The 69,732-nt window shown below is 44.7% G+C and overlaps 3 protein-coding genes across 17 annotated transcripts; 1 reads left to right on the top strand and 2 right to left on the bottom strand.

Moving 5' to 3' along the window:
* The first annotated feature begins 24,165 nt into the window (after positions 1–24,165).
* Positions 24,166–51,065, top strand: etv4 (ETS variant transcription factor 4). 3 transcript variants are annotated; one of them, XM_029528543.1, is made up of 13 exons: positions 24,166–24,314; positions 24,925–25,015; positions 25,207–25,254; positions 29,631–29,684; positions 41,835–41,964; positions 42,551–42,733; positions 43,115–43,248; positions 43,309–43,557; positions 46,252–46,320; positions 47,017–47,064; positions 47,903–48,075; positions 49,557–49,658; positions 50,553–51,065. In XM_029528543.1, the coding sequence occupies exons 1-13, from the start codon at positions 24,258–24,260 to the stop codon at positions 50,778–50,780; spliced, it is 1,566 nt and encodes a 521-aa protein (XP_029384403.1). In that variant the 5' UTR covers positions 24,166–24,257; the 3' UTR covers positions 50,781–51,065. The 3 variants fall into 3 exon arrangements, with proteins under 3 accessions (XP_029384403.1, XP_029384401.1, XP_029384402.1); XM_029528541.1 differs by having other exon boundaries at positions 43,133–43,557; positions 46,231–46,320; XM_029528542.1 differs by having other exon boundaries at positions 43,133–43,557; positions 50,553–50,780.
* A 443-nt stretch (positions 51,066–51,508) lies between these two features.
* Positions 51,509–59,493, bottom strand: LOC115060568 (ATP-dependent RNA helicase DHX8-like). 6 transcript variants are annotated; one of them, XM_029528537.1, is made up of 23 exons: positions 59,341–59,493; positions 59,136–59,221; positions 58,575–58,655; positions 58,413–58,481; positions 58,109–58,271; positions 57,735–58,032; positions 57,511–57,655; positions 57,137–57,328; positions 56,945–57,032; positions 56,755–56,852; positions 55,984–56,131; positions 55,119–55,300; positions 54,809–55,003; positions 54,470–54,655; positions 54,172–54,382; positions 53,907–54,088; positions 53,589–53,729; positions 53,306–53,461; positions 53,060–53,197; positions 52,729–52,857; positions 52,414–52,610; positions 52,002–52,181; positions 51,509–51,728 (listed from the first exon to the last, which is right to left on the bottom strand). In XM_029528537.1, the coding sequence occupies exons 1-23, from the start codon at positions 59,441–59,443 to the stop codon at positions 51,509–51,511; spliced, it is 3,588 nt and encodes a 1,195-aa protein (XP_029384397.1). In that variant the 5' UTR covers positions 59,444–59,493. The 6 variants fall into 6 exon arrangements, with proteins under 6 accessions (XP_029384397.1, XP_029384398.1, XP_029384396.1 ...); XM_029528538.1 differs by having other exon boundaries at positions 57,735–58,034; positions 58,183–58,271; positions 58,404–58,495; positions 58,589–58,655; XM_029528536.1 differs by having other exon boundaries at positions 58,413–58,495; positions 58,589–58,655.
* Positions 59,494–60,597: 1,104 nt separating this feature from the next.
* On the bottom strand, positions 60,598–68,353 carry LOC115060566 (ATP-dependent RNA helicase DHX8). 8 transcript variants are annotated; one of them, XM_029528533.1, is made up of 23 exons: positions 68,148–68,353; positions 67,859–67,944; positions 67,695–67,767; positions 67,291–67,389; positions 67,039–67,125; positions 66,460–66,793; positions 66,043–66,187; positions 65,753–65,959; positions 65,555–65,642; positions 65,328–65,425; positions 65,066–65,213; positions 64,348–64,529; positions 63,850–64,044; positions 63,537–63,722; positions 63,241–63,451; positions 62,976–63,157; positions 62,594–62,734; positions 62,257–62,412; positions 61,936–62,073; positions 61,636–61,764; positions 61,197–61,393; positions 60,936–61,115; positions 60,598–60,817 (listed from the first exon to the last, which is right to left on the bottom strand). In XM_029528533.1, the coding sequence occupies exons 1-23, from the start codon at positions 68,254–68,256 to the stop codon at positions 60,598–60,600; spliced, it is 3,591 nt and encodes a 1,196-aa protein (XP_029384393.1). In that variant the 5' UTR covers positions 68,257–68,353. The 8 variants fall into 8 exon arrangements, with proteins under 8 accessions (XP_029384393.1, XP_029384388.1, XP_029384391.1 ...); XM_029528528.1 differs by having other exon boundaries at positions 65,328–65,419; positions 66,460–66,840; positions 67,029–67,135; positions 67,298–67,389; XM_029528531.1 differs by having other exon boundaries at positions 66,460–66,828; positions 67,029–67,135; positions 67,298–67,389; positions 67,701–67,767.
* Positions 68,354–69,732: the final 1,379 nt, after the last annotated feature.

The raw sequence follows: 69,732 nt of genomic DNA, 5'->3' as shown, positions 1-69,732 counted from the left end.
TGTGTGTGTGGCCATTGTTAGATAGCCAGGGTCATTGTGTGTTGCTGGTAGCTTCCACACCCTCCGAATTCAGTGTGAGTCAATACCTTCAGACGCTCTCAAGACGGGGGGGGGGGGGGGGGGGGGCAGCAGAGCATGACCTGTGGGAATGTGCAGTGGCAAGATCTTTCCAGTCACACACATGAAAAGATGCCAAGCAATGGAATGCCCCATTTAAAGCAAAAGGAAAAATAAGGTTGTGGCAGTTCCTCGGTTTAAACTGAGAGAAGCCTGTGAACAATATTACGCTTAAAACTGAGCTGTAGCTGCTGCGTCGGTCTCCATCGACAACACAGCCCTACAAAATGCTGTTTTTACAATTGTGCAAGCGTCTGTGTATTACTTTTGACAAATCTGTCAAAATCTGTATTAACAGAAATCAACATGATGACAAATAACACATACAGTCCGATCTGGAGTTCCTCAGGGCTGATCTATTGCTGTATATTTAATTTCAAAGTTTTTTGTTTTGTTTTTCTCTTGAATCTCTTTAAATGTAGTTTTTTGCATTTTTATATTCTGGTGTTGGTAAAAATTGATCTGATGTCATGTGACCAACCAGAGGACAATCAAAATACGATGATATATCAGTTCAAGAACTGGATCGAACAAGTCCAGCCCCAGGCAGATATCTCCTGTCTCGTCATGTGGTACTTGTCTTGGTAAGCTGACAGGTTGTTATGGCCGTCAGCAGGCTATCTGGGCCTAACCTAAACAACCCTGGGATTACCTCTGTGTTTGTTTGACTGTTTACTCTGGGCTGGGCTCGCTCCCGTCCCACCGACAGCAAAAACGAGCCGTCACTGCAGACCATCTGTGGACACGGGACGATGTTGACCTACTGCTCTCCAAACACCGGTCAGCTAAATCCAGAGGGAATGAGTCAGGAAATACGCTGCCTTTCTCTCCTGTTTAGGCTCGAGCACCACTGAGGCCTCTTCTAATAAGTTGTGTTAGAAGTTTGGTTTGATTATCATAAAAGAAAAGAAAGGGATACTGAGAAATGAGGCTTTAGTTTATTTTTATTTCTATGTTGTTTTTTTTATGTGACTGTCTTCCAGAGAGCAGCCTGATTTAAAGCTGTATCTCTGGCTGAGTCTCTGCATTTTACATGCATTCTGCGAACACATTAAAACATTTCAACTCGACTTGGTGTCAATGCACATCGCAGTGAGTGATCTCAGAGGGGCAATAAGTGAGTGTTTGGACACAAAACAGCATTGCGTAAAAAAAAAAAAAAAATTCAAACAGTTGGTTTGGGAGGGGGAATGTTGTCTAATGTGCTGGTGAGACGGTGGAACACGATCCAGGAAGTCTAGCAGTTTATAATACTCTGAAGCAGTGTGGAAAATTATCACGGCACCAATCAATTATCTTTCATCGCAGTGATGGCCAGGTAAAAGGTATCATGGCGTTCATGTTACATTACGTTGGAAAATGCAGCACCTCGTCAGAGCTGAAGTTCTGCCTTATTTTCTGCTGGTCTATATTTTTATTTTGGTAGCTCGTCCTGCACCAACGTTCCTGCTGCAGAAACACGGAGGTCTGATTCACACAAACCAATCTTTGTCTGACGGCAGCGTTCTGTGTTCTGGCTCTTGTACTTTAAGGTCAGACGTGCTCTTTGGCTGCTGATCCAGGAAGTGAACAATCACGGCTTAGAAGAAACTCTGATGGAGGCTGTGAAGTGAGAAATGTATATGAGGAAACTCTCCGGGAAAGTATGTTGATTTTTGTAGTTTGGGCTTGGAATTAATCTCTTCAGGTCTCAACACTTCCTACTGTCAGAAAGCCCGATTATTATGGCCATTTAACACCACATCAAAAAGGGGGGCAAGCACAACAAATGAACACAAGAACCTCGAGCACCAGCTGGCGCGAAACCACCAGCCTGTATCCTTTTCCCTAATCCCGTCCCACAGAGGACAGGAACTCTCACCGAGACTGTCCGCCACCCTCGCCTTTCATCGAAACACCTGGCGAACGGCACCACCCAGCTATACATCATCGTCATCAGCGCTTTTCATAACGCCAGAATCAGGCTTCATCACTCCAGCCTCCGGTTTCCATCTTCCCGTGTCGCATACAAACATTTGTAGGCAGGAAAGCTAGCCTTACGCCGACTGCGCGCACGTCCTCCTTCGTCTGAAGGGGAAATCTCAGCATCGACGAGTGTCGGCCACCTCGGCTGTAAACCAATTCCTGTTGGGCTATCACCTTTCAGCCCCCCGGTCCCTGAGTTATTACAGCGCGGCTGTTCACAGCAGCCCTAAACCCCAGCGTGGTCTGGACTGGTCCGGCCTGGCACCCTGAGTCTCCAACCAATCAGTGCTCTGAGGGCTTCCGCTGCAGGTGTCTGCAACTTTGTCCTTCTGTCGGTCTGTCTCTCCTTTGACTAGATGAGAGCGTTGCCTCTCTCCTACACTCCTTCGCTCACTCAGGCCGATCCAGATTGTTCTCATTTAGTCTGAAGAGTTCAGGGCTCGCTGTCTCGCCTCAGAACCCAAAGCGCACACACGCTCGTTCCTTCATCAATCCTTCTGTTCGTTTGAGGAGTTTGAGCAGCTGCTTCAGCCACTAACGGTCTGGGGAGACAAACCTTCATGTTTCAGCACACCAGTAGCCTTTTTGGGGCGACAGTGTGTCGTGTTGTCGACACCTCCGCTGTCCGAACTGACTGTCTCTACCAAACTACGACCTCCCTGTTTCGAAACGTATGGCCTCTCAGTCCGCGTCACCCCTAAAAGGCCGAGAATCACCGCTCTTAGTCGAGTCGTTAATCGGAGACCTTCAGACACAATGACGGTTCCTCAGCTTCAACTGCCGTGGCGACAGAAACGTGTATTTGCAGGTGATTATTTGTGGAGAGAAAAAGGCTCCGTTCTTAGTGCAGACACACCGCCTCGTGTTCTGAGAATGATGAGGATCAAAATCTACTTGCAGCATCCAGAGTGAAGCTGCAGGCTGCAGGCCTCTGGGAAGATATGACAAAAAAAGGGACCACTTCAAAAAGTATTCCAAAATCGAGCGTTTACGCTAACAAAGACCAGAAAAGGTCGGTGAGAGATGTTGTGAGCTCTGCAGGGCGTTACGTTCAGTTAGAACAACAGACAAGTCAATAAAAAACCGAAAACTGCCAAATCATTTTTAATGCGTGTGCAGGTTTTATGCCAGTTTCTCTTTTTATTTCCTAAACACCAGCTGTGCCATCGCAAACAGCCATAAATTCACTTAAGCTCTGTGTAATTTCCCTCCGACACAATCGACAGAAAGTGAGAAAGTGAGAAGCCGTCCAACACGGTAGCACCACCTCGCCCTCAGCTGTCCCGCTGGGTGGGAGGCCATGTTGTTTGCATTGTGTAACTACCACTGGTGAACCAAAGCACCAGTGGTGATAAAGCCCCCCCCTCCCCCCGGCCCCCCAATGCCCCTCCATGCACACACACACACACAAAGAAAATCAGTCTCTCAAGTTGGATATCTACCTTTGACTAATCTGACTGTGGTTTATATCAGATCTGTGAGTGGATGGAAAAAGACGTGTCTGCAGTGAAGGACGGGGTGGGGGGTGGGGGGCTGTGGCAGAGGGAGGGGGCGGGGGCATCCAGGCACCTCATCTTGACCCTTTGAGAAAACTGGTGGACACTTTTGGGGAAACATGATCAGCAACGAAAACAACTATGAAGTCAGATCTTTATTTAAGGTAGTCAGCAGGAGCGCTGATCTGTGATATCCAGAGGAGAGCAGACAAGGCGGGCGGGGGGAGGGGGGAGGGGTGCCCCCCTCTCCCCATTTCCACCCCCACCCTCCTCCTCCTCCTCCATCCTTCTCTCTTCTGAGTTGTTTTCTGAATTCCTGCCAGGAAAGTTTAATGGCTGTGGAATTTGGACAGGAAAAAAGCGGCGCTGGAAGTTTCAGAGGAAGTGGGGATTTGTGCCTCACGAAGGCAGCACCTCTGTTTGTGTTGTCCCGGCCCGAGAGAGCGAGACAGACAGAGGGAATGAAAGACAGAGGAAGAGCGTCAGAGAGCTTTTCCTACCGACAGCGCAGACCTCAGGCAGACGGGCCGCGATCGTTTAACCTCACACATACATGAACAGTGCACGCAACAGAACAATACAGCTACACACTGCCAGGCACACACACACACACACACAGCACAACACATTCACAAAGCAAAATGCTAAATATACGCCGAGAGAAAGAGGAATATTCTGCCGTGCAAACGTTTTCCTAAATGCAACTGCTAAACCGCACACGTACACAAAACCACATGGTCTCACACACACACACACACAATCACACACCATTTACATCTTCTTCTGAGCTGCAACAAGATCTGCAGTTCAACACACACTCAAGTCGACCCTCGGCCCAGCTGGTTCTCACTGCCACCTCAGACAGTAGTAGACAGATGTGCCCTGGCAGATACTTTCAGTTTCATGATATTCACATTTCCAGCGAGGAAGAGTTAAACATGATACTGTTTGAAAATGTGTTTTTGTTTTTTTTTTTTTTTGCTTTGCAGGGAGGTGGAGAGGCTCAACTTTAAAGATTAAGTCCCACAAATAGTCCTTACTCATCCCAAACCCCTGAAACTGAGCCGGAGCAGGATTCAGGTTTGGAGATATTCAGCTTGTCCCTTTATATTATTTGTGATTTTTATTCATACACTTTTATATTTTATTCATATAGTAATGTACTGATTTATTTACTTCACTGCACTCCAGCAGAAAAATTCTTTTTTCCAAAGCTTTTGCTTCTTGGTGGCTTTAAAAGTGAAAATGCTAAATAAAGATGTGAGAGGTTTTTCTTTTTTCAGTGGGTTTACTCACACTGTGTTCTGCCTTCCCACAGACTCCCAGACTGGAGACTCTCACCCATGTCACCACTTAATGGCCGTTCATCTGCCTGGCTCCCCATCTTTCACCCCACACCTCGCTGAGCTGAGCCCAGAGACAGATGGGTAGAGATGGGGACAGACAGCTCAGGCGCCCCCCCCACACCCCAAACAGCCAGCCAGTCACTCATTCAGCCCTGGAAAGAAGGTACCGATGCAGGAGACCGCTGTATCCATTACACACACATATTCATGCATAAAAATAACAACAACAACAACAAAAAAAAACCCTCTGGTGGGTCTCTTGATCCTCCAGCGTGGCATTAGCTACCAGGGGATTCCTTAGCACTCACATGGACACACAGACCAACAAACACACACTCCCACATGTGAATCCATCACCCTCACGTCTCACCTGACGGAGGCTCATCCACCTCTCACCACTCTGAGACTTTGGTCGAGACTGAGCGGATGAAAACTTTTTATCGCTGGATAAACTGAAGTATCTGCGAGCCAGAAAGGTTGTTTAATGAGTGCGCTGAAAGGCCCCCATGTTTCAATCCAATGAAAATAAGTACGTAAAGGATCTTTTTTTTTTTTTCTGTTAACTCAGCAGAGGAGGCGTTTGCACGATGTTCTCGGCCTGAGTGACAGGAGCTGAGAAATAAAACCCTGATGGTGTCGTCGGGCCTGACACGGACGTGGACGTTTACCAAGCAGGGAAAGTTACTTTTTTTGACCCACTCAGATTTTAAAAAATAATAATAAAATAAATCAAGACATCTTGGCTTTGGATTGATTTAAAAAAATTCCTGGTAATGTTTCCCTGGCAAGTGCAGCACCAAAGGGCTCCAGCATTCCTTTAAAGATGGTTTCCAGTCTCGTTGTCACAGTGCTGGCCCATCGGCCCCATCCGTCACAATAACAGCGAACGTATCGTGTTAATGACTGCGATCTGGGAACAAGGCGCCGCCGCTACATAGACGCCTGACAGCACGAGGAGCAGAGGATCAAACTGAATATTAGCCAACGCTCTGCCGTAAACATGCGTGGCGCTTTCTAGACTTCCTGCTCTGTCACTGTCTGGTGGTTTACGAACGCAGCCTCAAAAAGACGTCATTCTTCGTTATATTTCAGTGCTCGTAAATTCACTCTGCTTTTTTTGCCATCACTATCAGAAAGACAAGAAAAGTGGAAGGAGGCATCTTAAATAAGAGGAGACCGTGTAGCATATCCAACAGTAGCTCCTCCGGCCTGTTAAGAACCGCTCTGCAACAATATCACAACCTGGTGAGGCAGCTTCCATATTATCCAACCTATTATTCCAACCTTGCAGCCATGTTCCCTGATCACGGCACTCACTCTGGAGATTTCAGATTATTGTGCGAGATGGAAACGGTGATCAAAGCTTCGAAAATAACAGTCGAACTAAACTGGAAAAGACAGTTGCACATCTGCTGTTTGATCACACCCAGCTCCGCTGGGAAAAAAAAAATCCACATAATGAAGTCAATACAGAAACAGAGTGGAGCAATGATGGAATTACACTAATTACAGAGTTAACTGCTGTCAAAAGGTGTAATAAAGTCGTTTCTGGGCGCTACTGTCAAACTGCTGCACTTCTGTGAAGCTGCACAGTGTCACGTTCAACACATTCAAAGACAAACACACCCAGAAGGGGAAATGCCGATCGACAAATGGCCCCAAAAGTGAAGTGGGCGCTATATAACGCGCCCTCGTCACGTCACCTGTGAAGAAGTGGCCGATGGTGGGCGTCAAAGCTGTTAGTGGAGAAAGCCTCCCCACCCCACCCTGCTGGCTTTGGAACATGAGAAACTAACTTTTGGCACCAGGCTCCGTCCTAAACAAACCCCAAACTCCTGCTGGACACACAGCGGACGCAAACCAAGAGATAGAAAAAGTCAGGAGACATTTGTCAGGATTACAGATTTTATTTGACGCTCGGTATTCCCCGACTTGGAAAATATTTTGTTTTTCTTGTGTTCAGGGAGCTAAATAGGGGCGGATGAAGCTGTTTTAAATTCCATATGCTGCCGGCAATCATGTTGTTTTCTACCCACAAGCGATGCCTTTGTCGTCTAGGTATCTGTTTTGATTAGACATCCTGTCAGAGCGCGGGGATCGACAGATCAATCCTGCAGCAAGCTGCCAAAAGAAAATCTGCGCGAGAATCTGGTATTACTCATGTTGGATATATCAGCAAATAAGCAGACAATATTCATCCCCCAAAAATTCATATGGTTTATAAGAACCGCCAAAAGAATTCTGTGACATTTATAGAAGATTTTTAAGAGAAAAGTGCTGGTTATTTATGATTATTAGTTGCATTTATAAAATCCCTCAGTCCGAGTAGGAAATTTGGGTTGAAAAAACAAAACAGAGCATCGATCTGAGTGATTAAACTGTTGAAGTAATGATTTTCTCTTCCTTGCTAATACGAAGCAGTACCAGTTTATTTTATGGTACATATTCAATCACCTCACGCAGCACAATCATCACATTCATCACATTCATCATTTTTTTCAAATGATGTAACATGTTCTCAGCAGGCTTCAGGAGCCACAATACTTTCTCATTGCATGCATGTAGAAAAAAAAAAATAAAAGCAGTCATAAATCTGCAGCCACAGCATGTGCTTTTTAAAACTGCAGTCTCTCGTGAACTGCTTGACCATGAGGAGCCAACGTGTGCGTGTGCGCCCCACATGTTCAGGCAGAGAGATTTTTTGGGGTTGTTTTTTTCTTTCACCCACTGACATCCAGATCATTTTTTCTTGGACCTCTCGCGTCGCGGTATATCTGGACTTCCAGCAGGACGGGTTTTCACTGAAAACTCCTGACAGATCTCGTGAGTCGCTACCTGCGGTAAAAGGGGGTTCCCTGCGTCGGCCCACCTCGGGCCAAGGGAGCGCAGCGGCAGGGTGGAACCGCGGCCGGGCCTGTTTACTCAGCTGTGGGGCTCCCTGGGTCCAGGGGAAAGAGAGGATGTGTTCAGGGCCTCATTAATCATGGCTGCTTCGGGAAGAGATAAACAGGCAAGGCCCAGCAGGGATGCTGCAGCTCCTGGCTCTGAGGGGGGGAAGGAGGAGGAGGAGGAGGAGGAGGAGCGGTGAGGTGGAAGGGCTGGAAGGAAAGGAGGGGGTGTGGTGGGGTAGGTGGAGGGCCAGAAGGGGTGTGGAGAGGAGACAGTGGACTTGCACACCAGGGGATACACCATAACACTTGCTCTTTGGTTCCACATCTGCATGGCTGCGCAGGCTTGTAAATCTACATTCCTCGTCTGGCTGGATGCAAACAGAGCGCCCGACACAAGTGCATGAACCCGAGGCCGTTTTTTCCCCCCTCCTTTAGAAAGTGTTACATTGTTTGTGTATTTTATCACAACACCAAGTTATGTGTGTATTCCCATGTCACGTTCTCCAGTTTATAGACGCACACCAACAAGCAACCGTGTATTTACAGTAGCACATCTGATTTCAAGGAGACACACAATGTGTTTCACAGAAATACACTCGGGCTGACGAACAGATGTGGGTGAAACATCACAACACAACAAAACAACAGGAGGAAAGTAATATTTTCAGTGTGCTTTGAGACAATAGGGCTGCTGGAGGACCAACACAGCCTGGATCAGCTCTCCAGCAGCTACACAGTAGGATCATAAAACTGCAAAAGCTCATTCAGCAACTTCACATTTGGCTCCAGGAAAAACCGGAGGACCTGGGCCAGATGACCCAGGAGGACTGATAGCTTCATATTTTATACGCAGGTCGGACAGGCGCCGAGCAGCGAGGCCATCCAGGCCTTTAAACCCAAGAAGCAAAGTTCTCTAACGAAGCAGGAGCCGTTTCAGTGTGATGGCATGTACTCCTTCTTGTTGACGCTCCGTCAGCCGACATGCTGGATTATTATATTTCTGCCTCTACCTGTGGAACGACGCCTCTAACTGACAGCTTGGGTTTCCCAAAGTCAGGGCCTGATACGATACCTGATGCGTAGCAGCAGCAGCAGCACCAGAATGACTCAAGATTTCTGACATTTATGGGTGCTGGTCCTTTCGCCTCATCGCTGACAGGTGTGTCGTAGGACGACTGCACATCCTGCGAACGCCTTGGGGGATTTCACAGTGGCACATCTGAATCAGGACACGAATGGGCAGATAAAGCACATGCTGACTTTCAGAGAGAATAAAATAAAATATTTGGGCAGCTGGAGCCTTTCAGGGACCCTAAAACCTCCCAGATAACCAAATCTTTGGTGTCACTTTCTTTAAAATTACACGTTCTAATCATAGACTTTATAATAGTGTTCCCAGCCGAATTTATAATAATCCCTATATTCAACATTGTAGCCACATTTTGTCATGTTTCCCAAATCCTGGGAGTCCCGAGTCGTGGATTGGTCTCCCCGCTGATATTTTGGGCTGTCTTGGATAAATAAAATAATGGAGGGAGAGTTTACCGCACAATATAGTAAATATGGAGTGATTTCAGAGCAGCCAGTCGGTGTTATCTTTTTGGTCGGTATAGAAATATCCTATCGTACACGCTATTATTAATCAGAATCTGTTTAGCAGCGACTCCCGTGGTGACCCAGCGTTAGGTCTGATTTATTTATTAATAGGAAATTCCGGGCTCCGACACTCTAACCACAAACATTGGCCTTACTTGATAAAAAATAGTTTTCCCTCCAGTCTTCTTTCTGTTAACTTGACTCTGCTGGCTCGAGTCCCGACAGATCTTTTTCTTTGTCCGTATCCTTTTCATACTCCTCAGTTTCTCATTAAAAGAAAAGGAATACTTGAGAGATTTGCATCCAACTGTAAGAGAAAGACAGAGTGAAATAGTGTTTCTGTCAATCTGTCATGCGGATGAGAGACGGGGGTCAGAGCTCTGGGTTATTCTACACCCCCGGACTCTGGAGATGGGGGGGGGAAGAGGACCCCGGTGAAACCTGCTCCAACTCAGGTCTGTTCCAAGAAGCCTGCCATTATTACCTGCCTCTCCTCCTCCTCCTCCTCCTCCTCCTCCTCTTCTCCTCGGCCTGCGTTTACTTCCTCTGCAGACGTCTGTGTGTCAGAGCAGGCAAGATTTCACTCATCTCCTGCACAATATTTCATCAGAAGAAGAAAAAAGAACCGTCTGAGAGAGAGGAGGAAAGAGACGGACCAATCAGTTTTAGAGACCTGACAAAGGCAATATGCCGAAGGTTTGTTTCAGGGCTCCCTCTAAATGGGTTTTAAGATATTGTATTACTCTGTTTATGTAAGGCTATTTCTTAATTATAGTGCGTGCACGTGAGTGCATGTGTGTGTGTGTTTATGTGTGCACGTGTCCCCGTGCTGAACACTAATTGGTCTTGATAGGCTCGGAAAAGTGACATCATTACCAGATTGTCTGGACCCCCCCACCCCCTCCTCCCCTCCCAAGGTCAAACAAGTTTGACATGCAGTCTCACAATGCAGCGAGTGAAACAGATGCACGCAGAAAGACGCCTGATATGTAACTGATGCAGACACGGCGCAGAGGGCCGAGGGCAGCATTTAGGCATTCCTCTTGTTTTGATTTTTTTTTTTTTCCCAGAGTAACCTCATCCTGCAGGCTGATTCAAAACTAAAAATGTTATCTAAAACATCTGAACGAGAGAGAAAGCGAACCCTTTCGAGACGCCACGCAACCCAAACTCCTGTTTTGATCTTTTCCTTCTGCACTAAATCTAAAGACATCAGCTCAATCAGAAATCACAACGGGACTTAAAATATAAAATTAATGAGTGGAAGCGTGCGTTCCTGCAGCAGGATGATGACCATAATGAGCAAAATAAGCAGAAGGAAAAAAAAAATTCCAATAATGTCGCCGTAGAAATTTACTAGTCTGCAGGGAACCACACACACGAGTCCTCAGTGAGACCGGCAGACTGGATCAGGTTACTCCAGGTCTCAGATCTTTGCTCCGGCTTCCTGTGTGTCAGAGCGTTGTTCTAAAACACTACTGAAGGTTTCATAAAGCCCTGGAATACGTTTTCTAATCTGAGATTTGCAGCAGGTCCGACTGCTCGTTTATTAAACCAGTTTTGGGGGCGTCTTCGATTTATATGAAATGCTGTTAAACAATCTTTTTATGTCTCTGGATTCTTGTACATCTTTCCTTCTTGTAGATTTGTTTTTATAAATCAGATCTCACCCTTAAATGGCTAAATAACAGATTTACACGGCCACGTGAAATCAACACTGTTGAAAATTAGATTGAGATTTTTAGAACAAAAAACACTTTGATGAGTTAACTTCACGACAAACTACGACAAAGATTATGGCCTATTATTTAGAATTATTTAAAACTTACAGTGTGTGTTTGCACTTTTGAGTCTCATGCAGATAATTTATATATCAGACACATTATAACCTTCTTAGTTTATATTATCAAAACAAAGCATTTTGGCCCTACATCACTTCATTTCTCTGTCTTATAAACACTTGAATTTCCGATGATGTTCGTTTACTGACTTTTTAACTGTCTCAACTGACACCAGGACTCTGTAGACCTCTCATGGTTCTGCTCTGGACTCTGATAATAATGAGCATCTTGAGGGGACTTTAAAGAAATATAGTAGTTTGTTGACGCCATCTGGTGCTCAGTGATGAGACTCTTTTTGACTGCCGACACTCAGAATCAGATGTTGGCTGCAGCAGAACAATCCCGAGCTGTTGGTAGTATTTAAAAATATTCCGAGACCTCAGAAGAAAACGTTGTTGCTGACTTTTACACCCAAATTTCTTTCTGCGCAGTTGCAGTTTAAACTTCAACTACAATGAGCACATAGTCCGGCAACGAATCAAACAAAATGTCTTTTGTCCAGACTTTTTGGATTTAATTAGAAAGTTGCTTCAAGTGAATCGAAGGTTTTGATTTCTTTTATACTAATTTAACTACTCCAGATTCAGTTTAATCCTTAATCTGACCTTTTTTTGTAAATATTCATCTCATGGCTCATAAATGAATCATGCACTCCCAGAAATGTCCTCATGATGGCAGCTGTGACTGCAGCGTGACCAGCCAGTGTTTGCCTGAATCAGATTTCAGGTCATATCCTTCCAAGAGATCATTTCTGGAAACCGTCAGCAAACAATAACCACGTTAAAACATCACAGAGGCACCAAACAGATTGCATCCGTCTTTGTGGCCTTCGGTCATCAACAGTGGCACTGAAAATGGCAGACTGGGCGTGTGGTTGCCACCATCAGCCCTCAAAAATATTTACTCAAACCAAACACAGTGACAGAATTTTATCTCGCCCACGCCGTGTTGCCCTGGGACGTCATCATAAACCTTATCGACCTCTCTCAGCTCATCACCTCCGCCATCTGCTTCCACTCACCTGTTACACACGGTCACAGAGCGGATTCAAGTCATGACAGTCTTCTGTTTTTTCAAGGAACTACAAGTTAACACAGGCCAACAAAATGAAAACAAGATTGTCTTATGGAAGAACCGGTTTATTATTGGAATGGGAATGTGAAGTTTAGATTAGCTTAGCGTGAGGACTCGAGGAAAACGACACAGTCCAAAGCAAACATACAACATTTAATTATCGGGTTTTAGGTGCAGGCAGGTGGATTATTATCTGTTTTAATCTGCGGACAGAACCAGACTTGCTGTTTTCATCTGTTTCCTGTGTTAATGCTCGGCTAAGCTAACCAGCTGCTGACTGCAGCCCCCCCACATTTAACTCACAGGCTTGAAAGGGGGATCAGAAAGCAAAGCAAGAAAGCAGAAAATGTGACTCAATATATGAATACGTATTTAGTTCACGTGATGATTTTCTTCTTCCAGCAGCATCAGTGTTACTTCTGCTGAACAGAAGCAAAATGCACCATCAAATTTCCTGAAAATTTCAATTACAGTGAAATTACATCAGACAGACTGTGAAATCAAGTAAAAAGCTTGTGTTGTAAAGAATTTATGAAGTGCAGTCATATCTCTGCTGCTTACAATGCTTTCTGAATCAATCGTTCTATATTTGTCACACACGATCAATTCCAATGTGAAACTGGACACCAGGCCAGATCAATCGGCACGACTGTCAAAACAGGCCCTCCGAAGATCTTAAATAACGAGTGCCTGAATGACCTATTTAGAGTTGTTTGTGATTATGCAATGGTTTGTGTAACAGAATAGCAGAGGGAAAATGTTTTCACTGAACTGGACCCGCCCGTATCAGTTGTACTCCGTGTCGTGATACTGCAATTTTAGCTTCGGGGATACAGCAAAGGTTTTTTTCTTGGCATGCAGCAGGCTGGTGTGTCATTAAGGAAGGTCATCTAACAGTTAAAGAGAAAAGTGTTCTGACGTTAATGAGCCTTTTATATTAGAAAACAAGCCTCTCTGTGTTTGAGCTTCGGCTTGCATCAGCTTTTTCTGACTGACGATCATCGAAGTTTTTACAATCCAACAAATTTCATAGCTTTCATAGCTTTCCAAAAGCTTTTTGAGATATTTCGAGTGTTCAGGTCAAAGGTCCGCTCGTGTGGTTAGGATTCATCTTATCTGCAGGTAATTTCACAGAAACACCAGCCGTTCTTGAGATCTGTCCAAATCCGGACCAAAGCGTTATCTAGACCACATCCACAACACCAACGAGGCCATCCCAGCCGCACTTCCCATGAGAAAGAAACCTATAGGACACATGATACACCCGCTCTCCGCTCCGGGATACGAAGCATGTGATAGGAACGTGTCGCAACAGAAGCTGTAAACATGCAGCCGAGAAGCAAAGACAAAGAAGTTGAGAAGGAAAACGATTATTTCTGAGTTAAAGGTTTACTCTGGTTTACTCCTTCTGCAGCTATGTGAGAGATCTCTGTGCATTCCTTCCCCAGCTAAGGTGATTACTGACTATCATTTCCTCTGGCTGAGGAAACCCATTTTCTGGGTCAGTGGACCCCACCGAAGGACTGATTGAGTCTTTAAAGGGGTTCCTGAAGCATATGTTTGCTCCCCTTGTAGCCGAGACAAAGGGCCTGACACACCAACAACGCCCTCGCAGCATCAGTGGGGAGTCAGGAGGACGGGGGGGGGGGCTAAAGTGAACAATTCGGTCCGGTTTACAGCCGAAACGTTTGAAAACTGGTGGAGGTTTTAATTCAGAGCTGTAATACCGATAAAGAGCCGAAGGTGGAGCTGCGTTTGGTTAGTTCATCAAGGCATGAACAGAAATACGACCAAAAGCCAGTTTAAACTCGATTTCGAAGCAATTTTCTGCCCTATTATGTTTTTGTGTTTTTTTTTTTTTTTTTTTGTGGTTCAGTTTTCTGAAAAAGTTCAGGCTCCCTCAGGTCGTGTTCTTTTTATGCATTTTCTATCTTCTTAACGCTCATTTACACTTAATTTTCTCATTTGTCCTCAGAATCGCTCGTGCATGGCATCAGGGATGGTGAGGAGGAGGAGGAGAGGAAGAAGGGAGGGATCCGTTGCTCCCTGTGTAACGAGATTCCCAGCTAATCAGTGACTTTCCTGCGTTATCTCTTCCATCAGGACACTCGGGAGGCCGAGTAACCCAGGACGGGCTGATGTCATGCCAAGATGGGTAAAGAGGGGGAGGTGTGTGTGAGGGGAGCATTCACCGCTGAGTGTATGTTTGTGAGCGAGGGGCTGATTTGAGGATGTCAATGACTGCTTGTGAATGCTTGTGTGTGCGTGTTGTTGTGTCTGCGTGTGCGTTTGATGCCCTCATAGATCCACAGACGAGGTTAAGTCACATGAGGATGACTAACGGTGCCTGTGGACTGCATAATGTAAGACAGACAGGACCGGTGAAAACTGTGTGTGTGTGTGTGTGGTCGCCACAAACATACAGTTTTGTTCTTTTTTGTTACAGTTTCCGCTCACAAAATTTTGCGTGTCTTCGTGTGTCTCAGTTTCTACATGTTACTTGTAGATTTCGCAGTAGACACTGTGTGTGTGTGTGTGTGTGTGTGTGAGAGAAAAATCACTAAATCAGACAAAGAATACTTAATCAGAGTGTTTTTATTTGTGTGCCGTGGATGTCAGTATGAGCTCAGTGAACCGTGCTCGGCCTTTAGATGTGTTCATTTCGTTCAGATAGTTGTGGACCTGATTTATGGAGCAGATCCTTCTTTTTTGTTTTGGTTTTCTTATGAATGATCCGAACAGGTTCCTGTCGCTGCTTTCACGCCGAAGCAAAGGAGACGACGAGCGGCTGATTGATTTTAGCCGAAGCGTTGGCCCTGCAAAGTGTTTCATGGAGGAGGAAATGTTAAACATCAGGGATACACACGATATACTTCTATGGAAAAAAGAGAAACAGTCCACAGGAAGCTTGACGCAGAGCCTGGATGTGATTAGCTTAGCATTAAGATTAGAAGTAGCTGGAAGCCACAACCTTATCAACTGCATCTTAAATTATCCTTTTTTTTTTAAAACCCTGCATATCACAGTTTGTGGGATTTCTGTTTTGGGCTTGAGTTTAGACACCGAGAATGGCAAACATGAGAAAAGGAGAAAAAACATAAACCATTACCTGCTTTCGGTAAAAATCCATCATTTCTCTGGAACAACACCGAGACGGCGGTATCAGAGCAGACAGACAGGGAAGCAGGGAGACAGGCAACAATTTCCCTGATTGCCACATGAGGTGTCCCTTACACTGCCCCACTCTGCGCTCAATGGAAAAATGATCTCACCCTTTCAAACAGCGCTGACTTCATCCCCCCGATGTTCGGCCGAAGAGAGGGCTGACATCAGCGCGGCCTTACCTGAGCGGGGCAAATGCAGCATGACACACGAAGGGAGTGGTCCCGAGTTTTCCCAGTGGAATATTGTTTTTACTACGTCAGCTGGGTGGCAGGTTCCAGCTCACCGCCTTGTCAAAGGACGATTGTAGTTTGCTTCCACTTTTTGGGTCACGTCCATCATTTCTGGTGGTTATGATAACATTGCACTCACCGAAGTAATTGCTTATTAACAGCTTTGGAGAAAAAAACCAGCTAAAACCGTTTAATGTGGAAGTGAGCTCACCTGATATTCCCGTAATAATCCATCAATGTACAGAAAAACCATGCACACGCAGCTACACACACAGGAAGTCGGCGCAGATGGTGTCACAGATACTGAATTCTGACTTCTTGCTTTCATTTTCTCGTGCAGATGAGTTGTTTCCCAGATGCATCCGTCTTATACAAGGAACTTTAGTCACATCAGTTTGTGTGTAACAGCCCACCAAGGTTTCTCCATTCATTTCTGAACACGTCACGAAGGCCAGCGTGTGTTCAGGAATCGGTTTATAAATAGGACGCTGCTTTCCAAAGACAAACTGTTTTACTGCTTCCCAAGTGTGTTGTATTAAAAGACCCAGTGAATACACAGCTAATGTTTTCTTTGTTTTTTTGTTTAGCTCTCGTTAGGTCGCCGTCCCAAAGTCCTCCCCCACTTACAGCCCAGTTGGCCCCGAGGACTCGGCGCTCCAGGGCTCCTTTCGAGCACAATTTGTTGCTTTATAGTCACAAACATGCGTCACGAGGAAAATTAGGAGTGTTTTTTTAGGCCAGCATGTGCTGATGTGCGACCTGATGGTGAAGCGGAAGCTGGTTTAGTCCTTCTAATGCGTCACATTAGATTAACGGCGTATCAAGGTGAGCAAGTATCATGCCATCCAGCATCTGTCAAAGCACGCCGTTCATTAGGGGCATGTTGCAGAAATCCGCTGGCATTTCCACCCCGAGGGACACAGCTCCTGGTAAGAGGCCTTCACCGTGTCCTCTCTCTGTCCCATCTCCACCAAGTGTCAGGCTCCCATGATTCTCCTTCTCTGCACTCACTTCAAGGGCAGAGAGGAGTGCGGGGCATTAGCTGGATCTTACAGGGGCAAAAGGGCACCTTTTATCTTCTGATTGGCTGTTGTGGCTGTCACTGTGTGTGGTTGAACAGAGGCCTGACGATGGATTCAGGAGCTGATATGTAAACTATGAGGCGCCATTTTAAAATAACTTTAAATCCTGTTAATAGAAACTGTTTCCATTGAGATGTCAGATGGTGGACTCGACACGAAAAAGCAATAATAAAGAGTTGTAAGCAGCAGATTTGAAGTACAAAATGTCTCAGTTCTTCTCCTGCCAATATTTAACGTCCTCGGATCCAAATTTGGTTCCAAACCTGAACCAGAGCTTTCAGTGCTTCTTCTGTTAGTGACCCAATGCTATAATAAAGATTACACTCAATCATTGTGCAGGCATTTTTATACCCACAGCTTAAAAAAAAATTATGAATCCCAACACATCCCCAAAACAGTTCATCAAAAAAATTCTTCAACGAGACAGCCACACTTGTACGAGATCCTACAGATCATCCAGGACGTTCTGATGAAGTAGGAATTTCCATCGTCGTCAAATTTAGCATCGCTGGCTGTGGGACATCTGCGGTCAAGCTGGGTGACCTTGTGCTATTAGGTCTCCTAGTACCGGATAAACCCAAACTAAACACAACCGCCCACTTGTTGGGGCCTCCAAACAGACTCTGTGTGTCGTTTTGGTGGAAAGATCTGGAGGCATTGTTTACACCACAGAGTTTACAAGGATTGCGAGTCATTACGAGGAGGAATCCAACAAATTTAGATAGGCCCCCCTCGTGAAAACAGTACGATGGAGGATTGCAAAACCGCAAAACCAGAGCAGAAAATGTGGAGCAGAGCTCAGAAAAGCTACAATAACTCACTATTAAGCACTGAGTGCCCCATTATCTCCAACTTATAATGGATATCTTTATCGTCTGTGTGCCAACTGTCCCACCAACTACGACGGGAAGTTTTGATGAGGGGGTGGCCATGGGGATAGCCCCACTGGTTTTCCCCTCGTAGAGCTCGATAAACCAGCTGCATCACTATAAATGTCATAACATGGGATTTTTTTTTTCTTCTTTGACCTCCCAAATTAGCATGGCAATGGAGTAGAAAATGGGATATAAATGGAAATGTGGGTGAAGAGGGGGCCGGTGGCAACAATAGGAGGGTTTACACAAAACCAGCGCTATGTGGGCAGCAGCAGCGAGCGAGGGAGCGAGACATCAACAAGGCTCTTCTGTGTCTCCTTTTAGAACAAAACACCGTCTCCCACAGCACCCTTTGGTCTGCTGCGATGCGCCTTTGGCCAGAAACAGAGGGCCAGTTTTATGGTGTGAACGTGTGAACACACGTGAATGTCAATACATGCACATTTGCATGCGTCACAACAACCCCCCCCCCACCCCCCACCCTTTTTTTTCTGTTCATGACTTAGGAAGCGTTTTAAACTCTGATAAATATATAAAAATGATCCGATATTCACTTTTAACATTTTGTGGAAATGACATTTGTCCAGCTCTCATCAAAAGTCTTTCTCTTTATAAATGAAATGAATAACTGAAAAATTCATCACCTGCTTTTGAATCTTTATTGGAAACAAGCAGCCACAGGGATGAAGGCCGTCTTTATTGGACTTTGTGGACGATAACAAAAAAAAAGAAAGAATAAAGTCCGGCACTTTCTTAAACGAATGCAAAGAAAGATGTGCATCAATTCAGAGAAACAAAACAGATAAAATGTCATCAAATGAGAAATTCAGAATGAAAGCGTTCAAACATTTCAGTTTGTTTTACTTTTTTTTGGCTATTTTTACCTGTTTCAAATAGCTTAAATAGGTTTATTTGCCGCGTCTGTCTGTGTGTGCGTCTGTGCAGGAGACTTTAGAGTCAGCTTTGTGTTGTCACTGGCAGCTCAGCTGGGCCGGTGCAGCTGCATGGCAGCCACTTCTCCACAGGGCTGCCGGTCAAAAACACCCCTATAAATGCTATTGTGCTCACCTGATTGATCTTTCATGGGCCCAGGGCGGGCCAGACAGGCCGACTTTGGAGGGGGACGGCGAGGAATGGTCGGTGAAAAAACAAGCGAGCCAGTGTCTGCGGCGGAGGAGGTTGGGCCGCAGGTGGCGAGGAGGCACGGTCGGGTTGGCGCACTAGCTCTTATCAGATGCCAGCAGTGACATTTCCTGACTATGGCTATACACAAGCAGGCATCCCAGCAACGGTGCAGCGCCCTGGGGGAATGAAGAACAGGCCTCGGGCGGATGTTGCGGCACACACACGGGCGAAGAAAGGAGGGAGTGCACATGCATGGACGCATGCATCGCTCATAAACACACTAATAAAGATCTCTTTTTGATTCTCTTTCTTTTTCAGACACACCTCCACTGAGGCTCATCTGTTGCTGTCGGGGGTGGGGGGGGGGGATTCAGCCTGTCTGGGGGGCGCTGACTGCACATCGCTGCCAGGAATTCCACAGGGGTGGGGTGTTTGGTGCACAGGCTGGGATTCACTCGACGTGTCTTTCTGGTCTAAAGCCCCGACAGGCAGCGACAATCCCCTGCACCGGCCTCGGGAGCTCAGGCCCAGGAGGTGTAACTCAAAGCCCTGGATCCGTTCATGTCAACTGAGGTGACTCACAAATCAACTTTTAGCTTTCTTGTGAATCAGAGTTAGAAAAAAGAGAAGAAAAAAAAAAGCCACTGACTTGTGACTGTTGAGAGAACTGAGCTTGACCTGAGGATGTATTTGTTGCATTTTTAACAGATCCTGCAGTAAACATAGCCGGCTCGATGTTTCCTGGAGTTATTTTCAGGTGTGTATTGTTTTCTGTGGAAAAATTATCTCCTGGAAGTAAATCAGGCACATTTGATGAAGCAGAGGCAGGACACGGGGAAGCCGTGAAGCAGAGGGTGGTCCAGAATTGGCAGCGTGGCATACTGAGGATGTGAGATAATCAAGGAACTTGTATGGAGTTCTTTTTATTTTTGGTCACTCTGGAAGAGAAAATGGAAAAAGAACAAACAAAAAAAAAAAGGAAAGGTTCGTCTCCTGGTGCGTTACAAGGGCATGTGAAACAATAACACAACTACGCACAGACAGTCCTGCGTTTCACACAATGAGTGTTTGCACAAGGAATCATTTTCCAGTTGGCGTGGCACGTGAGAGAAGCTGCTCTTCCTCTGACGCTGGTTCCGCAGTCCAAACAAACCCGGCTCCGCAGTAAGTGCCGTTTGTTTTCACGGCCTTGTGGCGCCCGATGTCCGCAGTGAGAACTTAAAATCCACGTCATGTGAGGCTTTATTTGTCTCTGTTTGAACGACTCAGAATTACATTACATTTTACATTAATAGCAGATCAGATGAATATTCGCTTCACTGAGGATCAAACCCACAGCTACAGAGTCAGAAAGCTTTTAGGCAACAGCTTTTTCATTCCTGTTTTATTTCTTACTCTTACATTTCCTCTACGGAGGATCAATAAACGGGCATCTTATTTTATAGGAAGCAGTTTCTCCGCTCATTGTTTCGGCCTCTTACTCATCGCTGCCATCAGTTGTGTTGTTTTAGCAGCAACAGGCCGCTGTTTTGAGCTGGAAGTGCAGCAGCAAACAGCAGACAAAGGGGCTAGTCGCTGCAGTGGCCACTACACGGAGTGAATATACCAGAAAGAATGAATTAAGACAAATAAACATAGTATTTCTTTTGTGGTGATGAATTTTATGTGTTGGCAGACGTGGACTGAACCCATATGGTTCGGTTTTGGTTTCGGCATTGCTTGGCAAAGTGGAGTGATGCTGTTATGGGAATCCATTACATTCTCAGCGGGGCTGCGGCTGCCGCACGCACAGCACGGACCACGGTTTGGTGACGATGGGCATGTTTATGAAAGGAGGACGATGACATCATAAATCTCCCCCATTCGCATTATAGAAAACAGGGAGGTGCTGAATCCGAATAAAAAGCGATATAAAATAAAAATAAAGACTCAACTGATATCGTTATATTTCAAAAATGTAATCGGAGTTATCTGAAACACAGACAGCCAACCTTTAAAGTTGACAGATTACAACAGAAATTTGAAGAGTTGCAACCTGAGACATGTTCTGCTGATAACGATCATAAGATGTGATCAAAAGCTGCAGAGCAAAAACTCAGCTTGTTTGTCAGCGTTTGTGCTTCAAGGTCACATAAAAATCAATCAATCCTTAAACAAACAAACCAAAATTAGTGTGTTAGGTTTTTTTTTTCCTTCAGTAAATTCCCTGTGAATCTGAAGTCGAAGGAAAAAAAAAACCCCAAAACAACCAGGTACAACTGGCTTTTTGGATCATTCTTCCAGTAAGTCTTGGTGTTATGTCCTTGTTGTTACCAAAGATCTTGATTTGTTTATCAGTCACCATCAGAAGCGAGGGAGGAGGAGGAGGAAGGAGAGAGGAAAAGACGCAGAAGTGTTGTCAACGAGCCTTTCACAGACGGCCTTCTGTCTTTTCTCTCGCTCTCTTTCTCTGTATCGCTTTTTTTTTTTTTTTATCATTACTTTGGTTTCTCCTCACTTACATTTTCCTCCTCTTGTCACCTTCTCTGTGTTCCTCTGATTTCCTCTCCTCCTGAGTATTCCTCCTCTTGGTCTGGCTCCATTTCAGCACGTCTCACTCCGTCTGTCCATAACTAGAACAGCTGAAGCTATAATAACATTTCAGCCATCCATCAAGCACAGTCAGCTTTGATCAATAAGCACTTTGACTCCACTCCGCTGAACTTAAAATGTCTCCCCTCTGTCTCTGTCAGTACTTATCTCTGTGCTGACAAAGCTATATACAGTAAGACACAGGGGTGGATGGCTATTACAATAGATTCCACAATGCTTCTCAGAGTGTGTGTGTACTGTAAATGAAATACATGGGGGCTGATCTACGGCGCAGTCTATGTTCTTTATTATTCCAATTCATCGTAAAGGATCTGAAGAAGCCGTAAATCTCCACGTAGGCTTCATCAGCACTGTAGTAGCTGTAGGTGTAGCACTGTGGGGGTATTTAACACAGGCTCTTCCTGACCACCGCCACCTCGTCTCATTTAAAGATGTCAACCACACGCAAATCAAAAGCACGTGTGCTTTCTGAAACACGTGCTGCGCTTCAGAAGTCAAACTTTGATTCACGTTGAATTCTGTTTGGCGTCGCATGTGACGGTTCAGATGAAAAAGCTGTGACTCATGGCTGAAAAGTGACACTAGACAGAGGAGGAAGAGGAGGAGGAGTTTTCCACACAAGAAACCTCCATTAATTGACTTGAAATCTTTCTTCTTTTTTTTTTAATGTGAGAGAGAAAAATGATTCACAAGAAAAGAAAAAATAAACCTGCATCTTCAAATGGAAAATGACGTACCTTTGTGTCACACGTTGGTTACCACATACAATGTGTGTTTTTTTTTTTTTTTTTTATTCTGTGGTAACGACACAATAATGTTGACTCAAGATCTCATGTAAAATTATGAAATACAGCAGGTTCTAACCATCGCCATAACCTCTTTCATTTTTTTCCTCTGTCCTTCTTGGCTCCTGACTGTCCGTTCCAAGTTCTGCTTTTAAAGTGGAAACAATTATTGAGCAATTCACATGATGCAGATTTTTTATTTTTTTTTTAAAGCTTTGGGTTAAAGGAATGACTCCCACCTCTGCTCACACTGAAGGAGTACTAGAGGTCTAAAAAAGGTTAAACTACTCGAGGTAACTGAGTTTGGGAACCAAAGTTTTAGCTCATACAGTCCATCCATCCATTTCCATCATTCCCCAGCTCCTCCAAACCTCCGAAGGACCCTGTGAGGTGTCCCGATCAGGAACCAGCTCAGCTGCCTCCTGTTGCCTCTTAGAACATCGCCAGCCGCCCTCCATGCACACAAAGCATATAAAGTGCTTTAAATTCAATGAAACAACTCCGAAACAACTGTAATGATCTACTCTTGTAATATCCTCCAGCTCTGCGCCGGCTTCAGAGCAGGGCTGATGTAATATTTATAGCCCGTTGTGGATATCTAAATGTGCATCTAAATATCATTAAGCAGGAAATAACATGAGCAGCATCACCTGTGATGGAGATTGAATTAGATATGAGCAGGAGGAAGAGGACAGCACACTGAAGCTGACTCTGAATCAGCTCAGATCTCATCCCGTCTCTGGCCCTCGTGGCTCCAGTTAGAGACAGTTTCATTTCACCATTCTGCTGCTTTTTAAACCCTTTGGCTTTCTTTGTGTGTGTGGTTCATGCTTAAAGCCACAAGAATGTAGGAATGAATGTTCCTGAGCAGATTTGAGTCGGTTTGGATGCTCAGGTCTCCTGCAGAGGTAAAGGCCACTTTTGGCTGCTGCTCGTGAGTCTGTGGGGGCCGAGACATGAAATGAGGTGAACAAAGTGAAGTTCTTTGAGTTTATCTGGGCAGGAGAAGAAAAACATGTCAGGATTTTCGTGCCAGGGCAGGTTTTTATGAATGGAAGTTTTTTTTCTCTCTCTCTCTCTTTTTTTTTTTACTTCTAACTTTCTCTCTCTCTCTTTTTGTGAATGAAAAACAACTGGAAAATCCAGTATAAAGCCCACAGCCTGCAGGGAGGTGATTGGCTGATGTGGGGGGAAAGCTCCGCCCACGGTTGCTAGGACCCCGGCCACCGGCCTTCTGATTGGCCCGCTGAGGGGACCGAGGCTTCATTCATAAGTCGGTGTATTCATACGGACAATGGTAAGAAATTCGAGCTCCTGAAAGAGGAAATCCACCAATCAGGAGCCTCCTCTGGCCCGAGCTGGAAAAGCAAACCTCCCTATCATTCCCAAATCATGTCTGCAGGAGGAATGACAGCACAGCTGGCTCTCAGAAAGGTCAGCTCACTTCAGTGAAACACTCACACTGATAAATGTCAGTTATCTTTTCGGTGGAGACGAGGAGGGGAATTCTGAGGTGGTGGTGCTTGTTGTTGTTGTTGCTGTGAGCCCCCCCCCCCCAACACACACACACACACACACACAACATCTGTTTCCCCTCACTGTTTCAGAGCTGGACTGCTTCCTAAAGAGAGAGGAGCCTGGGCAGATCTGGGCAGACGTGGCAAAAAGCCCAAGAAACAGAACAGGCCACTAAAAAACGCTCATTATTCATCAGCTGCGCGCTTTATGGCGCAAATAAACCCCCCAAAAAACACACCTACATGTCCATGTACATACCTGTTTTATTTCTAAACACACACATATATTTCTTACAAAAGTGGGATACAGTCTCTTGAGGTGCAGAAGAACCTTCACACCTGAAACTTGTCTGTCACAAAAGGAGGTTTGTAAAGAGTGCAGCAGCCCGCTGGGTAATCACTTGCCATCACTTCCCCTCGGCATTTTTTTGTGAATGGAGCTCATTATGCATGCAGCCTCCACGCAGCTCCATTCACAAGCAGCGCTCCCTCCTCTCCTCTCCGTGCAGGCTGCGTGGATCGCACTCACTTCAGCCTAAATGACCACAAACGGTTAACGGATGGATTATAAGATGGATGGATATTTGGACCAGCAAGTGCCTTACACTTTAGCAAATGTACGTATGGGTGAACTCTTGTTTTTTTTTTTTTTTTTTTTACTTTGTTTTTAAAAAATGTCCGCTGTGCCTGGTTTTAATGACTCGACTGCCGGGCTTTATCGCTCTGCCGTCTCACTTCTGCCTGCAGAGTTGTTGTTGTTGCTGCTTCTGCTGCTTTTATTTGAAATCTCCTTGTTGTGTGTTTGTGTGGATTGAAAGGCAATTTCTTGTAACGTTTTTAAAAAAAAAAAAAAAATAAGCTACCACAAAAAGTGTGCAGCATGGCGGCTGCAGCGTCCGACAGCGTTTTTCGGCGGAGCGGCGCGTCGTTGTGGTGCCAAATGGTCACTTTCTTTAAGCGCAGATTGTTTTTCCAACAATTCCAACACCGACTAAAATGTTGTTTTCCACCTACAGCTGCAGCCGTCTCCCCCTTTTTTTGTAACCAAATTTAGTATTGTTCTGTTTTATTTATTTATTTCTTATCAGCTGTCTCCAAGTCGTGGTTGTGGTTGTTGTTGTTGTTGTTGTCACAGTTAAACGTGATGTTATCTGTTTCGGGACTAATGTGTTTGGAAATGTCCCATCTCTCTTCTTCTCCTCTCCTAAACATCTATGGCTTTTGCAGAAGTCGCAAGGAAATGGGCCCCTAAATAGACTGTTGATGGCAGCGAAAAGGAAATACATGGACACAGAATTACCCCCTCAGGAATCCGAAGGTAAACTGGTGGAAGTTCACGATTTTGGCCTGTAGTCTCTTTAAATGACGCATGTTTCCATCGTGCTCTGTGAACCTGTCAGCCTCAGTCCGAGCTGCTGTTTTTAAAATATCTTGGCCAATCAGTCCCCTGAGCTGTCAGCTTGTCAAGTCTGCTGGTTATTGATTGTGTGCTTCTTTCTGTCCCCTCAGACCTCTTCCAGGACTTAAGCCAACTCCAAGAGACATGGCTGACAGAAGGTGAGAACTGCCTGCAGGCTGCTCCTTTTTATTTTCCTCTGCTTTTCTGTGATCGTGTCTTTTTGGTTAGCGACATCCACGAAGGCTGTTAAAGCAGCTTCCAGGTTTCTTTGGGTTTTTTTCAATAGTACACTTTTAATGAAGTTTTCTTTTTTTGGTTATAAATCTTCGTCTTGTTGGGGGGGGGTTGTTTGGGAAGCTCAAACTTTCTGATGCAACACACATGCTCATAAACCATGCAACACTGCAAAAAGGGCAGAGAGAACACAGACGGGACATTATTAGCTTTGAGCATGTCCTATTTTGGCCATGTTGGCATGCAGTGTGCTTGCCAGCCAGCAGCCAATGCAAACAAACAGGCTATTTGGCTTGTGTCACTCAAAGGCACATAGCGATGAAATGAGGCCTGGTCGGAGGCAATTGTCGGCCTGTAGACTTAATAAGTGCAATGATGACATGAGCCCTAATAGAGTAATTATACTGTAGCCATTAACACGAGGCGTGAGTCATTGTGTCTGACTTCGGTGCTAACCTGGAGGCCCCACGGTGGCAGGACAAGTGGGTCCAAAATGGGAATTGCACCGGGAGGTGTGAATTTTGTTGTGTCTGTTGCTTTGATGTGCTTTGATGTGGAGCTTTAAAAGGAAACGCAGCTCGTTTCTGAGGTTTATCCTCTAACATGAACCACATAAACCCAACGTTTAAAGCACCCCCCGCCACACACACACAAGTCAACTTTGCCTTTTTTTTTTTTTTTTTTTACATGGTTTGGGGTGTTTGACCTTCAGTGTGTAGAGGGATTCAGGCCCAGGAGTCAGAAGGCTGATCTCACGTTTCATCTGCTGAAGAAGGAACCGTGTGTCTCTGCTCAGATTAAATCTCAGTTTAAAGCTCGAACGTAAAAGCTGTTTTCTGACCAATTTGGATCCAGTTGCGATCAAACGTAGATACACTGAGAGCGAAGTGGGAGACATCTTTGTTCAACGGGGGAAGAAGAAGTGGATGTATTTTTAAATCTGTCACCGCCGTGTAATTGAGGTTCATTTGCTGAAAAACCATATCAAACAGATATTATTTCAGAGCACTTTTTATGTGTCTGGAGGGAATCTTACATTTATGGCAGAAATGTGTCTTTGTAAATGCTGTTTTAATGAAGTGTATGGGTGGTGCTCTCTCATGGCCACAGGCGCATTTCAAAAGATTTCTAATTGTGCAAAAGTTGCTTCTGTCACCTTATAACGGCGCAACGAGTTCCACTGTTGACTCCTCGAGTTGTGCAGCAGGTCAAGCTAATAGGGAAGTGAGGCAGCTGCAGTCAGTGACAATGTGGAAGCGGGCACATCAGTCTTAAGACCAGACAGACGTCTAAACGGCCGCCGTTTGACGAACAGCGCCGTGTGTATGGCAGCTCTCTGGCCTTTTCACATGCAGCGTCAAAAACCAGCAAGTTCACTTCACACCAGCGTCTCATGCAGACAAAGACAAAAGCTGAAGCCAATAAAACTTCAACAATGGGCGTTGCTTCAAAGTTGGAGCCTGTTTGTATTCACAGATTGTAGCTCTACATGCCGGCCTTAAAGGGTTACTTCACCCTAAATACACAGGTTTTCTAAATTTCCGCTCCTGGAATCTGATCGTCTGGGTTGTTTTTGGTCCAATTTGAGGAGGAGGTAAATAAAATGTAGTTTGAAAGAGTAACCTTTACCTCTCATCTCATTGTGCTCAGTTTTATTGGAATCACTTTCAATGAAAGAAAAAGTCTGAATGTGTCATCTGTGGATTACTCAGAGCTGTGGCGACAGTATTCTTTGAAAAGGCTCTTCGATTCATGTTCAAAAAAAAAAAAAAAACACTTTGGAAATACGGTTGAGGAAGTGTAGAAAATATGATGAGCCAGTCTTTGAGGAGGAATCCTGTTTGTGTACTGAATTTACAAATTGGGTGGTAGCTTATTGTCAACTTGCAGCAAGTGAGGAGAGAAAAAAAAAAAACTCCGGACAGTGATGGAAGTGTAACTTTATCAAAGTGTTACTTAACGCTAAGTACTGGCTTGTTTTCAGCTTCCCTGGCTAAGACCTCTCCTTTCCTGTTGCATTAATTAAAGACCTTATCATGACTGATTGCAGTTGTGAGGGATTCACCAAGATTGTAAAAGCTGGTTAGCTGGAGGGAGTTTTTTTTTTTTTTTGCCAAAGGAGAGAGCGGAAGCAAGAGAGAGACAGAAAGGGTGAAGTCCTGAATGGCAGGAGTTCAGGAGCTTGTCACATCTTGTCTCATTATGGCCTTTAGGTTTATATGACTGAGGCGGCCTGGCTCCTCCCAGGATCTCCCACTGAGAGAAAAAAAAAAAGTCATTCAAGGTGCCTGGAAGCGTCGAGGAGAACATGCGTCTGTGCTCGTATAAACACACTTTCTTTCTTGTGCTGACTTGCATCTCAAAGCCCCTGATGAGGTGTTCCTGGAAACAAATCAGATACACATGCAAGCGCACACATCGGTGGCGGCTGAGGTTTTGCCATAATGTCTGCTGGTCATCATCTGTGTTTCTTTTCTCCTCCGTCTTTACGAGGTCCAGCGTGTTCTACCCTGGACACGTTGAAACTGGTGGAAGTGATTGATTGTTGGGTCTGCGTAGCAAAATCTGCTTTGTGTCATGGAGCAGTTTTATTGCCGCTGCATGATGCAGAAGGACTGAAAATTGAAAAGGGGGGTAATGTCATTATGGTAAAGTCGGCCACAGGATGCAGAATTGTATCAGAAATCAATGTAATTCATCTGAACATGCTCCTAAACGTCGTCATCCGGTTTTTCTCTGCACAGGAAGGAGGAGTGTGACGACAAGAAAGTGGATTTGAATTTCTTATTTCCTCTTTTTGTCCTCTGTGTCTGCTGCTCCTGCTTTCCCCCTCTCTCGAGTTTAAGTTTCTGTCTTGAGTGTCACTGTCTGAAAATCGTTGTGGTGGATGAAGTGAGAGAAGAGAAGCCAGAGAGGGTGAATCCTTCCTTGGCTGGGTGCGATAGGCAAAGAGAAAAGAAAACACACACACACACACACAAAAGGGCCCTACATTCATTTAACGGGACAAATGTGGCTTAAACTACCTGTAATCTTTGTTTTGTGGCCCATTACGCCCCTGATTGCGTTCATGCTATTTAATGATAGCCATCAGCCTTTCCCTTCCAGTTTGCTTGTACCATGACGCAAGTGTGTGCGTGTGTGCGTGCGTTTTCTGTTAATTGAAGAGGTGGCACACATAGCGAGTGAATCTGACCTCCTCACCCCCCCGGCAGTCCAATGATTCGGGCTTTTCTGACATGTTTGTGTGGCTCAAAGTCCAAAGCTGCAGTTGTGAATGGGGTTGGATTCCTGCAGGAAAAGAAAAAAGAAAGCGCCGTACAATAGTGTCTGTCTGGCTCCGCTGCACCTGGGCTTGGCATCACTGACTCGGCTTTTTCAGTCAGATCCAGGACGAGTTTCATTATGAGAGTGTGTCTGATCTGGGCAGCTGAAACTGAGCACCGCTGCGAGTGATTAGAGATCAGATCCAGGCACCGGATCAACTCACATGTTTGGAGAAATTGTTGTAAACTGGCCGTAAGAGGCACGAGGCTCCGTATGATGGAGGCTGATTTATGAGCAGTTTCTGTTTCTGAACAGGAACAGTTTTGTTATCAAATCTTTCCTCCATAGAAAAGACATTAATTCACTGATAGAGGCCATTTGACAGGAAGTGCTTTAACCTTTCCTTTCTGCCGTTGGACTCCCGCCGTTTCTCTGCTTGCTTTTAGTCCTCTTTCCTTGTTCTTTATCTGCCTGAGAGTGACTCCTCACCTACGCTGCAGATGAAATCCAGACGGCTTTTAGACGGCAGTGTTAGACAATCTCGTCCCCTACGTCTTGTGATGCTGCTGTTAGTTTGTCACACCCGTTGACAGATTTCCTCGCTTGTTTAGCCAGAACAGCCAGTTTAAGGTGTCTGGATTTCTGCAGCAGGACCAGGCTGTTACCATGAAGATGTTTCACCAATTTGGTTTGACAAAAAAAAAAAAAACCTAACATGTTTTAAATAGGATGTATTAAAAGAAGGAGGGGGGGTCTCTAACTCAGAGGTTGTTACAGCAAAGAGTCGCACAAAAGCAGGTTAATGGTTGTGATGCCGTTCAGGAACAACACTTTGTCATGAACTGATGTATGGAGGAACTGCAGAAAACAAAACCAAGGGAAGTTTGCGTGGATGAAACCAAGTCAGGCTTTGACTCAGATCTCAGGGCGAAGGAGGGGGCAGGGAAAGGTCAGATTTTCTCTATTAAATGATGAAAAATAATAATAATAATGATGATAAAACTGCTTCTTCTTTTTTGTCTTCTAATTTCAGCTCAGGTTCCTGACAGTGATGAGCAATTTGTTCCTGATTTCCATTCTGAGAACTGTGAGTACTTTTCTTCTTCTGTGTCTTTGTGTCTTTGTCAAAGAGGTGCACAAAATCATCTGAATGTCTGCCATGTGCGTCTCAGGTTGGCGCTGTTTGTTTAGTCAGATATTGATCCGCGTGTTGAGAGCTGCTCGCCCGCTCTCGGTCAGTCGGCCTCCTCATGGAAGTCCAGATAAAGTATGCAGTCGTGAGAAAGTGAAAGGCGAAGCAGCGGTCAGGGTTTTTTTGGCCGTGAATGTGCCAGAGGCTTACTGTAACTCGCTGATGTTACAGTAATGTCTTTGGCAGACAAAGCTGTGCAGAACCGGAGGGCCTAATGAGCCGGGCCTGACGTGAAGTTGGACGCCGGCGTTATGTGCTGCTGTCATCCATTTGCATGCCTTTGAAAAGCTGAATGGGTCCAGCCCAGGAAACCAGTACAACGAAATCATGCAGAGTCCAGGTACAAAGTTCGGCCTTTGTGCACATCGGAAGGTGTAAAAAGGAAAAGCAAATTCACTGGCGACACAACTGAGAAGCTATTTGAATGAGTTTCCTTTTTTTTTTTTTTTTTTGTTTTGTTGTGTGTCTTAACAATGGCGATTCAGGATCTGGGTGTATGTGCGGTTTTGTGTGTGTTGCTGAACCACTGCAGGCTTCTCCATCTCACCCACAGGGTGGCAGCTCGAGGGGAGCTGTGAAATAATCTCGTCTCCAAAGTAAGACTGACAGCTCTCGGTCCCGGTCAAAGGCTCTTCCTCTCACTGAGACCTTTTTGTGTCTTTTGTGTGTAAACATTGTGAGATTTTAACCAGCTCCGAGTCACAACTGGTCAGCCCCTGTGTGACATATGCCCTGCGCCGCATTGTCACTGCGCGCCGGCCAACAATGCAGAGGAGGAAGTGCAGATGAACCCCGGGGCACGCAGAGGTCATGTCTATTTAACCCCCCCCGGCCTGTCAGCCAATCAGCTGTCAGAGCTCTGCTAACGGTTGCCCCGGGAGTGATTTGCAGGGTGACAGGGCCTTGGGTTTGATGGGCAGCTCACTTATGCACGGCAGAGACACTCCTGCGTTGACAGACAGTGTCCCTGCGGGTCACAGAGTCCAGTTTGAGCATCTCTATTCAGGTTGGACTGATGAGAAACTGCAGTTGACAAGCAGCTATAAATATATTCATTGCATGCAGTCTGTGAATGGCCTGAAGAAAAAAAAGGCTTATCTCTTTTCCACACCGAGCTGAACGGCATTCACGCTGTCTGGTGTGCTTTCAATAACAGGTGACTCACCTGTTTTGGAAACTAGCACATAAAAAAAGAAAGAAAGGCATAAAGTGAAGCACTAATCCCAGGTCCCAGGTAAAAATGAAAACATTGTTGTTTACTGAGTCAGGCTGTTACCTGCATGGGTGTGGTGTTGTTGAGAGAGACAACAGCAAAAACTATGGAACATGTAGGAATGCTAGATTGGTGTGGGGGGGGGGGTCAGGCAGGCAAAGGAGGGGTTGTGCAATACCTGCACATCTGGTAAATCTATCTCATCTGGTCTATTCCGCCTTCGCAGCTAACAAGCATGCTCTGTCTGCAGGCTGCTGCTGAGGGAAGGTTATGCAAACATGCAACTTTTATGCACTGGCTGACCCGCCTGTGTGTTTCAATGGTGATTGAGCCATCGCTGATAACAGCTCACCATATTTACTCTCCCCAACTCACCTAAAGTGGGAATGAATGTTTTAGGGACAACACCTTTGGTGGGGGTGTTTATAACAAACGTAGTTAAAGCACTCAGAACGTGCCACTGCTTTTGTATTTCTATTTTATTTATTCAGATCTGGGTCTGAGCTTACGGCCTGCACTCGCAGCTCGCTCTTCTTTGTCCAAGTATGTTGTTTACACTTGGAGCAGCTTGGGAGATGTGACCCATTCATAAATTTTCTTCCCTGCGTGCGTAAGAGGAAGTGCGCCTCTCCCTCCCCCCTCTGTCTGCCTCTCTCTCTCTCTCTCTCTCTCTCTCTCTCTTTCTCTCTCTCTCCCTCTCTCTCGCTCTCTCTCTCTTTCTCAGTCCTCGGCCTTCATTCATAAAAAAGCCCTACAGTACTACAGACCCCCCCCCTCTCTCTCTCTTCTCTCTCTCTCTCTCTCTCTCTCTCTCTCTCTCTCTCTCTCTAACGCCCCCCCACCTCCCGTTCAAGTGGATACTCCAAACCCCTCCCTCCCTTCCTGTGTCTGCACAAACTATTTTGAATTAAAAAATCTGGACTCCCCCCCCGCCTCTTCCCTTTTCTCTATACCTCTCTATCTCTCTCTCTCACACACACACACTGAGTGTTCCAAGATGTGAACTAATCCAGTGATTTTTCGGGCTGTGTGGGACGATTGTTTAGTTTTGTGTCTTGCAGTAATTATATAGGAAGTTGCGGCTATAGAATGCCGTTAGAGTGCTTTTCACCCGAGCAGCTTTGGCGAAGGAGAGGCGGGGAAGATAAAAAAGAAGCAGGGAGGGACTTCATGGGTGTAGAGGAAGTAGAGGAGAAAAGGACAGTCAACATCAGAATGTATAGAGTTGGTTTTCAGAATGACCAAAAAATCATTAGCTCACTCTGAGACACGGAGGAGAAGTTCACTTTCTACGGACTGATTTGTTAGAAAAGCAGAAAAGAGGGAAAGAAAGAGAACGGAGGAGTTCCAGTCACCAAACTCCGACCTAATCCTCCCAGCAGTGCGCCTGTCTGGCTCCGTGTTCTGCTTTGTCATGAATTCACAGCCTTTCTCCTGTTTGGGCTCTTTTTCTGGACCAGAACTGGACCCCCTCCTCCCCCCACCAACCCCTGAAAGAGAAACATGCAACTCTGTACTCTCCACTTTCCAAAATACAGCTGCTATGCAACAAAGTGCAAAAACATCCAGGTGCCTGCCAGATATGCACGGATACAGCTCGCCTCCTCGCTCTGGGATGGGGGGGGCGCTGCGCCGCCGCCCTCAATGAGCTGTGTGTTTGTTGCAGCGTTTTTGTTTTGCTTATGACTGAAACGGTTGATTTCTCTGACTTGAACAGATGATTCCTTTTGACAACCTCTCATCCACGCACCCGTAAACACTCTTAGACTGATACACACACACACACACACACACACACACACACACACACACAAACTTAAGCCCAGCAGTTTTATGAATGGGTCGGTTGTGAAAGAGTGGCTGAGGCAGCACATTGAGTTAAGGGGAGTGAACGTTCATTCATGACATTGGGGGCCATTATTCCAACACTAACAACACCTTTGAGAGGAGCAGGCTTGTTTTTCTATCAGCTCTCATCTGACTAATTTGTTTCTTCTTCTTTCACAATCTCAGATTTCTTTTTTTTTTATTTAAGTTGTGTCTTTATGTGCATCTCCCTCATTTTGTTTAACTCACAACCACAGTCGTATTTTGGTAACTTTAACTTGAGCGCCTCTTGATGAAAAGACAAAAGTGCACTCATCCACAAGTTATTGCCAGTTTACAGCATTATTTAGTCATCTTTAGTCAATCAAATCCAATTTTAAAAAATAGGTCTGTAAAGGGAAGGCATGTAGGGTAATAGGCGTTTAACAGCTTCCAGCCTGGAAGTAAAAGCTGAACTCCTCCGTGTTGATTCAGAACAGCCCTGTCAAAGCTGGGGGGGGCAGCACGGTGTCATCGGTGCAGCTTTGTGAATGGAAGGCAGTGTGTGTGTTATTGCAGGAGAGTGGAGGGGACGTGTGTGTGTGTGTGTGTGTGTTTGTTTGTGTAAGTTGGTGCATCTCTGTGCATTTCCACGGCTGCACTTCTCTGCAGCTGGAGTGCTTTTTCTCTTTTTTGAATGCGAGCAGACCGAAAAGGGGAACAGATGCTGCGAAAAATTGAAGGGGCGACGCCATAAACATAACAGTAGTTAAACTTGAACTAATGACTAATAAGGAGATACTGGGAGTGTGTCAACTGAGTACACATGGGTGTGATGAAGTCCCATTTGGATGGTTTTCCTTCTGAAGGCAGCAGCTCGGGCCTCAGTCTGCCTTTGGCCCTCTTTCCTGTTGATTGTAAAAACCAGGTGATTTGGGGATATGGTGACTGCTAGAGGCCGAGTTAGAAACTCCAGGTTAGCCAAATGTATTTCAACAGGCGAGCGTCAATAAAACTCCTGTCACACGCCTGAGGGACGTTTTCTTCCTCGTTTTCTCGTGCTGTTTTATATCCAAATGAATTGATTTGAAATCATCTGCCTGAGCTGCATCGAAAGGAGCTTTTTAAATGCTCCACCAGCCTCTGAAAGCCGACCGCTCCTGATGCCTCTCCAAAATCAATAATCAGCCAAGTTGAGAGAATTTGGACTTTTCTCCCAATCTCATACATTCTTAACCATTTTTATAAATTTCACTCTAACGAACAGCTTCGGGCAGACGTCCTCTAAAAGTCTTTGCTGTTATTTACTGCACTGCCTGCAGACTTGGAGGAGACGCTGCGTGAACTAGATCTTGTCGAGCACCAAAGACCTTAAACCTGCTCGTCTGAGTCCTCGTGTCTCCTCGCAACCTGACTTTGTTGTAGCAGTGTCAGCATGTTCTTAGGTCTTAGCAGTTGCTTTGGCAAGCACGATGTTGTTGTAACTGTGAAAATGAAGGCCAAGGCCGTGAAAATTAGGTCCAAGTCTTAGCAAAGACAGAACGATCCTTTATGAGCTCGTTTCCTGGCTAACATTTAAACTCATATCTCACTCTTTTTCTCCACTTTCCTATCCTCGACAATTCAACGCACACAGAGTATTTATCAACACGCAAAGCCGGCTGCATGTGAGTTGGGGGGTGGTTATAGTAACCTGCTGACACAGACCAGGAGGTGTGCGGAGTGAACTGAGAGCCGGCATGCGGCACATATCGACCCTCGCAGATCCAGGAGAGGAGGAGATGGAGAGGGCTGATGGATGGCTTGATAAAGATAAAGCACAGATAAATCAGGATGAAGTAGAGAAGTAAGAGCGGGTCAAAGGTGCCACGAAGCATTACGATCCAGATCAAGGAGGAAAAAAAAAAAAAAAAAGCTAAAGGGCGAAATGGTGATGGAGGGAGAAGAGGACAAGGAACTATGGATGTGGCGTCTGCTCTGATAATCTCAAGCAAGGTGTTCTGGCCTTTCTGTGTCTTATCTGCTTCTGGTATTTATCTGCATCCCGCTTCGACCCCCCCCCCCCCCCCCCCCAGGCACATGCTGGATACCCTGGTGGGCAGTGGGAGCTCATTATATAATTTCAGTAACAGTGTGAGGCTGGATCGATCGCCACATTAAACATTAAGAGGGGACAGCTATATTGGGGGGCCGAGGGATTGAGAGTGAAGAGTCAATATTGTGTCAGATTAATTACATCCATCCTTCGCCTTCGAGGGGATGTCCCTCTCGCTGCACACGTCCCAGGACAGGGATGTATTCTATCAGGTCCACTAAACAGCAGTGAGACGGCTGGATTTATGACTGGTCAATGGCCGTTTATAGAAAGCCAACGCGGCACAATTGAAAGTGAAGTGGACAATAGGGAAAACGGGAGCTGTCACAGCATTTTCCAATTAAACTTGTATTCCCTTCATGCTACCAAGGCTGAAGAAATATTAAGTTTGGAGTTTTTCTCTCATAATGTTAAGGTTGTAGAAGCATCTTTGTTTCTTGGCTCAGCTATTTTCACAAGTAGACTTTGTCCTTCGTGCTTCCGTTTGAATGATACCTTTTAAATAGGAAGACACAAGATTTATCACTTTGTTTCTTGGGCAGCTGTTTGACGTTTGACCCCACAAAAAGCTCAGAGTTGATTGAGGAGGAGTAAGGAAGTCATAATGAAAGGGAGAGGAAGATCTATCACAGAGATGTCAAAGCAGAAAATGACCTCCTACACCAAGAGGAGTATGAACGAAGAAAGCCCCACTTTATCGCTGCAGAGCCAGTTAAGACGCCGACACGTTTCCATAGCGAGGCCCAACGATGACCGCCAAAAGGAAGGGCAAGTCGCAGTTCACCAAATCAAACAGAAGTCAACCTGATGTGTAATATGGCGGTTCTGTTATGACCCTGCGGTGTGCTCCTGATTTGACTGCAGATTTCACCCAAATGCAGGAAAACCCCACAAAATGTCTCCAAAGGACCGAAAGGGTTAGGGTTAGCTGGACATCATTCTTAGACAAACTGAGGTAATCGTTTCAGTCAAACGCTGCAATCTACTTCCTGTCGAACAAAAGGGAAGTGAAACTTTGAGTGTTTGCAAAATCTGCTGCCTTTCCCATGATGGGTGTCATTGAGATCTACATCCAGTTGGCCAACACAATGTGATGGATCAAAAACGGTTTTAACGGCCAACTTAAAAAAAAAAAAACATCGATTTGTGAGGAGGGGCCGGCCAATCATCTGTCCCGCTGATACCACTGTACTTTCCATCAATCTCGTTAGGCTTGTTTGGCAGGTATCTGACAACCATTCTTTAAATATTCAAGGAGCCTGAACCATTATCAGATGAGAGAGGACGACCTGTAAATCAGATAGAGCAGACACTAATGGATCCAACACTCCGGGGCGCCCTGAGCAGACAGATACTGAGCCGGCTCTCAGAGATGAGGATGAGTTTGTCAATGCTGGCTGAGCTGCCTCTCTCTCTCCGCCTTCCTGATTGTGCAGTGACCTGAGAAGCGAAACACACATGTACAACACATGTTTCCATGCACCAGTGGAACGGCTGGATAGACTCGGTCTGGATCACAGCGCGTCGCTTCCCCTTCCCTCGCCCTCGCTCTTAATTTTTCCACTGCACTCTGACCTACAAAGCTAAATAGCTGTAAACGCGTATTTGTCAAAACACTGTTGTGACGTTTGATCCAGCATGCAAACAATGGCCAAACAATCTGCGTGCTTTTTTTTTTATTCTATTTTTTTTTTCTTTTAAACTCTCCCCACATTTGTGCACATAATTTGTAGCTTCAATGTTCTTAATTCTTGACCAAGAACAAATCATTCACGGTCTGCAATTACTGCCAACGAAGTATTATCTTAGGAGCTGAAAATGAGGTTGTGGCAACTCTGGCAAATTAACTTTTAGCAATGGTTGGGATCCTGCAGTGGCACAAATTAGACAGCGACAGATTTTAGGTCATGGGTAATCTCATCTAAATAATCTGCTTGGTTAGAAGATAAAGATAGCTTTTGGGTGGACTCGTTAAATGGTTAGGACGTTAGATATTTAGTAAACGGTCCCACATTTTCCACCTATTTACCTAGAAAGCCACAATTTAGCTGTGATTTAGTGGACAGTTTATATAAATTATATTTTCCATGTCATCCTTACACTTCTCATTTAAAAAAATTCTAGTTGTGAATCATTCTGTGCCAATTTCCTTTTTCAATTCAGAAAATTGCCCCTCTAGTCACACCAACTGTCTCTTTTTTTGGTTTCTGAGAATGCACAACCCCAAATTGAGCTAAAAGCGGTCTGAAGTCTTCACTAAACCGTCGCATTTGTTCTGTTCTGTCATAACAATTAAAGAGTGAACCAAGCAAGAAGGCCTTAATCTAAAGCTAGCCTGTGATCGAGCCATGATTATCCGAAAATCCACACATAACAGAGAATTAAAATAACACCTACTGACTAAAAGCTCAGCAAAGATGCGTAGATTAATTTCTGATATTGATCTCGTGCATCGAAGTAACACTATACTCGTAATAAATCTGTTTTGAAGCTGCTTCTCAGCTTGCAGTCGGTTTCGTGCTCTCACTGCCGACCTCAGAAAATCGGATGCTCTTGCGTCAGCTTTTTATTTTCATCCAAATGTGTCATTCCCATAAAAACAGCTCGAAACTTAGAAATAGCACCCAAACTTGGTCTGGAGAAAGCAAAACATGCCACTGCGTGCGAAACGTTAAAATTACCATTAAAGTATAGGCTGTGTCAGACTTGTATTGTACGTGATGACAGTGAAATTCTTTTAAATTATACAGTTGCTTTTCTGTATCATGCCTCCCTCTCACCGCAGCGGAGCCGTGTATTCTGTCAGGCAGCTAATGTCATTTGCAGTCCGTATAAACCAATATCTTCCTTTTTAACCTTTCGAATCGTCGTGGCGTAGTTGGTATTGACAATCAGGTGTGGCCTATCGCACGCCTCCGTCTGTGCTCCACACGGACGCCACGTGCCGCTCACGCTGCACGTGTTCAATACATATCATGTGAGATAGGAACCAGATCTCCAGATAGGCCTGGAACCGTCCCCCCTCCAGCAGCACGGAGCTGAGTCTTATTTGTATGATCGGACCCATTAAGTGCGTATTTATGTTACGCTCACATGTTTCGCGAGATCCAGTCGCCCTGTTTGACACGGGGGCTGATGTCCAATGAGTTATCGTGAGCGAGGCTGTCGTGTGCTGCAGACTTCCAGAGGCTTAAAACTTGGCCAGGCCGCACATAAACATCCTAGGTAAGACTCTCCAGATCCACTCCTGTCTTCAGATTGGATTTCCCTCCACCAGGGCCTTTAATGGTAGGAAATACTCCGTCTAAAATAGGAACGGGGGAGTTCAGAGCGAGGTCTCGTCAGCTTTCATTCAAAAGTGATAGTATCCCCATTCTGCAAGTCGAAGGCAACAAAAAAAAATGGAATCAAACTCTTAACGTCTCACCAGAGTCCTTAATTATGAGTGAGACAAAGTTTTCTGTGAGGGTGTGTGTGTGTGTGTGTGTGTGTGTGTGCTATCCCTGCTCCTACAGTTTGTTTGTGGTGGGTGTCAGCTGAATAGCCCCCCCCCCCCCCCCCCCCCCCACACACACACACACACTCCTCCCCTATGTAATGATCCCCATACTTCCTAAAGCACTCAACCATGACCATCACCTTTCACCCTGCATCCTCCACATCTAAGAGCCAACATTTACATATGTAAAAGCTCATCTCCACCCTGCCTTCAGCCGGGAGGGGGGGGGGCAGCGCTCAGAATAGGGTGTGAATGGGACAGGGTGAAGAATGCCCCCAAAATAAGGAAGGAGGAGATAAGCAAAGGTTCTGCAGTGACCTTATCGGTTTAGGAGGAGCAGGGAATCTGCTGGGAGTCCGTTCACTTCTCTTCTGCATTCGCCCACAAATGGAGACGGCTGCTCTGGACTGCATCCATCTTTTCTCTTCCAAACACCTTCTTCTTCTTCACACGCTGCGCTTTACATTCATGACACAGACCCCCCACCTCCTCCTCCTCCGTGCAGGAGAGAAGCTATGAAACACGAGGATCTCTGTGAAAGGGTGATGTAACATTTAACAAAGCAGTTAGACGTTCATATTGCCCCAAATAAAAGCAGGAAAAGGAGAGAACCCGAAGAACATAACTCTCTCTGGATCCGTTTACAGGACTTGCCACTGCCTTATAAACTTTAGCAGAAAATTTGACATCATTTGGACACGGAGATTTACTGTCGTATGCCTGAGAGTTTGTTATAGTTGGTGGAGACCAGAGTTTGTTTTAATTCAAGGACTATTCCTGGACGTTACATTAATTCCAAAATCATGCTTTTAGCCACGTTAGCATCGAGGCGCCGTCGCTTTGGTATCACAACGATTGGAAGGATTAAATTAAAATCGATGGTCACCAGAGGATGAGTCATAGTGACCTAAAAGTTGATCCCCTGACTTTTCCACATCTCCTCAGGATGAATTCAGCGAGTCCTGATTTCACTCCGGCATCGTTATTGATTTAAAATGCTTTTTGTTTATGCTGAAAATACCCGCAGAAGAAACATCAGCCTTGCACGCACTTCGCACTCTGTGCTGGAATCGGCGCATTTATTGTTTGTGCATTTGAACCTCAACCAGCTCTGTCTAATTAGAAACGCACGCAACAGCAATCTCCAATCACGGGCAGAAACACAAACACAAAACGCCGTCTGATGCTCGTTCAGCAGATTAATTACTATTCCAGAAAGGTCACACACAAACAGTGCGAACACGCACACACACAGGGCTGTTCCAAGGCCAAGGTCTTTAAAACTGAACATCCTCATAAACCAGGAGCCACATCAAGGCTGGCGTTCCCTCCGCTGGCATCAGTGGCTCCACTTGGCCACAGTGTGACCGGACTTGTTCTCTCTGAGGATTGTTTGCAGTTCATGACCGTGGCAGAGAAAGGAGGGAATCTCAACAGGCCAACACACTAGTATTACTCGAGCGGCAGTCACGTGCCACCCTGTGGGGATTGGCAGACGAGCTGCTGGAGACTCAGAGGAGGCTGGAATCTCATCCCGTCTGTCTGGGAAATCTGGGTAAATGCTCTCTAATCCCGCTGATCCTCCGCTAAAGCCAACACTTCCTCACCTGCCTGCCAGCCATGGGAGAGTGAGTACAAACCAAAAATAGGAAGGTGGTGATGATGAGGAGGAGGAGGATGGACTCATCTCAGTCATGTTTTAAATTCTGTCAAAGCAAGCAGGCGCTCCAATGAAATAAACATCTGGTGAGTGTCGGACGGATTTGGACTTTTCAAAGCAGAAATTCCTGAAGAATCTTCAAATGCTGAAGCTTTTTTTTTTTTTTCAATTACATAAAATTACGTAAACAACACCAGACTGTTTGATCAGAGATCCCGCAGTCTGCTCCCACTTACTCACTCTTTCTGACACCATTTTGAAAATATTGCACTTTGAAAATATTTAAAATGGAGCTTGGAAGCAGCCCGTCGTGATTGAAATCATTGCTTGAGCAGTTTTTTTTTTTTTTTTATCTTTTGATCAAACTGTTAATTGTTGATTGATTCAAGTTGCTTTTTTTTTTTTTTTTTTGGTCCAACCGGCAGCTCAGAGGTGTTAATTTACTATTTTGAACAGATCAGAAATAAACTTTCTGGGTTGATAAATTAAGTTTAAACAACAATTTAACACTTTTCAATCTGACTTGTTGAAGGTTGAGAGCTGAAGGACAATTAGTTGTCGGTGCAACGGCAGATCCTGAAGGCTTTTTTTGGTTTGCGTCATTTTTTTTTCTCCTTCCCATTTTTCACTTTCTATATCCGGCCTCAGTTGAGCAGTCATCTCAGGCCTTTTTCAGTGTGCCAGACATTCCCCCCTCCTTTTTTTTTTTTTTTTTTTGTGTGAATGGACGACAGTATATAATTACCTGGGCTCAGCTTTCAGTGTGGCCTGCTCCAGGAGCTCCACACCCACTGCAGGCACACAAAGATACGCACTTTTAGGAGATCACAAACGCACACACATTCACACGAGTGGCTGCAGACTCGGCCCGAGATTTACTAATACACACTCATGCAACACATGCGCACACATAAATACAGGCCTCCCCAGCTGGAAGTGCACAGCTGCTGCTGTTTACCCTGTCGGGACCAGAAAAACATCCTGTACAGTTCTCCGGGTGAAAACCTCCCCTCATATAATAAACACAAGCCCTCGGCACAGTTTGAAGCTCCACTTTGGGTGGTTTTTGTGGCCGTCGAGGCAAAAGGTCCCCTCCAGCAGTCCGGCTTGATGGACAGTTTGGTCTGCTGGGCATTGAGTGGATGTCTCCAGGGAAGCATTAAGTGGTGAAAAGTGTTTCGGACTTTGGGAGGAAAATGAGGCGTTATCAGATAATCATACACGCTGTCCTTACGTTTTGGCGTTACCGCTCTTTGTTCAGAAGCAAAAAGCGGCGGCTAACATCTGGATGGAAATAGGAAAGAATGCCGAGGCGCACAATCGGTGTATATGCTGTTCTCACAGAGGTGTGACATTCGCTTTCATCAGTCCGCAGACATCTCTCTGGCCCGTAGAGTTGTTTAGCTTAAAGCTTGACTTTGACGGAGGAAGTTTTGGCTGCTGTTGTGTCTGGAGGAGTGAAGAAAAGTGGGCAAGGACGCATTCCTGCAGTCGTGTATGAGCGTGCGTGTGTTTGTGCGCCTCTCCTCCTCGGTGTCTGTTTGTACGTGTCCTGTCTGTGGTCGTATGTTTTGCAGCTGACAGCCAGTTTAAACGTTTTGGCTGGCATTTAAAAAGAGATTCCAGTGCAGACAGAAGTATTTGCTTTTGCCATTGAGTCTAACAACAGTAGTATCGGGGCAGGGCTCATTGAGAGGACACAAAACCTGCTGTGTGTGTGTGTGTTTGTGTGCTAACACTCACCTTTGTTTCCTGTTTAATGTCTCTTACAGCGGTGGCATTTCACAGCCCTCCAGTCACTATCAAAAAGGAACCACAGAGTCCCGGCTCTGACCCCAGCCAGTCCTGTAGCCACAAGCAGAGCTTCAGCTACCCAAATGGAGAGCAGTGCCTTTATGCCAGGTACATTTCCAAACCCCACAACTCACACTGGAGGGGCAATAAAGGGTCATTTCAGATGTCCAACAAAGTAAAAAAACACTTCCCCACAGTCGAATGCAGCCAGGTGGGTCTGTTGCTCAATGAGGAAATTCACATTTGCACATATAAAACTTAGTGGCTGTAGGAAATAAATACTCTGTGGATAAACCACAGAATATTCAGCCAAATGTTTTCAAAGGAACGTTAATAAAAGTCATTTATTTCCTGTTGTTTTTCGCTGCCTTTCGTAAGCAGCCTCAAAGGAAGCAAAAGTGAAAGGTCTTGTCTCTTTAGCTTTTTCAGCTCTGATTTGGAAAATTCTTTAAATTGAATTAGAGCAATGATTCACGGGTGGCTTTATTGTCTCTGTCCATTTACCCACATCCAGTCAGCTGTGATGAATAAGTCAGTAGAGCTAAAGCAGTGATCGCATGCTATTGACCACCAATACTGCCCCCCCCCCCCCCCCCCCCCCCCCCCCCCCTCCCATTAGCTGTGTTTGTTGTATTGACTGGAAAAAACCTTGTAAACTAATGCGAGCCTGTTGTGACACGCGACTCTTCCTCAGTGCCTACGAGCAGAAAAGGGCTGCAGGGGGGGCCAAGAGCTCCTGCCCCGGGACCCCCATGTCTTCCATGCCGCAGCATTACTCCCCGAAACCCGCCACAGCCGGACGGCCCGACGCCGGCTACATGAACCCCGCTGCCACCTCCCAGCCGCTGCCCAGCAACAGTTACCCCATCAACACCAGGTGACAGGACGGAAAATGTATTTTATGCAGTAGTGTTTCAGGGAAACTGAGAGGAAGGAGACCTGCTATTGATGACTTTCTCACTATTAACGCTGAGACTCTGGTGGTTATTCATGCAAATAAATCCTATTTACCAGAATGAACCTTTAAATTCTGATACTTTTTTTTTTTAATATTTGATGGAAATACCATTAGAAGTATAATTCTGCTTTAGTGCCAACTTAATCTGATTATTTAACTTGACACCTCAGTATATTTTTAATACTTCCTCTCACCCGCCATGACTTGTGTCCATATTCCTGTCATTATTATGATTTCCTTTCTGCTTTTATTCTGGAAAAAGGCTTTCTGTTCATAAAGATGTGTCATTTAATTTGGAAGCTTATTTCTCTGCTCCAGGTATCAGGGCCCCTCAGGAGACCCCATGTGCCCCCAGTTCCCCCCCCCAGGGCAGGCCGCTTTTCAGCGCATGCCGTCTGCACCAGCAGGACACACCAGCGGTGGAGCCGGTGGCGGTGGAGGACCAGGGGGTGGAGGAGGGGGCGGGGGTGGCGGCGGCGGCGGCAGCAGTGGAGGTTATCATCGGCAGCACTCCGACCCCTGCATGCCCTACCTGCAGCAGAGCTTTAAGCAAGAATACCTGGACCCGTTGTACGAGCGGGCGGCTCACATGGCGGGGCCTGGACACGGGAGTGGACCAGGACACGGCCACGGCCACGGATCCCACCCCCACCCCCACCCCCACCCCCACCCACAGCCACACAGGTTCCCACCAGCCCACATGATGGTCAAGCAGGAGCCCACAGACTACACCTACGAACCTGGTGAGTGATACAGACTACTCTCACTGATTTTAGGGAGGAGACTTCAAGAACCAGGAGACTCTTGGTGACCTTTTTTTTTTTTTTTTTTTTAAATTTATCAAATACCAGAAACACAGAAAAGCGGCCCCCTCACATTTGAGGTGCAAATATTTGGCTTTTTTAAGCTGTTGAACTTATCAAATTATCCACCTTTTCACTGAAGGCCTTTTGAAGACAAACCCTCCCCAGTGTGCTCAGCGAACCGAAGAACAAAATGTCCACACGACAAACAAACTGCTTCACTGTATGAAGACTCCTACCCGAATCCCTCCCCGCCTCCAAAACTCCTCCTTTCAACTCTGACACTTTGTGAAAGAAAAGGAGAAAAAAAGTTTTTTTTTTTTCTGCTTCAGCTACACTCCTCCCTTCCTCCTCTCAGTGAGAGAGAGAGAGGCAGAGGAATTTCATTGAGAAAATGGAGGGCACTGGAAAGACTAGAGTCCCTGGTGGAGTGCTCCAAGGTTTCAGGTTGCACCAGCGGCTTCCTTTTTCTGCAGGCAGATGAACTCATAATGGAAAAATGAGCATGGCCGCAGTAACCCGAACCTCTCGCTGGCTCGGCTGTGGGAGTGGGTGAGCGGGAGGGGGGTGCTGTAGAAGTGGTGGGGTGATGGGTGCAGGCAGGGTGGGGTTGGGTAGCGAGCTCAGGGGCTTTAACAACAAATCCAACCACTGGAGAAAAGAAGCCAGCTCATCTGCTTTGCTCTGAGTTTAAAACGGACACTCCTCGTTCGTTCTGTCCTCTTTCACCTGCGTTAAAGCTGCTGCAGGACCGAATCCCAACAGGCCCCTGCGCACGCTGCAAAACATGCCTTCCAGCTCTGAGAGCAACATACTGTGGGCATAATAACAAGCCCAGGAAGAGCAACTCAATTCCTTTCACCCACAGTGTTTTTATTCCCTCGCCTCTGATTTCAGGGGTTGCGGACACTCCGGACAAGGAATCACACAACCTTGAGAAAGACGGAGGGAAAGTACAAAAGGATGTTTTTCTGTGGATAACTGCTGGGAGGAGGAGAAAGTTGAAATTGGCGGGGTTTCCTGCGTCTCAGATACGAGCTTCGACCAACTGCAGGGGCCGATCAGAGATTATCGTCCTGTTGTTGTTGCAGAGCTCGACAGTTTCTACAAAGGCGTCACAGGCCGAGCGGGGTTACCGTCAAACTAACGCCGGGACAACATGAATCAATTTCACTCAGTCCTCCCTTCATTAGCGCCACTACATGTCCTTGAGCTGAGCTTCTAAACCCCCCCGCGTGTAGAACTGTTGGTATGCAGAAGACAAAAAACAAAAAAACATTAATTTCTTGAGGGGATTAGTCATGGGATTCCAGGAAGCCTTTAAAATATAATGGAAAGCATGGGTATATAATAAGAAACCTTAATCCACCAGCACATAAACGGAATAATGTAAATTCAATTAGTAGACCTGCTGAAAATATAGTTTCTCTCAGGCACTTAATTAGATCATTGGTGTTAAAGACAAACTGGTCACATTTTAAATGATGAATAAAAGCAACGGCTGTTTATTTATACTCATTTGTTCCTGGTCATTTAACGGAAAGAAAAATTGTAAGTTAACAAACACTAAGCAGGGAAATGTTGATAGAGCAGACAAAAGAGGAGACGTATATAAAGACAACAGCACTGGAGTTTGTCTGTCATAAAAGGAAACAGCATTTTAAAAAGAGCCTCTCAGGAAAATGCCATCCCATCATGGAATCACAGCTATTGTCTCGCATGAAAGAAACAGAACTGTTGTGATACTCAGCGAACAATTAGCCCGGGTGCTCTCTCACTCAATCTGCCCCATCGCTTTCCCCGGCAGACATTTTATTTACAGTAAGATCGAGTGCCGCTGCCCCGGAATGGAGGGTTTGATTACCCTCCACCCCTCCGCTGGCATCTTATCACGGTCGCAGCGCTGCAGCTGCATTCCCAAGCAGTGAGTCAGAGCCAGAGCCTGAGGCCAAAGAGTTGCACCTTTCAGTGTTTCTTCTCTCGCTTGGCTCGCTCGCAGTTGACATACAAAACAGACAAACACATCAGAATAGTCAGCGGCACGCCTTTTCTTTTTTCTTTTTTCTGAAGTGCAAACAGTCAAAGAAAGAAAACACACACGTACAAAAGGTGAGCACGGCAGCCACAGGAAATGAGCACAAAGCTCACTGTAATGTGTGTGTTGTTAGAATTTGTCCTGACGGGTTCATGAGGAGGAACATAAAAATCTATTTTGGTGGATGCGGCTATTTGAGACAGGCAAAGATGTGCCCAGACACAGAGCAGACACTGTATACTGAACCGCTCCTCTGCTCTGGTGAAGGTGCTCGCTCGTGGCCTAAAAATACCGACGGAGACAAGAGAAGTGATATGATAAATGCAGCGTTTGTCCTTGCACCGGGCAGGGTGATCGCACTAAATGTCTGTACTCTACACCCGCCTTCTCATGCAGATATTGGCTCAAAGAATTTAGCCAGAACCAAATTATGAGCTTCTTGGAGTTGCCCTGACTCTTTAAACGGAGCCCTGGATCCTTGATGCCTCTGCTGAATGACAATGAAGGAATCTTGAACGAGCATAAAAGCTAAACTCAAACTGACACTCAGACTTTCTGTTGCTTATTTAAGCTTGAAGTTGTTTGTGTTTCTGTCCCAGATGTGCCTGGATGCCCCTCGATGTACCACCACAGCGAGGGCTACCCAAACCCCCAGCACAGCAACGAAGGTAATAAGAATTTTTCAATATCCTGTTGGACCCCCTCGTTGAAGCCTTCGCCAAAATCTTGTCAGTCTTGTAGAATCACATGTTCCCCAATCTCCTCCTCTTCACCCCCTTTGTCCACACTGGCCCCTCATTGGTCAGAGCTCTGCGGTCATTGGCTAAGCAGCCCAGAGTGTCCGTGTTTCCATTGGCAGAGTCTCTGGACCCCCCCCCCGTCTCAAGAATCCCTGAATAAACATAACTCCTGGAAAATATACACTTATTTCCCCATCAAAAAAAAAAAAAGGGCGGGGGGGGGGCGGGGGGCAATCCTTCCTCTTGCTCCCATTGTTTCTCACATCATTTTGGGTAATTCACATTCCCATTCAGCGACAGGGGCTTTAGGGGGGTTCTGAAAGGCCTCATAGATGGTACAAATAAGTTAATTGCCCCTGAAAAATCTGAGACCCTTTAAATGTTTCCACTATGAAATCCTTCCCCTGTTAGTGAAGTGCTCTGGTCCTTTTTGTAAAAGAAGAGCACGCACTTACTGGCTTAAGGTTATTCATGCATGAATAGGTCCTTGTATTTTTTTTTTTTTTTTTTTTTTTTTTGGGGGGGGGGGGTATTGAAAGCTTGGCACACATCCAAAATGAACAACCCAGTTGTTCTAGGATCAAGGCCCCTTGAAACTAAACACAATCTCCCTTTGTCTTCCAGGCTATCTGTTTGAGAACGACTCTCGTGTGGTTCCAGAGAAGTTTGAAGGTAGGTAGGCCTGGCGCGGCCGCAACCCCTCTGCGTTCGCACGCCACTCTGCTCTGCCGAGGTCTTATTAGGGCTGACGGATTGCAGTGGAGAAACACTAGTCACCCACTCCGCTCCCTCTACGCTCCACGATCGTCTTCTATAGACGTCAGAGGTCCTTGTGTAAGAGGGACACCGGCCTTTGTGTGCAGGGACGCTTCGTGAGTGGGTTTGGTTTCTGTCCGCTGTCACGGTGAGAACAGAGACGCCGCAGTCTCCCATGGTGTCGCCTGTGATTGACAACTAAAGGAGATTGAGTGGAGAGCCTAAGGGTGTCAGCACTGGTTGAACCAGTGAAGTGTACAAGTTCTCTGAGCTGCGACGGCCGTAGCTCAGCCCGGCCTCTCGTGTTCCCACACTTGTGTACGACATATCAGATGACCGGTAAACAACGGAGAAGCAAACACGAATCCGTGTCTTCTTACATCCGTGCTGCTTCACACAGTATTGTTTCGCAGCCACTTAAAATGCTGTTAGTTTGCTCTCTGGGCTGCTCGGCCCCCACTCGACACAATGCTGCCTTTTTAGCGATAAGCCAGGTTTGCAAACATCACCCTAACCCTAAACCACATCAGATTAGATGCCCCGCTGATGCACTGGCCCCTCTGGAGTTTAGATGCTTTGCAGCTGTTGCAAGTCAACTTTTCTTATTTTCACATGTAACATTAGAACCATTGCAGACCTTAATTTAATGATGGAAGCTTAATGGTCTGATGCAGATGAAGATGCTGATAATTCACAGAAACAGGAAACTTTCTGACCATAAGCCCTGAATGACTCTTTTCTCTCCCTGCTCCAGGTGAGGTGAAGCAGGAGGGTGGTGGTGTTTTTCGCGAGGGCACGCCTTACCAGCGCCGCGGCTCTTTGCAGCTCTGGCAGTTCCTGGTGGCCCTCCTGGACGACCCGGGCAACGCCCACTTCATCGCCTGGACCGGCCGCGGCATGGAGTTCAAACTCATCGAACCCGAAGAGGTACGTCTGAACGCAAAACACTTTTTGAAGACTGAAAAGCAGCATCATGGGCAATGAGCACATAAATTTAGAGCCTCAACATTCAGACATTTATTTTCAGTCTTGAATTTGATAGATATAGATAGTTTAGTTCGCAAGGGTAAAAAAAAAAAGGATGAATTTGGATATTAAGACAGAAGCTAAGATGCATTTTGTCACAGCAGCACCTCGAAGCCGGTACACTTCAAACTGAATAATTTAAAATGCACCAACATTACTTTTGGTGTATATTACTGTAAGGGGCTCATCAAGGGACAGTGGAGAAGCATTGATAGAGATCATGATGCGAATATAAATCTGATAAGGGCAGCAGAGAAGTTATTCTCGGAATGGATTCATGTTAGCAGGGTTTTAAGGCGCTACCTAGATTAGAGCGATCAGAAGTGAGATTTGGCCACTTCCCTCACAGCTCTATTCTCCAATCCACCTTCCATTAGTTCCCCCCATTCATTATTCAGCACATGAAACGCTGGATTGATAAATGAAGGACGAGCGCTATCGCCGAATCACCCAACACCCCCGATTCTCTCTCACCTCCTCACATTTCTGTAGTCAAGACATTTTTTTGCTATGTTTAAGTCTGCAATCTGATTGGACCGCTCAGACGGGGGCCCATTTAGGTGGGAGCGAACACTGGAGAGGGCTACGCTATGTGTTTTCCATTATCTTTTTACTGTATGTTAATAATGAATGAGGGTAAGAGTTTTACAAGAGCAATTATGTCTGAGAGCACACTCAGATCAAATAGGGCTGCTGGCTGGATGGCCACTGTGGGATACAACCTGCCTCTTCATGAGTCATGAACCCCCCCAGCTTTACACTTTCCTCCAGCATCTGAGTTGTTTGTCATCATGAAACTCGTTCCCTGTTGTCAGACGACTTGATTTACTTCCTCCCGTCTGTGTTGGCTTTGTTGCGAGATGCTGATTTCCAATCTGAGTTGCTAGTTGCACCCCCCCACCTCAGTCAGCTGAGGGTTCAGTTCTGGGTTGGGGCCGGCCGTGCTTCACGATCGGCCTCTGACAACCAGCCATGACTCTTATTTCGCTGCGAACACTGTGGGACTCTGGTTGCATTCAAGTGGTAATGGGTTACATAAAAAGGAAGTGAATCCACATGTGGGGACTCGCCCTGGTCTTGGCGTGTTGACGCCGTTGTGTTGAAGAGCAGAGAAGGAATCTGACTTGTTGCCGAGGACCCCTAGTGGTCACATTTTGGAATGAGCAACAACTGTGTGTGATGACGATTTCGGAAATATGAACTTCATACGAAAAAAAAAGAAAAAAGCTGATGCAAACAATTCCGTGTTGTTGACGTGTCATTTGAGTCAGCAAATAAAGATAGAAATAACCTTTTTCCTTTTTAAATGACCCTCAATAGAGCTGAAATATGACACAATTGTTAACCACAATCGTTTCCCTTTTGCTGTTTGCTCTGCTCAGGTTGCCAGGCTGTGGGGTATGCAGAAGAACCGTCCGGCCATGAATTACGACAAGCTCAGTCGATCTCTGCGCTATTACTACGAGAAGGGAATCATGCAGAAGGTACGAAATACTCCAGTGTTATGTAGTCTGCTCCTTCAGTTAGTATCACGGCCTTCCACATGTACATGTTGGTGCTCTGGGTGATGTTTTTCCTCCAAGACACAGTCAGTACTGCTGGGTTTCTTAACCTGTGCCAGGCCGTCAAGTCTGCAGCTCTTAATGTTACAAAGTTGTGCATAAAAGGTTTTTACCACAACTAATCAAGCCTGCAGTTGTAAACAAGCTGTGAATAAATGGACTGTGATCCAGATGCTTTGCACAACTTTTCCAGTAAGTGGCTGAATGGTTCACTGGTGGGTGGGGGTCTCGACTTTAAGGATTTGCCAAAAACACAAATGCAAATTACATTGAAGGAGGATGAACGTCAGCCAGAGACACTTTTTCCGAAAACCGGGCAGCCCAAAAGTTGTCCTAAATGAAAACATATTGGAGGCAACAATAAGGAAGAAAATAATGTAACAGAAATGTTAAACTTTTATTTCATTTCATGGGCATCAAACGTAAACCTTTGCTTGCCTTGTATCATATCGAAACTGCAAATCAGCAATTACATCATTTTCTAGTCACCCTCAAGATGCATGTAGAGTGTATCTGAAGTGGGATGGATGAAGTGCAAGAGTGGGTGCCGTACTTGGATATTTGTCTAAAGGCGTGCAGTGTGTGTGAGTCAAATTAAGTGTTGATTAATCTCACGTAATCACCATCGCTCAGAGCGTTTGTCGGATATCTGAGCCACTGCACTTTTTGTGACGCAGATCTGGGCGTCTACCGGATCTAAATATAGACAGATGTGTTCGCTCTGCAAACCTGAAAAAAAACAAACTAGTATTTCCTTATTTTACATGCATTCCTATATGACTCACCCCCTCGCTCCCTTTCTCTCGCTCTCTCCAGGTGGCAGGGGAGCGCTATGTTTACAAGTTTGTTTGTGAGCCCGAGGCCCTCATCTCCCTGGCCTTTCCCGACAATCAGCGGCCCAGCCTGAAGGCCGAGTTTGAGCGCTACGTCAACGAGGAGGACACGGTGCCTCTGTCCCACCTGGACGAGGGAGTGCCCTACACCCCGGAACAACCCCCCCAAAACATGGGCCCCCAGCCCTACTCCAAAGGCTACATGTACTAAAGCCGGCCCCCACCCCGAACCTCTCTCCTGTCTCCCTGTTGTACCGACCCATCATCATACACGCCCCTGAGACCCCCCCATGCACCTCTTGCACATGCCGACCTGCCCCATTCACTTGTATATAAGGCTATGGTGTTTTTGTTTTAAATTAATCTCATTAGGGATTTTTTTTTTTTTTTTTGTTTCTTGTTTTTAAGAGCTGCATTCCTCTCACATCTGAGGCTTATTCAATCCATACACATGACTGTGGTTCAAGAGATTGCTTAATAAACACCCATTATAATACCCAAACTAAAATCTAGACTGATTCTTTTGTGTTTCTGTGTATTTCACCTTTTTATCAGCGAGACGGATTACGTTTTTTTTTTTTTTTTTTGGTTAAAATTAGGATTCACGCAACACAAAATCTGGCCTTAACAACCTGAACGTCCACTGAACAATATGAACACTTAAAGAATAGCTGCAGATAAAAGTGCATCCAGTGTTTGTCTGCAATGACTGAGCCAACGTTAATGATGGCAAATTAGAAAATTAGAAGCCATTAATATATTAACTATTTTCATGGAAAATACAGTGTAAGGAATATTTACCAGCTGGACTGTAAATTATAACTTAAATCACTTTTGTAACAGAAAAAACTAAATGAAACCAAAGTGTCGGTTCCAGCCATTATCTGGCGCCATTTGCTCTACGTAATTTGTCCACCTGATCAAAAGCCTGATGTGTCCTCAGCGTCGCCTGAAGGCACGGGAGATCCTCCACGCGTTGGGCTCCTCGTAGCGGCTGTAGAGAGGTTCCAGTTTCTGCATCCTCTTCTGCTTGCTGAGGCGTGTGGGGTCGCCAACTTTGAAGAATGCCGGGGCGAACTCTACCAGCCAGCGAGGGTCGATGGTGGTCACCTCCCGCATGTACTCTTTGGTGGTCAACACCAACTCGTGGTAGACGAGCCTGAAGAAAGAATAACGACACAAGGACAGTTAATGAGCTGAGACAATTAGTTGAATAATCTATTAAACTATTAATATCAATGAGTGTTCATGCTAAAATTACAGCCATTTAGCCATTGATTAAGAAAATCAGTATATAAAATTGATCAATAAAGAAAAGAATAATTACTCTGAAAAAATATCCATTCAAGTGGATCAACACATGTTCTGGGGAAGTGGATGAAAATCTTGCCAAAGACGACACTATTCCTCAGAAGTGTGTTGTAGGACTCACCACTCTGGTTGTCTGTTGAACAGGGTGCTGGAGGGGTGGAGGTACACCACCTGCTGGTCAATCAGGGTACGGTACCCGTCCTGAGGATGCTTCCTGGCTGCGTTCCTGAAGAATCCGCTGCAAATAGCTTTCTGGACCCGCACTGTGCTTTTTCCACAAGACACCACGTCCAGCTTGTGCCTACGAAATATTCAGTCACACTTAATATTTGTTTTCATGAGGCATTGTGCAACAGATCATGTTTGATTGCAGTTAAATTAAGTGTGAGTGATCACCATAAAAGCTAAATAAAGGGAACGTGGTTTGTTTTAATTTTTACCACCATTTGAAAATAGAACAAATACATGGAATGGTTTCTGGATGGAAACCAGACTAATGGTGAAAGCACAGTTAAGTGTCATGTGCGGACTACCTGTCCATGATACTGAGCATCTGTTTGCGGATATCCTGAGCTCTTTTTAAGGAGCGGGCCTGAATGAAGTTCTCAAAACACCAGGGGTTGGAGAACTTGTTGTTCTTCCAGGAGTTGTAGACTGCCAGCAGTGTAAGGTGGTCTCCTTCAGGCTGGAAAAACTTTGTCTTCCTCTGGTCAGCCTGGGCCTGTTTGTCCTGCAAAGGGAAGGATTGAATTCTGTTTATGTCATTGCCTTGAGGAAAAGTTTTCAGCAATTTTTTTTTTGTCACAAATGAAGTACTTGCATGTGTATGGTCTGAAGATGTGTCATACCTTTGGTCTATAAAAGATGTTCTGAACAGACAGCATGGAGACGATGGTGAGCATCTCCTCACTGCAGCCCAGATGAACGGACATTATCAACATCTTACACAACATCGGCTCCAAAGGGAACTCTGCCATCTGAAGTGAAGAGACGGCCGTGAATACACAATTTAAAGGTACGGAAACACAGGTTTGTTAAGAGGGACCAGTCTGCAAAAAGGTAAGCCTCTTCAAGACATCAATAAGTACAAAGGGACAAATATTTTCTCTGCATCATTCAAGCTTTATGTTGAGCCAGTACATTCTAATGTCATGGATGAATCCTTTCTATTCTACTCGCCCTTCTTCCCAGTCGGGTGAGTAAGCCCTCATCATCCAGAGCTCCCAGAGTGTAGAGCTGCTCCATGGCTGTGATCAGAGTCTCCATGGGAGGGGCGTCCATGAAGTCAAAGGACAGGAGGTCATTGATGCCCATAGCCTGGGGAGGTGGGCAGAGGAGCGGACAAATTTGATTTGAATGCCTTACAGAGCAGCCAACTCCATAAGAGCCTGGAAACTAATAAAATGTTATCAAACGCTACATTACTTTAAGAGACAGCACAGTGCTGGCCAAGTTAGTTCTCTGGATCTCAGGCACATTGGTGGTCAACATCTCATCTCTGTAGGCTCTCTCAGTGTAGAGCCTGTAACACTTCCCCGGGCCTGTTCTGCCGGCTCGGCCTGACCTCTGCTTGGCCTGGGCCTAAAAACCAAACGGGGGAGTGTTTAAAGATCTGCTGAGGAAAAAGATGTCCCTTTATCACCAGTGACGCTTTTTCAGTCTATTATTTTGAGTAAAAAATAACTGAGCTTGTCTTAAAATGAATGACCTGTGATATGGGAGTCACCACAAGCTGGTCAATGCCGGTCTTGGAGTTATAAACGATCTGCTTCACAAAACCAGGATCCACCACATAGTAGATTCCATCAATAGTGAGAGACGTCTCTGCGATGTTTGTGGCGATGATAACCTGGTTGTGGGGAAAAAAAAAAGAAAGAAATCCAGACAGAAAAAATCATCCTAAAGTGACCATACTTGAGTTCTAAGAGGGATCATGTAATCATGTGTCACTTCTACTATACTCAGCAAATGATTCTAATTTTAGAACTTGAGCAAAAAGCAGTCTTAGTTTTATCTTGAGCATTACCTTTCTGCTGCCTGGAGGTGCAGGATCAAAGATCCTGGTCTGCATCTCACTGGGCAGAGCAGAATAAACCGGCAGAATAATGAGCTCAGGAACATCGGGCCCCAGTGACTTCATCCGCTCATACAGGATCTCACAGGCCGTGTCGATCTCTTCCTGTCCAGTCAGGAAGACCAGGATGTCACCTGGATACAGACAGAGGAAAGTTATGTCTTAAATTATGCCTGACGGTACAAGGACTGCGTTTTCAACATTTTTTAAGTCATACCTGGAGGTTCAGTCAGATGGATCTGCATGACAGTGATGAGACTGGCATCCAGGTAGTCCGTCTCAGGCTCTTTGGTGTAAAGAACCTCCACCGGGAAGGTCCTTCCTGGGATGGTGAAGATGGGAGCTTCAAAGAAATACTGGGAGAACTTGACAGCGTCCAGTGTGGCAGACGACACGATCAGCTTCATGTCTTTGCGCTTCTGTATTGTCTGGAGAAGACGGAGGAATTTATTGTATGTGAAAAGGCTTTGTTAGTGCGGAACTAGGACATCTGCCGATTGTTGTGTGTGAAATACCTTCTTGAGCAGGCCGAATAAGACGTCGGTGTGGATTGTTCTCTCGTGGGCCTCGTCCAGCATAATGAGGGAATACTGGCTCATGTCTGAATCCAACAGGCACTCCCTCTGCAGCATGCCATGTGTCATGTATTTGATTACTGTCTCCGTACTGGTGCAGTCCTCAAAACGAATTGTGTAACCCACCTACGATCATGGTGAAAAAAATAAAAATAAATAAATATATATATATATATTTATACATAAGAAGGAAGGTGACCAACATCATGAAGAAACTCCAGCTAGTTGGAAATGGGTGAACGCCATGGATGGGAAATGCTTTTTACCAAGATCGCTCACCTCTTGGCCTAGCCGGCATCCGTACTCTTCAGAGACTCTCTTGGCCACTGACATGGCGGCTACACGACGGGGCTGTGTGCAGCCAATCTTTCCCCGGGAGGTGTAGCCTGCCTCTGCCAGGTACTGGGTGATCTGTGTGGTCTTCCCTGACCCGGTTTCTCCAACTACAATCAAGATCTGATTGTCATGGACAGCCTGCCCAGAGAGAGAATGAATTATGGATAACGTAGGTTCAGCGTCGCGTTCCTTCTTTCTCATTTCCCCCTTAAATAAAGTTGTACATTAAATCTTATCTCATCAGCTCTCATACCTGAACAAGCTGTTCTTTAAGCTTGAAAATAGGCAAGCTCTCTCTTTGCTGCAGGATGGAGAGTTCTGTCTTCTTGCCATAAGAGACCTGGTTCCCTCCTAAGGCGTATCTTTTCCACTCTGGAAGATCAATAGGCAATGCACCGATACCTCTCATGTTGGCAGCAATCTGTCTTCCTTCATCTTAAAAGGAGAGAAACAGCGAGTCATGAGATGTGAAGTTCCGGCAGGCCCTACTCCAACCTCCCACAATCTGCCATTTTGTTAAATTAAGATCATCTGTAATGATAATGAACTTCCCAACTAGATTTTTTTTGCATTTAACTATGAGTCAGCGGTAGTGAGTGGTATGGAACTTGTAAAGCTTCTGATATCCCCTCAGGCAACGGCAGACAGATACGCAGTTCATTGTGCTGTGCAGCGCGTGTGTGTGTACACAAGAATAAACTAACAGGGCTGTGAGATAATCATCTGCAGCCATGACATGGTTAGATTTTAACAGTTTAAAGAGGCCTGGTGCAGGACAGATGAATTCCATTTTCCAAATTTTAAAATTGCTGACATAACATTACTTTTTTTTTTTTTTTTTTTACTGTAATGAGTTTCTGAATCTGCTTGAAGGTTGGCACTGTCAGGGTTGCACATTTTTAAATCTAAAGCCTCATTTATAAAGTACTTGCTGGCTCATTAAAACTGTTGGTTTTTAGACATTCAGAGGAGTGAAACTTTCTTATTCTAGTAAGAGGAAATATGTATGCATGTATCACTGATTTCAGAAACACCTCCCTGCTTTGTTTTTAACCCGGTATGAGAAAAATGACAGTAAAGTTATTTGAACTAGATTTTTGTGGGTAGGTTACACTTACAATCAGGCATTGGGTCTATCCAGTTCTTGTGGAGACCAGTGGGGATGCAGTCCATCTCTGCTGCACGAGCCGCCTGCTTCAGCTCCCTCCTCTCCTTGGCCAGTGCGCTCTGCATCATGGCTGCCTGGGAGAGGGAACCGTCCGGATTCTAACGGACAAAATGAGAGCGATTGTTGCAGGGAACATCTGCATCAGTGTTGACAGAGCAAAGCTACAGACATCAATGCACAGCCAGGTATCCAGTCTACTCAACAAAGGAGCGCAGAGGGTCGCTGATGCTAAACGCCTGCAACAAGGCCACCTTCAGTTACAGGCAAACCAAGAATAACAGCTGCCAGCAGATAGGTGGTGATGAGTTTTGGAGCTATGTTTGTTTTTTGTTTTTTTTATTATGTTCCATTTCACATTTTATACAAATAAAGAAGTCGCAGGGGTTAGTGCTATGGGTTATTCTGAGAGGGTGGGAGTCTGACTGGCTTTAATTTGTGCTGCACAACTGAAGATTTTACAGCACCGGTGGTTATTTATTATTTGGAGTTTAAAGTTTATGTCAATGTCTGCTGTTAGGCAGAGCTTAATGCAAAAACTCAAAACATGTGCTTTGTTGTTCATTTTTGGGCAGGTTAGCACAACTGATAATCTGATAATAACAACAAAGCTTCCCCTGAACCTGATTTAAAGGAGTTAAAACAAGTTTCATGGCAAAGAAATGGTCCAAAGATCTGCAGAGATCTAACCACAGCTGCCTTCATACCTGGACATGATCCATACCTTCACTATTTTGACTGGGCTCAAGTTCATGGTCCATTTGGTCTGTCCCCTCAAGAATGGTGGTTCATCTTCAACGAGATCAATCTCTATGTCTTCATCTGTGGAGGGAATGTTTGTGAATGGTTGTTTCACACGCAGCTTTCAGGTGTGCAAAAAAAGTTCAAAGAAATAAAGTTGAAATATTTTTAACCTTCATCATCATCTATTTTAGGAAGGATTCCAGTTTCCTCATCAAACTCTGGAAACTCTTCTTTTGGAAGAACGTTTGCTGCAATCATCTGAATAGGGGAACATTGCGACAGATACCAAATGAATAAAAAACAAACAAAAACAATGCAGCTATCACAATTAACAAAATGTTGTGAATGTGATTCATGACTACCTGTTTGACTTCCCACTTTTCTAGGTCAGTTATCTTTGTGAGCCTTTTGTACTCTGTTGGGTTTTCGTCCATTTCCAGGATGTTGACTTCAGCGGGGTGGTCGGGGTTTCTCATGATTTCATCTGCAGCTCCAAAACCAAGGTTTCTTCTTCGGTTGGGGTTCAGGTCCTCCCCTGTCTCCTGGTCTACGTCCTGACCACATTAACCACAACGTATCGGGTTTGTTTTTGCAAATCTATGCCTTCATTTGTTACATGTAAATTTCATTCTATCGTTGTCTAAAAAATTCTTCATAATGGACAAAACATACTGACAGACTTCCCTGACCAGAACTACTGTACAAAGTTAAACCATAAATTATGACATTGTCTCACCTTCATGCTAAGGCTGGCTTTGGTTCCAGTGAATGAGAGCACTTTGACCTTCACCTTCTGGCCTTTAGAAACCACATCAGCCACATTTGCGATTCGTCCTTCTTTGCGCAACTCTGAGATGTGCACCAGACCTTCCCAGCGTTTTCTGCAGACAGTTACACGGTGCAGGTTTGGATCAGGAGGCAAACATCCAAGACATCTATCTACTTGCCCAAGTTACGAACCTGAGGCCCTCAAGCTGCACAAAACAACCAAACTGCATAATGCTGCTGATTTTTCCACTGTAGATGTCTCCCACAGCAGGCTCTTCTGGCGGGGGCCGATCCACAGGCCTATCACGTGAGCGGACCTCCTCCTTGTTGCCACTGTTCTCGTCATTGCCTCTGCCCGGGCTCGGTGGGCGGTCACTCCAGCGAGACGGTCGTTTCCTTCTGCGCTTGTGGTTCGTTTCTCCATTGCGTTCTCTTGATCTGGAGCGAGACCGACTTCGCTTACGGCCGCCCTCTCTGTCGGCATCTCGACCTCTGAGAACACATGAGAGAAGAGTCCAGTTTTTACTCCGGATAGAATATAATATAGAATATAAAATATAAAAAACTGTGTACAAGTATTTTCCTTTGACAGTGGGAGACACTTTTTTCCCCAATTTGAATGAACCCCCCTTTAAATGACCTGTTATCCGAGCCACAAACATTGGGCATAAGCATCTCCAGCTCCCTCATGGCTGCTGCTGCGACCTGCTCATCGTCTTTGTCTGGAATCTGGAAGAAAAATAAAATTAGAGACAAAAGCCATACAGATACATTATATATATACGGTTCCCCCAGAAATGTATCAACATATAATTACTGATCCAAATGTTAAATGAGAATGAGAGAATAATTTCATTTTACCATCCACACAGGATCATCTGGTTTACACAGAGCTGGGTATCTCTCTTTCAGCTTGTCCTTCTCAGGCTTTGACTTGACCTCTGGCTGAACTTCTGACATTGAACCACAGAGGAGAACATAAATTTATATAACAATCAAAAAATGAGGTAGAAATCAACACGAAACACACACAACAGAAGTAGTACCTTTACTTGTAGATGCTGAGGGCCGCATTGTCTGAATAAGTCTGAGTAAATTACCAATAAGGGTATCCTGAAATAAAATAAAGGCAGCTTTAGTCACAACAACAAAAATACACATTTAGCAACAAACATGAGAAATGTGACACTTGCTAAGAAATGTATTGTGATAAAGTGGAAACCAGATGGCCCCTCCCAATGAAAATGTGGCTCTGTGAAATCAGTAGCTGTGTGCCCCGAGATAAAATGATTAACAGGGTGGAAAAACGAGAAATATGGCAAACATATTTAAAATATATGGAAAGTCTTCCAGCACACCAGGTTGACTAATTTCCCTGTATTTGAGCTTGGCTTGGTATGACCTATGAGTGATGATGCTGTCCTCTGTCTCTCTCTGTACTTTCTATTATTGCATGATGTATTTTATATATTATCATTATTATAGTTTTTTTCCCCACTGTCTATTGTTCATTTCATTTTTACATTTCCACCTTTTTCATTGATTTGATTTAGTTTTGTCTTGTCACTGTGTAACTGTAATGTGACACTTAACTGTGAAATCGGCTCCATTTTGTGTCAGAACAGCTTTAAATTCTTCAAATATTGGGTGTTTTTCGGCGAGGTCGATGACAAATTCAGCTGCAAAGCACAAACAGGCGTTGAAACTACACATGCTAGTTTTTATTTCTGAACACTCTCAGCTGCTTCGAGCAGAGAAATAGCAACCGAAGCTAACAGACTGTGAGAAAAATCTTTACCTAAATCTTTCTCGCTTATCCCCAGATGGTTCTCCAGCTCCGTGCACACCTTTGACACTAGAGATAAATATTCAAGACGTTTTATTTCGTCTACAGCAGACATGTTTTTGTCATTTTTTAAGAGAATCTCGTTTGTTTTTGGAGAACCGGAAGTTTCTTCTTCTTCGCTTCCTTTAGTTTGCAGTTCCCGCGACATGAAAGAGTGCTGCTGCCCTCCAGCGACATCCGGCAGATGACAGCATGGATGATGTTTGATAAAAAAAAAAAATACTATTTAGAGATTTAAATTTGACTGAAGTGTTTTTTATTATTAAGCCTCTTTATATCGTTATCCTACTCACTATAAGAGGCTGCAGTTATCAGTTGATTTGATGTAAAGCTTAACTCCATGAATTTTATCCAAAGGCATTTTTATTAAACATGTCTAAATGCTTACTTGGTTGAAGTTTCTAATACAGTGGCTAGATTTGATTTGAATGGTGGTTCAGTTCAAGTGAGATTAAGTCACAGTTTGGGATTTTTATTTAACTGAGCCAGGAATTTCACTGTTGTAAGTGGATATTTAATTTAACCAGAGCAAGTAAAGTTTTTATGTGAAGTATGAATAAAAGCAAAAGCAAAAATGCTTCAATTTTTGACTGATGTGGCCTGCAACGGCCTTCCAGATTTAAACATGCTGATTTCGGAATTTCTTAGTTATCTTTTTTTACCACCTCTTTAAAGATTTACAACCAAAATCACAGACTCCAATAAAAACACAGTATTTATTGAGGACATATATGCAGTTTCACTGGTATGTATTATAAAGAACAATCTTGGATACACATACAAGTGAGTGAAAGTTGTCTTCAGTTATAGTACAAAAATTATGAAACAAACATTCCATCCTCCCGCAGAGTGCTGACTGGCAAAGCAAAGGTCCTTTTGTGATTTCTGCATAATGTGCTATCAGAATGTACAGTGCCAAAATAAATAGTCCATGGTTTTTCAGAATCTCCTCAGCTTTCTTTTCCCTCTTTTAGAGCTATAAAAAGTTAATTTTTGGGTGTTTTCTAACATACCAAAACTAAAATTCCCACCCAAGCCCAGGCAGACAGCTTAATTACAGAACTGTTGGGGGAAAATGAGTACACATTTAAAGAGGAGTGAGTGCAGTTTGTGACGGCACCAACTTCAGTCACCGGGACCTGATGATCACATGTCCAGTGCTGGAAGAGAACAATGCATCTGTCTGCAGCATTTGTAAGGTCAAATGCATTAACGTCGCCTGAAGGCGCGGGAGATCCTCCAAGCGTTGGGCTCCTCGTAACGGTTGTAAAGAGGCTCGAGGCGTTGCTGTTTCTTCTGCTTGCTGAGACGTGTGGGGTCTGACACTTTGAAAAAGGCTGGAGAAAACTCCACCAGCCAGCGGGGGTCAATGGTGGTGACCTCTCGCATGTATTCCTTGGTAGTTAGCACCAACTCATGGTACACAACCCTGTGGAGATTAATGCCAGGAGTTAAAAAAAAAAAAAGGTTTTAACTCCAAATTGCTTAAAATAAAATTTTTTCTGACGTTCAGACTGATGAGAGTTTGAACTGAGGTGCTGACGTACCACTCTGGCTGGCGGTTGAACAGAGCACTGGATGGGTGAATGTAAACGACTTGCTGGTCTATCAGGGTTCTGTAGCCCTCCTGGGGATCCTTTTTGGCTGCATTTCTGAAGAAACCACTGCAGATGGCTTTCTGAACCCGAACTGTGGCTTTTCCACAAGATACCACATCTAGTTTGTGTCTGAAGAGAGAACACGTTCGTGAGAATCAACGTGGTTTCAATAAAATGTAAGATTCTCTCGCCATCACAACGCCACCATACCTGTCCATAATACCCAGCATCTGTTTACGGATGTCCTGGGCTCTGCGCAGGGAGCGGGCTTGGATGAAGTTCTCATAACACCAGGGGTTGGAGAACTTGTTGTTCTTCCAGGAGTTGTACACAGCCAGCAATGTCAGGTGGTCCCCCTCAGGTTGGTGGAACTTTGCCTTCTTCTGGTCAGCCAAGGCCTGTTTGTCCTGTTGGGGGAAAAAAAAAGACCAGAAAGAATGAGTGAAAGGTTTAAAGAATAAAAGTGACGTATAAGCTGATTCCATTGAGACAAACTATCGCTGAATAAATTGTCTGCAAAAGACTGTTAAACTTGTTAGTAGTGCTCAGTTTTCTCCGTGTCTGCCAATGTGTAAAATTTCTAACTTTAGGATGATTCATGGAGACACAGTTCTGATCTGTTTTCAAAGTAGTTTTGTGTTGAGCAAACCTTTGGCCTGTAGAAGACATTTTGCACAGACAGCATTGACACAATGGTGAGCATCTCTTCGCTGCAGCCCAGATGGACGGACATGATTAACATTTTACACAACATGGGCTCCAGAGGGAACTCCGCCATCTAGAGGACAGATTCACACACAGAAAAAGGGAAATTAATATATCTGGAATAATGTGAGAAAACAACCACATAATGGCCCTCTCAGATTCATGATAATAAATTACACTAATATGATCTGATAGATTTTGAATTTGCTCCTAAGTGAGAGCACAAAGGAAAATCATTCCTCACCCTTCTTCCCAGTCTTGTGAGTAAGCCCTCATCATCCAGAGCTCCCAGAGTGTAGAGCTGCTCCATGGCTGTGATCAGAGTCTCCATGGGAGGGGCGTCCATGAAGTCAAAGGACAGGAGGTCGTTGATGCCCATAGCCTGGTGGATGAAACAAACAGGAAGAGACACCAATGTATCAAGTTAATGGGTTGAATCAAACAACATTAACATAAATATAAGTATACATGTGGATTCCCATTGATGAAGAAATTACTCATCAAGACCAAATAAAGTCAGCAGCACCAGCTTTAATGTTAAAATGTTGAAAAAGTGACTCTTTACCTTAAGAGACAGCACAGTGCTGGCCAAGTTAGTTCTCTGGATCTCAGGCACATTGGTGGTCAACATCTCATCTCTGTAGGCTCTCTCAGTGTAGAGCCTGTAACACTTCCCCGGGCCTGTTCTGCCGGCTCGGCCTGCCCTTTGCTTGGCTTGAGCCTAATATTGGAAAGAGGAGACAAATTCGATCAGACCTTTTAAAATAATCTAAATAATAATAAGATGTTTAATTAGTTTCAATGTTTCCGACCAATATAAGTGCAGATTCTTTTATTTTAGTGGTTCAGAAGAAAACAACGGTTTGGTTTTAAATGTCATCTACATCTCGGAGACAGTGTACCTGTGAGATTGGAGTCACCACGAGCTGGTCAATGCCAGTCTTAGAGTTGTAGACTTTTTGCTTGACAAATCCTGGGTCCACTACATAGTAAATTCCATCGATTGTCAGAGACGTCTCAGCGATGTTAGTGGCAATGACCACCTATGGAAAATAAAGAAGAAAATGAAGGTCATCCCCAATGTGATCCAAAAGTCAAAAAAATAACCATAAAGGTACATATTTTATGCCAACACAACTTCCCATTAAACTCAGACCGCATTTTCTCTCATAGAAGTTTTCAAAATTTCAAAGTCATTTGTAAGAAAGTTTTTTGAAATGCAAAATTAAAAAATGTATATAAAGTCACTGATATGTTTAAAAGATTGTTGCAAAATGGTGGCACCTTTCTGCTGCCTGGAGGTGCAGGATCAAAGATCCTGGTCTGCATCTCACTGGGCAGAGCAGAATAAACCGGCAGAATAATGAGCTCAGGAACATCGGGCCCCAGTGACTTCATCCGCTCATACAGGATCTCACAGGCCGTGTCGATCTCTTCCTGTCCAGTCAGGAAGACCAGGATGTCACCTGGATACAGACAGAGGAAAGTTATGTCTTAAATTATGCCTGATGGTACAAGGACTGCGTTTTCAACATTTTTTAAATCATACCTGGAGGTTCAGTCAGATGGATCTGCATGACAGTGATGAGACTGGCATCCAGGTAGTCCGTCTCAGGCTCTTTGGTGTAAAGAACCTCTACTGGATACGTTCTGCCTGGAATGGTGAAGATGGGCGCTTCATAGAAATACTGGGAGAACTTGACAGCGTCCAGTGTAGCTGACGTTACAATCAGCTTCATGTCAGTGCGTTTCTGCACTGTCTGAAAAACAAAAACAGCACTCAGCACCTCTTTAAAATCTCCACAGTGACAGAACATGAATGAGGGCAACGCTCCTTTGGCTCACCTTCTTGAGCAGACCAAAGAGAACATCAGTGTGGATTGTCCTCTCGTGAGCTTCGTCCAACATGATGATGGCGTACTGGCCCAATTCGGAGTCAATCAGACACTCCCTCAGCAACATACCGTCTGTCATGTATTTGATTACCGTCTCAGGGCTCGTGCAGTCCTCAAAACGGATAGTGTAACCCACCTGGAACAACAACCAAGATATCAAATACAGACATACAGACATTTTTGTACAGGTTCCTGAGGTGTCTAGAGACGTCAATGTTGTTATGAATCAAAATCACCAATAAAGGATATCAGGGGTGTCTCACCTCTTGTCCAAGACAACACCCATACTCTTCAGAGACTCTCTTGGCCACTGACATGGCAGCCACACGACGGGGCTGCGTACAACCAATCTTCCCCCGGGTTGTGTAACCTGCTTCTGCCAGGTACTGAGTGATCTGTGTGGTCTTACCGGACCCCGTCTCTCCAATCACAATCAAGATCTGGTTGTCATGAACAGCCTGTGGCAGGTTAACAAGAGGACCATTTAGTCACATCGCTCTGGAGGCCGTATTATATCACACTTAAACAACACCAGAAAAAATATATTTTATAAAAATAAGGATTAAGACTGAAATCTGGTCATTTACATCTGATGGATGTTTTCATTCAACGGTTCTCAAATCGGTATTTGAGGGAAGGTATTTAAGCATCAACATCTGTTTGTTAAAGCATAATTACATTTTCAGTAGAGCCCAATCCAAACCACTTATTAACTCCCACATGAAGCATCCAAACAAATCTCTTTTTAAGTTGTGTTGAACCTGAATGAGTTGCTCCTTCAGTTTATAAATGGGTAGGCTCTCCCTCTGCTCCAGGATGGAGAGCTGGGTCTTCTTTCCATAAGAAGCCTTGTTGCCCCCAAAGGCATGTTTCTTCCACTCTGGGATGTCATTGGGCATCATTCCAATGCCTCTCATATTGGCTGCAATCTGTCTACCATCAGCTGGAAAAGAGGGAGTTGCAGAGAGTTTAATAATTAAGAGAAAACTGTTTATTCTAATATGTCACCTAAAATATCTCTGCTATGTATTTGCATTGTGGAAAAGGTTAGATAACGTGGGGCCATAAAGGGAAAAACAACCCACTGAACCGTCACAAAACTACTCCATGCTGCCAGATTGAGGGCTGCAGGAAACCAGATAACATCTCCACTAAGTTTAAGGAGGTACTGTATCCTATCATGGGGGATATTTCATTCCTGACTGCCAGATTTGGCTGTGGTTTTTATATAAGGCGAGTCTACATGAAGACTGCATTTCGAAATCAATTCTGATATCTGGAGTTTGAGTGCCAAAAGGTAAGATAAAACTCCACATATATTAAATAAACTCTGGAGGCTGAGATAAGATAAAAAAAAAATACACTCCTTCCAAGCAAGCAGATGCTTTAGGGCGATAAACTGATTTGATTAATCATACTTCAGCGTCAACATCGGTGACTTAGACATGACTTAATATGCACAACTAATGGATTTCTTACCGTCTGGCAGCGGGTCCACCCAGTGTTTATTCAGCCCCATTGGGATAGAGTCCATCTCTGCCTCACGTGCAGCCTGCTTCAGCTCTCGTCTCTCCTTAGCCAGAGCGCTCTGCATCATGGCTGCCTGGGACAAAGAGCCATCTGGATTCTGTGGACAGTAGAGGAAAGAGTGTGTATTTTAACAGCCAAGAAATACATTCGAGCCAGCTGAAAAGAAAAAAATTTTTTTTTTTTTTTAAATAGCCCCCAAATTATCATGTACCTTGACAATCTTGACAGGACTCATGTCCATGCTTTGTTTGGTGTGTCCCCTAAGGAACGGAGGTTCCTCCTCTACCAGCTCAATTTCCAAGTCTTCATCTGAATAGAATAAATCATAATATTCAGAACATAAAAATGTAGATAAGAAAAGTGTGTTCTATTTTCTATTTAAGAAACATGTATTCTGTTACTAAAGTGGTTGTGCTGCAGGAGAATACAACATCTTACCCTCTTCATCATCAACTTTAGGAAGAATTCCTGTCTCATCATCAAAATCAGGGAACTCTTCTTTGGACAGAACATTAGCAGCAATCATCTGTGAGCAGACAATCAGAATATTTATACATTTAATAAAATATAATAATAATAAAAAAAAAAAAAAGATGAATGGTATTCCTTTTGCAGCTCAAAAAGGTGTAAGCCCACCTGTTTGATCTCCCACTTCTCTGGGTCAGAGATTTTTGTGAGCCTCTTGCGCTCCAGGGTGTCGTCCTGCTCCAGCTCAGGGGCGTGACCAAGGTTCAGGTTACTTGGCCGGTCGGGATTCCTCATGGAGATCTCTTCCCCTCCGTCTGGGCCGACGTTTCTTCTCCTGTTGGGGTTCAGGTCTTCTCCTGTCTCCTGGTCCACATCCTGGTAAAGAAAGGAAGGAAAATTTTGCAATCTGACTTTTTCACAGCAGAAGAATTATAGTCTTTGGATGAATCTCATCTTACCTTCATACTGAGGCTGGTTTTGGAGCCAGTGAACGACAGCACCTTGACTTTGACTCTTTGGCCTTTGCTGACGACATCAGCCACATTGGCCACGCGGCCTTCTCTACGCAGCTCTGAGATATGGACCAAACCCTCCCATCGTTTTCTAAATGAAGAGAACAACAGTTTAATTCACTGCTACTGCCTGAATAATGCAGCTCCTCTTTAATGACAAGGGAGGGAAAAGAACTTTAGCTCCATGCATGCACATGCAGTCACACACACCTAAGCACAGACCTCAACCACTGCATTGAAACAAAAGGGCTGCAATAAGTGTGTCAAAAAAAAAAAACTTAATTAGATTCATTAGAAACTAGTGACTCCAGTGTTAAACTGGTTAAAGTTATGTAAAAAGCTGTTTGGTCACTTCACACTGACCTTAAACCCTCCAGCTGAACAAAGCATCCAAACTGCATGATGCTGGTGACTTTGCCGTTATAGATGTCTCCAACAGAAGGCTCCTCTGGTGGAGGGCGGTCCACGTGTTTGTCCTTCCAACGGTCAGAATCTCTCTCCTGGTCTTTTCTTGGGCTAGGGGAACGGTCAGTCCAACGGGAAGATTTGTCTCTTCTCTTGCCACGATCTCTGTGACGATCACGGTCTCTGGAGCGAGATCTTGATCTGGAACGTGACCGAGAACGATGTCTTCTCTTCCTGTCTCGGTCTCTGTCACGATCTCTGTCCCTGTCTCTATCTCTCTGCCTGTCCCGTTCTCTGCTTCTGCTGCGACTTCGGCTGTGACGTCTGCTCTTCTCTGACCTGCAACATGAAAAATAAACAACTAAAGTTTCAGTTGACATACAGCAAAACAGTCACATCCACATAAATCTAATAACAAAAAGCACATTTGCTGGATTCTGGGGTCTCCTAAGCATACATTATTAATATTTGACATTTTATTTCAAGATGTAAAAATAAAATGTCAGACATGGCTTAAGTCATCCTACTTGCTCTTGCTGCTTTTGGAGTCTGTCCCACTGACACTGGGCAAAAACATCTCCAGCTCTTTTATGGCATCAGCTGCAACTTTCACATCATCATCATCTAGTAACCTCTGAGGAAGGAAGTGAAAAAGAAACATTTGCAACACAGCAGCTTTTATTATTCTCTAGTCCACACGTTTGCTTTAAATGTTAATAGGAAAAGCTCAATATTGCAAGTCAAGGTGGTATTTCAAGTTTAATAAACACACACAGAGCATATTTTAACCACATACCTTTGGTGCTGGGTCATTTGGTCTACAAAGAGCAGGAAACAGCTCTTTCAACTTTTCTTTTTCTGTTTTCGGCTTGACCAAAGTCTCAGAGGCTGAAAATACAATGGACATCCAATAATTAGAGGTTTGGTGAGGAAGCAAATTGACATACTGTATTATTACAAAGACAGAGGACCTATGTACCTATGTAGCAATTGTATGTGACGGACAGAGACAACACAGAAGCTGAATTTCTTTAAGGGAAATATCTCTCAGTTCAGATCCAAACAGTCCCAAAACTCTCAGTCTCACGTTTAATTTAGTTTTTAAGCTCTCTCTCTTTTAACAATAACAACCACCAAACGAGAAAGTTTAGCAAAGACATCCTTGTCAATTCCCAGCAGCAGCATTAACTTACCTTCACTAGTAGATGCCTTAGATGGTGGCCGCATTGTTTGAATGAGCCTGAGCAAGTTACTGATGAGAGAGTCCTGCAGCACACAAAAACAAAGTGATCGGTTAGAAATCAGCTCAGCTGGCCAACACAGTGTCTGCTAGTGGCGCTTTGCTCGTCAAACTTACTGTGAATTCGGCTCCATTTTGGAGCAAAAGACTTTTGAATCCATCAAAAGTCGGTTGTTTTTCGGCGAGGTTGATGACAAATTCAGCTGTGAAGGGAAAAAAAAAACACCAAATCAACGCTGGAATGAAAAAACAGTGATCAGATTGTTACTACAACCATGATGGTTTAAAAAAAGACAAATTTTTAACGAAAAAACGTCCCATATTAGCAGGCTAAAATCAACAGCAGCTAGCAGATAGTTAGCCGAGATGAGTTCAGGCCGGCAGCCCTCAAACACCGAAAGCTCACCTAAATCTTTGTCGCTGATTCCCAGATGGTTGTCGAGCTCAGTGCAAACCTTTGACACCAAAGACAAATACTCCAGCTGCGATAGCTCGTCCACTCCGCCTTCTGCCATTTTCCACGCGTCTTGTTTTTGTTCAACGTTCAGAGATAAACGACGGCGGCCATCTTGACTGTGGGCAACTTCCGCTTCCGCCTGTGAACGGAAGCTCGTAAAACCGGTTTCCACTTCCGCCCCTACGCGCCGTCAGATGGCGCTGAAATTCCTGGTAATAATTTTCCAAAACAAACGAAGTTGATTTTTTCCCATGAAATGAAATGAAATAAAAATATTTTGGGGGGTTGAGTTGGAAGACCGTGAAAAGCTTCGTGGTTTGAAAGTGAGCCATCAAATGTAATCTTTGTTTAGTGCATTAGAAATACATGAAGGCATTAAGGCAAAGCGTATTTGAAATTAGAATTACTCTTGTTAATGTACACTAGGGGGTGAAGGGATTTGGATGAAAACTGAAATAGTTTTTCATCCTGGAAGTCCAAGCTGCAGAAATGGTAAGGATCATTTACTGTACAGTACAGTAAAGATTGTTAGTTAAAACGATTTCTTAACTTATGGACAATCAAAACGCTGTAGTTTAAATCAATTTCAAGGTGATCTGATTTAAGCGTTGCCCCAGTTACATTAGTGTGGGACATAACTTGGAAGCATAAAAACTACTCAGTTGATTCATTTTAAAACTAAAAGAGTATGATGTCAGGGTTTAAATAGGTACACACATGTAATTTCAGTGGCAATTCATATTTTATATCTTGATCCTTGGTTTAAACTCTATGTGACATGTGTAAATGTTTTATGCACATTTTAGCAGGTTTAGTGAAGCGGCTATAAATATATATTATGTAATGCTCTATGTTTCATGTTCTGTAAGCCAATAGTGCAGCTCTTGCTATGACCCTCGGGATGTATTGCAAGACCTACATTATGCCTGCACTAGCAGGGCTTCCTGAATAATTTGTCATAGTGCAACCAAGAATTTCTCAACAGGAGAGTGCATCTTGTTCATTCCATATGTGACCGAGGTGAAATTTACAAATTGCCAGTAAGAATATGGACCCTTGGGCACCAACACAGATCCCTGCATCCAGTTTCCATGATCAAGAGGGAGAAAAATGGATGTGATGCCTATTCAAGGTTTTAAAAATGACATGACAAGGGAGTTGTCAAAATCAGAGCACCATGTGTTAGCTCCACCAGACCTACCACCAGAGTGTAGAGCTAAAACAAGACCTATTTAAAGGCTCTTCCTGAGCTTCAGCATTGACTCCCTTTCTACAGTCTTTACCACTTACCTCAGGCTTCCGCGACAACTTTATCAATGTTTTTATCTTGCTCAGTACAGTGTGTGTCACCATACACAGCAATGATTCATGGGGCTGTATACTCTTGACTCATGCAGTCTTGAAAGTGTTTCACTGAGGAGAAGTGTGGACCACTGAGTCAGGGCTGTATGTTGTAGCAGTTTCGATGAGCTGTCAGCGTCATTGTAAAGTATTGTATAAAGTGTGTAGTGTTTATTTAGGGAGTATGTGCTGG

This window comes from Echeneis naucrates, chromosome 19, assembly GCF_900963305.1.
Source record: "Echeneis naucrates chromosome 19, fEcheNa1.1, whole genome shotgun sequence".
Lineage (NCBI taxonomy): Eukaryota > Metazoa > Chordata > Actinopteri > Carangiformes > Echeneidae > Echeneis > Echeneis naucrates.
Note: the sequence above shows the minus strand (reverse complement) of the source record. Positions and strands in the feature narration are given on the sequence as shown.

Coding starts and splice junctions, on each gene's coding strand:
- LOC115060568 (XM_029528535.1), bottom strand. CDS start 59,443: ATGTCTGCTGTAGACGAAATAAAACGTCTTGAATATTTATCTCTAGTG. Junction 58,656..59,135: donor AAAATGGAGCCGATTTCACA/GTTAAGTGTCAC, acceptor ATTTTATTTCAG/GATACCCTTATTGGTAATTT. Junction 56,132..56,754: donor GCCCAGTCAAAATAGTGAAG/GTATGGATCATG, acceptor TTTGTCCGTTAG/AATCCGGACGGTTCCCTCTC.
- LOC115060566 (XM_029528528.1), bottom strand. CDS start 68,256: ATGGCAGAAGGCGGAGTGGACGAGCTATCGCAGCTGGAGTATTTGTCT. Junction 65,420..65,554: donor TAAAGTTGATGATGAAGAGG/GTAAGATGTTGT, acceptor ATTCAGATGAAG/ACTTGGAAATTGAGCTGGTA. Junction 61,116..61,196: donor ATGCTGGGTATTATGGACAG/GTATGGTGGCGT, acceptor TTCTCTCTTCAG/ACACAAACTAGATGTGGTAT.
- etv4 (XM_029528541.1), top strand. CDS start 24,258: ATGGATTATAAGATGGATGGATATTTGGACCAGCAAGTGCCTTACACT. Junction 25,255..29,630: donor AGAGACATGGCTGACAGAAG/GTGAGAACTGCC, acceptor TTCTAATTTCAG/CTCAGGTTCCTGACAGTGAT. Junction 48,076..49,556: donor AACTCATCGAACCCGAAGAG/GTACGTCTGAAC, acceptor TGCTCTGCTCAG/GTTGCCAGGCTGTGGGGTAT.